Here is a 71,255-nt window from a genome sequence, read left to right as displayed (position 1 = left end):
ATTTACTTACAGCCTAATTCCATTTGAGTTCATTCTAGTGAGTTCCTAGAATATGGCCTCAGTGACCGTGAGACAGTGGCTTCAGGTGGGAGAGGTAGTGGCATGAATTTCATACTCTCTCCCTTTCCTTTCTCTCATGGTTTTCATCTCACGTTGAGGGTTTTGAACCCCAGGAAAGAAGATGAATTTCAACTGAGAGTACCATCATGAGGAAGCCTGATGTGTCTGGCAGTCAGCAAACACTGCATCCCTTAGCCAGGAGGAGCATTGACCTTGAGCCAGGTGGGTAGACCTGCTGCTTATGCTGTTAATTGTGTCATGACAGCCAGAGTTGGTGGTGTCTCTCCCTTGCTGAGAGATGGTGTGATGTTTTTCTCCATAACTTCCTCTGTGGCATATTTGCCAGCCCAGGGCACCTTTCCTTCCTCTTCCCATTTTTGAATATGGAACCACCTGTCAGTGTGGAGATCTGATCCCCACATGCCTTGGTTCTGGGGCTTGTAGTTGCCCTGTCTCTGCAAGATCAGGACCCTGGACAAAGGTGTGAAACAGGTCAGAGCTGTCCTTCTCCACGGTGCTATGTGGTGGGAACCTGGAAACCACACTTCTGTCTCTCTTATGGGACCTCCTGGCACTGAGAGCCCAGTTATACCCAGCGTCTGACACTGGGAATCTGGGATGCTCGTGTTTTATCAGTTTGTGGTTCTTTAAGGACATAGGACGAAGGCCTGAGCCTCTTCCTCACATCTTTCCTCAATGAGCACACCTTCTTATTCTGGAAAATGGGTTTCTCTGAGGCCAATATCTGATCACAAGACCAGCTGTGTGAGGGCTGGGGTCTCTCTCTGTCTGTGCAGAAGCTCTGTCCAGGCCTCACCTCTGCTCTCCAATCACAGGTCTCCTCTGAACACAGGCCTGGGGTGGGCAGAGGGGAATGCCGTGGCTGCAGGGAGGGGAAAGGTGGTTATACAGATTTTGGGTGTGAAAGAGCAAGAAGGGAAAGGTGTTCTGTATAACAAGCAGATTGAACATAGGTGGATCCCCCACACCTTCATGGGGGCATATCTTTTTCTCCCTGACACAGGGATGTTGCATTCTGGAATGCAAGAATTGTGATCAGGGGACTGCAATAACTGGTTCTCATAGGTAGTTCCCTGCTCCCCTGGAATTTGGGAAGGCTCTAGAAAAGGCAGAGGACAGAAACCTCCATACCCATCCTGATGTCATGTGATCACTCCAGCTGAGCTTCCTTTCCCAATAGGATGTGACTACTTTTTTTCATTCTAATTGGCAAGTGAAGGTGGGCTAAGTATGCATAGCTTTACACCCAGTATTTCAGTACCAACGTGCTCTTCCAGAACCTTGTCAAACCCTATCTAGAAGTAAACTCCATTTCCCCAGCCCTTGTGAAGGCCTGGATGAGCAGAACGAGATGGAAGTGCCACGCAATGTGACTTCCCAGGATAGGGCATAAAGGGAGTCCTATCTCCAGTCCCTTCCACCTATCTCCAGCTTCCACCTATCTCCAGTCCCTCTCTCTCTTTCTCCTTCTCCTCTTCTTCCTCTTCCTGGGAATTCAGCCTCCATAATGAGAGGAAGCCAAGCAGTCATGGGAAAGGGGTGCATGTGGTTTGTTCCTACCACAGCCTCCAAGGAAGGTCCCAGCTGACAAGGAGCACCAACCCCCAGACACTGAGTGAGAAGCCTTCATGACACCCATCCGCAGCCTTCAAGCTGCTACAGCTGATGCCAGGTAAAGCAGAGAGGAGCTGTCCCCGCTGGACCTGGTGGAATGTCAGGTACATGAGCAAAATAAGTCTTCTCATTGGGGTGGTTCATTTCGTAAAAAAATATCGCTTGAAACTTTTTCACAGCTGAGGAGAAAGAGGACTTGGGAAGGCTTCACCCTTCATCCATACCTAACTCAGATAATGTCAAATCTCTGATCAGAAGACCCCCTATGTTCCCTTCATTCTGGAGTCAAAGTCCGCACAAAACCTAACAGACCCTTACTACATGATCTCCCCATGTCACCATGTCACCCTCTCCCCACATGCCACCTCTTTACTCTCATCTCTTCCCACTTGCTCTGCTCCAGCATGCTGGTCTCCTTGATGATGCTTGAACTTGCCAGGCACATCTCACCCAGGGCCTTTGCACTTGCTCTTCTCCCAGCTCAGCATGCTCTTAGCCCAGAATCCACAGAGATCAAATGGCACCGCGTTAAGCCCTTCCATGACCACACCATTTAAATGATAGCCTCTCTCTGCCTAAAAATGCCAACCCATCCCTGTTCACTGCTTTACATTTCTTCATAGCACCTATAACAATCTAATGTACAAATATTTAACTTATTTTCCTCTGCGTAGTCTGTTTCCCTCATTAGAGTGTAGATTCCATGAGGACAGGGCAGGGATCTGTGCCTTCTTTTTCACTACTCTATACCCTGTGCTCACAACAGTGTCTGATATGTATTTGGCTCTCTGTGAGTATCTGTTGAATAAATCAAATGAATGAATGGGTAAATCGATGGAGTTTTGTTCGATAAAGAGATCAGGGGAAGAAGAAAGAGTGGGAGAAGAAAAGACCCTGTGCTAGAGTTTGTCATGGGCTACCCTATGATCCGCTCATATTTTTCCTTCTAGCTGCTCAGAATATAGGAGACTAGAGGGCTTAAATACTTTTTTACCATCACAATCGACTTTTTTTCCTTCTTTATTTGTTGAGAATAACGTATATTCCAAAAGTCTATAAATTTCAAACCCCAGCACCACAATTAGTTGTAAACATTGTGCTGGTTTGAAATGATATATGTACCCTAGGAAAGCTATATTTTAATCCTAATCCCATTTTGTAAAGGCAGTTGTTTCTTCTAGTCCCTTTTCAGTTGTATGTTTGAAACTGTAATTAGATCATCCCCCAGAGATGTGATTTAATCAAGAGTGGTTGTTGTGCTGGATTCGGTGGAGGCATGTCTCCACGCATTTGGGTGGGTCTTGATTAGTTTTATGGAATCCTATAAAATAGGAAACTTTTTGGAGGGAGATTCAGAGAGGCCAGAGCAGAACAGCATAGCCATGAGAAGGAGGGTTCACCAGACAGCGACCTTTGGAGATGAAGAAGGAAAATACCTCCCAGGGAGCTTCATGAAACAGGAAGCCAGGAGCGGAAGCTAACAGATGATGCTGTATTTGCCACGTGCCCTTCCAGATGAGAGTGAAACCCTGAACTTCATTGGCCTTCTTGAATCTAGGTATCTTTCCCTGCATGCCTTAGTTTGGACATTTCTATACACTTGTTTTAACTGGGACATTTTCTTGGTCTTAGAACTGTAAACTAGCAAATTATTAAATTCCCCTTTTAAAAGCCATTCCTTTCCTGGCATATTGCTTTCTGGCAGCTAGCAAACTAGAACAAACAGATTTCAGACTTTCACAGGGTTACAATTTCACAATTTTATGTTTTTACTCCTAGCTGCTCTAAAATACTGGAGACTAAAAGAGATATCATTTTAATGATTCAGTGTTCATATTCATTTGCTAAGTCCTTATCTTCTATGTATAATTCCACCATCAACTTTGACCTTTGGGGTTGTTTGGGCTATGCCAATTCTAAATTTTTGCTGTTAGAAGGGTCTGTCACTAATATGGGGTAGGGACATGGAACTATGTGATATTCTGGAGAGGCTGAGCTACGTTACAGGACTTATCTGAACCAGGGACCCATCTGGAGGTTGTAGGTTTCTGGAAAGTTACTCTAGTGCCTGGAGCAGGGCGCGGGGTGGAACACTCAGTGCAGCAATTTGTTTCAGGGCAGGTATGGGTCAGGTTGGGGATGTTACACCAATGCTTGTGAACAAAGGTGCCCGGCAGCCAGGGAGCATATAGCTGAGCAGGTGTACCAGTCTTGGGGGTTTAACCATGGTGTGCGCTGGTCTAAGGTACAGGACCATTTGTGTGCATGTATAGAGCTGTGGCAGCAGGTCAGCATTATGCCTTCATGGATTGGGGGCAGATGTGACCCAGCTGCACAGGTCGGCACTTTCTCAGAGCTGGGTAGTGAGGCTGAGGGCTGTGCACACACACGGTTCTAGGACTGCTGTAAAATGCAGTTCCCAAAGCTAAATGATGTAAATGTGAGCCATGTGAATATGTGGGCCTGGGAGTGCCATAAGTGGATATACTAAGCTCGGGAGAAGGGGGAGGCTGTGCGACACTATGGGTGGGGGAGGGGTGACCTAAGTATGAGGGTTAGTGCCCCCAACCTTTAAGCACTGGCGATAGCCTGCAATGTCAGGCTGGGGGAGGTAGTGTTCGAGAGGGTTACAGGAGATATGGGTTGGTCTGGATTTGGGGTGAGGGTGAGGGTCAGGAATTTGCACTGGTTGCTGGTGGGGTGGGGGTGCTAGGAGCATGGAGAATGGGAACACAGGTGACAGGGTTCAGGTACGCGGGGTGTGGGGTGAGTCGCTGGTCATGGGGCTGTGCTGTTGAGGGCAACATGCCCAAGGAATGTGGTGTGGCTTCCTTCCTAGTCCCGTGTTCCCACCCAGGCACTCCTACAGACTCTATGCTGTCGCGCCAGGCTCCAGATTTTTGCCTTTCAGTTCTTCAGCCTCTGCAACCAGGGCTGCTGCCTGTGGTGCACAAGGCTCTCCCAGGTCAGTTACACTCCTGGATTGCCGCCACAGTCGCCCTCCAGTACCTTCTCTAACTTTTCCGTGGAGTAGGACTAATCTCGTGCTGCTATAGCTAGCCATCTTCCCGGAAGTCCAGTACCTGTTTTTCTATGGTGGAATAGAATACCACCCTAATGAAAGATTATAAGGAATTTGGGGAGCTAAATAGGAACAATAAACAAGTTCCAAATAGATGTACATTAGGGAAATCAATTGATGTTCAACAGAAACACAATAACGCTAGGATAAACTTATAATTATGTTTTATTTATCATGAAAATCAATAAGTAAACAATACTGGTTATATAAATATATAATAATGTCTATTATCAAGAAATCATAATGTTTAATATGAAAAATAAATTTATGCTGTTGCAGAACAATAGACTTAATTCTAATATTTCTGATATAATTGGATATTTATGAGGTTCTCTGGAGAAACAGAATCAGCAGGAAATATACATAGATACAAAATGTATAAAAGTGTCTCACATAACCATGGGAACATAGAGTCCAAAATCCATAGGGCATGTGGTGAAGGTGATGACTCCAATGAAGGGTCTGGAGGAACTCCACAGGAGAGGCTTACCCAACAAAACAGGAATAGAGACTGTCTCTTCTGAATCCTCCTTAAAAGGCTTCCAGTGATTAAATTAAACATCATTCATTGCAGAAGACATTCCCTTGGCTGATTACAAATGCAATCAGCTGTGGATGCAGCCAATGTGATCATGATTTAATTCTATGAAACATCCTCACAGCAACAGACAGGCCAGCACAAACCCAACCAGACAAACAGGCACCACCAACTGGCCAAGTTGACACATGAACCTGACCATGACAATCCACCCCTTATCAACTTGGCAACTATACACATCACCTTAAACCATATGTAATCTCTAGATAGAAAACACTAAAAGAGAAACATTTTTTCCTCACCTAACAATACTCAACTGTCCCATGTACAACTGGAAATGCATTAAATCTCCCCAAAATAGGTGCAAGTCCTCAGGTAATATTCATTCTTAAACTTGATGTCTTACAACTTAAATACTATAACATGGACAAAACTGCATTACAGTATTCATTTCTGTAACTGATCATGTGTTTGTAGTTAATATTTATCACTACCTTCTTCCAATAACCATTCCATATTCCCTTTGCCCTCAGCAGGCATTTCAGCTGGCTGTGGTTCTTTGCATGGTGGGGTGACCCAAACTTTCATTCCTGAAGTGTTAGAGCTATTGGTAGTTCTGGTTGGATGGGGTTGCTGCAGTTTTCCATTGATGTTGATCACATGATATTTTAATGATATTAATAAAAGCCACCCTAAGGGGTCTCCTATATTCCAGAAAAACTCTTCTATATCTCCATTGTGTAGTTGCAGTCCTAGTTCCCCCTGATAGTCAGAGTCAGCCACTCCAGCAGTAAAGAAAACCCCTTCTTGGCTTGTTGATCCAGGGTCATGAGTAGCCCAAAGTGACCAGGTGGCAGCCTTAGATTCCAGTTCAATGGAATCATTGTTGCTTCTCCTGGTGGAAGCACTCCTACTTCTGGAACTAAAACCTGCAGACCAGCAGAGCTCAAGATCGCACGGACAGGAAGCAAGTATTTTCCTAGTGAATTTCTAGGGGTAACAGTGAGTGGTGCCACTCCCATTTGCACCCTTTGTTTCCTGGACCCATGGATCCTGACTATGGGACAAACAGCACTATACAGTGGACGCTGATTCAGAGTATGCACAGCTTGCAAGAGAACATTACCCCAGCCCTGCAAGGTATCACCCCCTAGTTGGCTCCATAATTGAGTTTTCAAAAGGCCATTCCACCATTCTATCAATCCAACTCCATCTGGATGATAGGGAACATGTTAAGACCAGAGAATTCCATGAGCATGGCCCCATTCCCGCACTTCATTTGCTGTGAATGTGTTCCTTGATCAAAAGCGATACTGTGTGGAATATCACGATGATGGATAAGGCATTCTGTAAGTCCAGGGATGGTAGTTTTGGCAGAAGCATTGCATGCAGGGAAAGCAAACCCACATCCAGAGTGTGTGTCTACTCCAATTAGAACAAATACTGCCCCTTCCATGAAGGAAGTAGTCCAGTGTAATCCATCTGCCACCATGTAGCTGGCTGGTCACCTTGGGGAATGATGCCATATCAGGGGCTAAGTATGGGTCTCTGCTGTTGGCAGACTGAGCACTCAGCAGTGGTGGTGGTGATGTCAGCTTTGCTGAGTGGATCTCCATGTTGCTGACCTATGCATAACCTCCATCCCTATCACCATGTGTACTTTGTTCATGAGCCTATTGGGCAATGACAGGAATTTCTGGGGATAGAGGCTGACCGGTTTCTATAGAATAGGTCATCTTACCCACTTGATTATTAAAACCTTCCTCTGCTGAAGTTACCGTCTGGTGCACATTTACATGGGCACACACATCTTCATGTTTTAAACCCACTCAGAAATGTTTATTCGCATACTTCTTCTCCACATTTTTGTCACCAATTTTCCAACTACGGTCTTTCCAAGTCTCTGACCATCAAGCCAAAACATTAGTAACATGAGTCAGTTTACAAATGTAACTCTGGCCAGTTCTCCTCCCAAGCAAATTGAACAACCAGGTGCATTGCTCAAAATTCTGCACATTGAGGGGATTTCCCCTCACCACTGTACTTCAGAGACACTGTAGAAATAAGTTGGAGTGCTGCACCTGTCCATTTTCAGCTGGTACCTGCATAGTGTGGTGAACCATCTGTAAACCATGCCTGAGTTTTCTCTTCCTCAGTCAATTCACTGTAAGGAACTCCCCAAGAGACCATAGCTCTGGTCTGGAAAGGAGAATGTAATGTGTCAGGAGTGCAGACCATAGGTATCGACCCACTTCCTCATGTAACTTACTTATGCTTTCAGGACATGCTCTGGCCCGATCTCATAATTATTTCCATTTTATGATGGTGTGCTGATGCACATGCCCAAACTCATGGCTTGGTGGGTCAGACAACACCTAACTCATGATAAGCACCTCAGGTCTCATGATAACTTGGTGGCCCATGGTTAAGCATTCAGACTCTACTAAGGCCAGTAACAGGCCTAAAGTTGTTTCTCAAAAGGAGAGTAGTTATCTGTAGCAGATGGGAAGGCTTTGCCCCAAAGTCCTAAGAGTCTGCATTGTGATTCTCCTATAGGGGCCTGCCAAAGGCCCCAGGCAGCATCTCTATTTGCGACTGACAATTCCAGCACCAAAGGATCTGCTGGGTCATATAGTCCAAGTGACAGAGCAGCTTGTACAGCAGTCTAGACCTGTCGCAGAGCCTCTTCTTGTTCAGGTCCCCACTCAAAATTAGCAGCTTTTCTGGTCACTGTTTAAATGGGCTGGAGTAGCACACCCAGTTCAGGAATGTGTTGTTGCCAAAATCCAAAAAGATGAACTAGGCGTTGTGCCTCCTCTTCGGTCATGGGAGGGGCCAGTTGCAGTAACTTATCCTTCACCTGAGAACGGATATGTCCACATGCCCCACGCTACTAGGCACTAAGAAATTTCACTGAGTTGGAAGGCTCCTCTATTTTTGTTGAATTTATCTGCCATCCTCTGACACACAATGCCTTACCAATGAGTCTAGAGTAGTTATTACTTCTATTTTATTTTTTAATTAACGGAAAGAAAAAAAAAAGAAATTAACACAACATTTAGAAATCATACCATTCTACATGTGCACTCAGTAATTCTTAACATCATCACATAGATGCATGATCATCGTTTCTTAGTACATTTGCATCGGTTTAGAGGAACTAGCAACACAACAGAAAAAGATATAAAATGTTAATATAGAGAAAAGAAATAAAAGTAGTAATAATAGTAAAAAAAAAAAAACCCTATAGCTCAGATGCAGCTTCATTCAGTGTTTTAACATGATTACTTTACAATTAGGTATTATTGTGCTGTCCATTTTTGAGTTTTTGTATCTAGTCCTGTTGCACAGTCTGTATCCCTTCAGCTTCAATTACCCATTATCTTACCCTGTTTCTAACTCCTGCTGGACTCTGTTACCAATGACATATTTCAAGTTTATTCTCGAATGTCCGTTCACATCAGTGGGACCATACAGTATTTGTCCTTTAGTTTTTGGCTGGACTCACTCAGCATAATATTCTCTAGGTCCATCCATGTTATTACATGCTTCATAAGTTTATCTTGTCTTAAAGCTGCATAATATTCCATTGTATGTATATACCACAGTTTGTTTAGCCATTCTTCTGTTGATGGACATTTTGGCTGTTTCCATCTCTTTGCAATTGTAAATAACGCTGCTATAAACATTGGTGTGCAAATGTCCGTTTGTGTCTTTGCCCTTAAGTCCTTTGAGTAGATACCTAGCAATGGTATTGCTGGGTCGTATGGCAATTCTATATTCAGCTTTTTGAGGAACCGCCAAACTGCCTTCCACAGTGGTTGCACCATTTGACATTCCCACCAACAGTGGATAAGTGTGCCTCTTTCTCCGCATCCTCTCCAGCACTTGTCATTTTCTGTTTTGTTGATAATGGCCATTCTGGTGGGTGTGAGATGATATCTCATTGTGGTTTTGATTTGCATTTCTCTAATGGCCAGGGACATTGAGCATCTCAGTTATTACTTCTTGATCACTAGGTCCAATCAACATGATGCCATCAATGTAATGGACCACTGTGATGTCTTGTGAGAGGGAGAAATGATCAAGGTCCCTGCGGACATGATTATGACATAGGCTGGAGCGTTGTTATACCCCTGAGGTAGGAGAGCGAAAGTATGTTGCTGACCTTACCAGCTGAAAGCAAACAGTTTCTGTGGTCCTTATTGACAGGTATTGAGAAAAAAAGTGTTTGCCAGATCATTAGCTGCATACCAGGTACCAGGGCATGATATTGATGTGCTCTAGCAATGATACGACATCCAAAACAGCAGCCGCAATTGGAGTTACCATCTGGTTGTATTTACAACAATCTGCTGTCATCCTCCAAGACCCATCTGTTTTCTGCACCTGCCAAACAGGAGAGTTGAATGGGGATGTGGTGGGAATCACCACCCCTGCATCCTTCAAATCCTTAAGAGTGGTAGTAATCTCTGCAATCCCTTCAGGAATCCGATATCACTTCTGATTTACTATTTTGCTAGGTAGAGGAAGTTCTAGTGGCCTCCACTTGGCCTTTCCCACCATTAATAGCCTTCGCCCCACAAGTTAGAGAGCCAATACAGGGATGCTGCCAGTTGCTCAGTACGTCTATTCCAATTATGCATTCTAGAACTGGGGAAATAACTACAGAATGCATCCAGGAGCCCACTGGACCCACTGTGAGACAGACCTGAGCTAAAACTCCACTGGTCACCTGACCCCTGTAAGTCCCCACAGTGACTGGTGGACCAGAGTGATGTCTTGGGTTTCCCAGAATTAATGTACCTTCTGAACTAGTGTCTAATAATCCCTAAAATATCTCATCATTTCCTTTTCCCCAATGAACAGTATTCCCTGTAAAAGGCTGTCAGTCTCCCTGTGGAAGGCTTATAGGAAAATTGACAGTATAAATTTGTGGCACTGTAAGAGCGTCCTCCCCCACAGGACCTGGTCTCCCTTTTGTTCAAGGGGCTCTGGGTCTGTAAACTATCTCAAATCTGGAAATTGATGAGGGGGCTGTGACTCTGTTTTTGTAATTCAAGTTAGACTTCCATTCACTTGACCTAGAACACTTTTTTGCATATAACTCAAACAGGAATTTAGTAGACTTCCCACATATTGTACTTCTAGGTACCCCTTGATTTACTAGCCAAGGCCACAAGTCTGAGCACGTCAGATTAATTTGACTCCTGCTGTGAGTCTGCTGTCTATTATGATAACCACATCCATCTTGCCTTTGGCGATTAAGTGCTGCCACCTGGCTTCTGCCAAATCAGGATCCAGTCATCCATTGTGTTTAAGGATTCCAGCTCAGTGACAGCAGTTCCAACAGTAATAGCTAATCTACAAAGAAGTGCAACTATAGAACTTTTCAGGGATGATGCCGCTAGTCTCACAAATTTATTTCTAACAGATCTGATAAAAGGTGCTTCCTCCCGACGTTCCTGGGGTGCAAGAGCAGGCTTTCCAAGATAAATCCACTCTGACATTCCAATCCCTTTTAGCCTCTGGATCCCCTCATCTGTATTATACCAGGGCACTTTTGGCATTTCAACCTTAGGTAATGTCAGGCACCCTTAGATCCATGTTTCAGCCAACCATCCAAACATCCTCTTAATGCCTTTTCTAACCACTTGAGCTATGCCATTAAATCTCTGCTTAATAGGCCCAAATCAATAAATTCAGCCTGATCCAGCTTTATATTCCTCCCAGCATTATCCCACACTCCTAAAATCCATTGCCACACATACTCCCTTGATTTCTGCCTACACAAATTGCAAAGCTCACACAGTTCTTTTGGAGAGTAATATACCTCCTCATGGCTGATACTCTGTGCCTCACCTTTTAGGGCCTCTTGGGACTTTATTCTTAGTTATGGGTATGGCAGAAATGAAGGGTGGGGTGGGGGTCAGGAAAAGAATTAGAAGTATCTTCCAAGCCATTTGCATCAGAGCATTCATTCGCAGTTTCATCTGGTGAAACATGATTAATCACTCTAGGGCTAATCCCTTCAGGTGGAGGTTGGGTGGCCAGCTCCTCAGGGCAGGCTGGAGGTGGGGTGGCTATGTCCTCAGGGCAAACTATTACAGGGGTTTGCAGAGAAGACCCAGCATGATCTTGTGTATCAACCTCTCCACTGACATCATTATCAATCCATATGTCACCATCCCATTTTTCAGGGTCCCACTCCTTTCCAATCAATGCCCTCACTTTAACAGCAGACACCATGTGCAATTGAGATTTCAGTTTTCATTGTAAAGTTCCTACTCTGACAATAACATTCTGAGTCTGATCTTTGGAGAGCTAAAGTACAGCTACAGGAAATAAGATTTTCCTTCAGGACACTCACAGAAACATTTACATCTCTCAGACGGCCTTAAGCCCATCCCTTTCACTCATTAATGTATACAGTGTACCTAAAACAACCAGTCAACATTTCTATACCTTCGATTTCCACAAAACTCCATAAATGTGTCAAAACATTATCCCCCAGAGTCTGGCTTCATATAAGCAAAGCATTAGATAAATCCAATGGTTATATTTTGACAATCTCTTCTTCCAACTCACCCCATGGCTTGGCAGTAACATTCTGATGAAGGGAATCAGAGGCCTTAGTGGCTTTGATTGCAGTCAGAGTAGAAAACCAATTGTAAAAACTCACTTTTAAGGTTCTGTTTCTTAAGAACCACTCCTGGTACCAGGCTGTATTAGTAGGGTTCTGTAGAGAAACAGAATCAGCAGGAAATATCCATGGATATAAAATTTATTCAAGTGTCTCATTAACCATGGGAATGCAGATTCCAAAATCAGTGGGTCAGGCTGTGAAGCTGACAACTCTGATGAAAGTTCTGGGTGAATTCCAGAGGAAAGGCTCACCGGCTGAAGCAGGAAAAGGCCGTCTTTTCTGAATCCTGCTTAAAAACCATCCAGTGATTAGAAAAAAATGTCACCCATTGCAGAATACACCCCCCTTGGTTGATTACAAATGCAATGCTCTGGATGCAGCCGATAAGAAAATGACTGAATTCTATGAAATCTCCTCACATCAACAGACAGGCCAGCACTTGCATAACCCTACAAACGGGCACCACCACCTGGCCAAATTGACACATGAACCTGACCATGACATTGAAATTATAAGCTTTTATACAACAAACATACTTAGTTTACAAAAATCACTTTGAAATTTAACACTTCTAATTATTTAATTGCTATTTACTGCCTGGGATGCTAATAAAAGGACAATTTTTGGTCCTATCCAAAAAGGATCTGAAGAATAATCAGAGGATAGAAGAGATCAGAAATGTACTTTGTACTCACAAATCAAGCTTGAAAATAATGGTCTTCATGCAAAAGCTTTAGGCAAATAATTCAGAATTTGTTCGGATTTGGAGGCTAAACTTTTCTACCAACAGTGTCATCAATCTCTCTCAGGAGTTGAAATGAAGTTTGTCCAAATCATGAATTCAGGAGAAAGGCTGTTTATTGAGGATCTGTGATAAAGAAGTGTGTGTGGGAAACACATCAGCAGAGACAGAGGCGCTGGGGCACGCTGGCTCACTGTGGCCTGGGGTATCGCCCACAGGGACGCCAGTGGATTGCGGAGTCGTGCTGGTGAGCTGGGGGGTGATGGTGCCCAGCATGGTGTAGTCGGGGAGGCGAAGCGACTCTCCTGCGGGCAACTGTGTGACAATAGCAAGTAGAAGGGCAGGCGTGGGTGTGGGGGCGGCAGGCAGGAGGGGCTCCTCTGCGGCTGGGGGTGTGGCCTTGACCAGGAACGGGGCGAATTGGGCAAGTCACTGCATCCTGCTGGCCAAGGGCGAGGGCAAGTCTTGGAGTGGAAGGAGTAGAAGGAAGCATGGCTGCGAGAGCCTGTGCAGTGTCCAGAAGGACATCCGAGGCATTTGAAGATACGTGGGGGTATGGAGGAGCCACAGCTACATAGAAGGTAGGTGGGGCTGGGGAACACAGGAAGGTCAGTGAGCAGTCAGGGATTCCCTGTTGATGATGTGGCTGCTCTTGTGTAGAGAGAGGAACGTTTGGAGAGTAGCTGGGGGCAACTGGGTCTTCCTCTAAGGCTTGCAGGAAAGTCACGGGTGTCATAGGACAGGACTCTGGTAGGATGTGTGAGTTGCTGGGGGCTCCCTGTGCATGACACGGAGGCTCTGGTGGAAATCGGTGGATAGTTGGAGCGTAGCTGGGGGACAAGGGAGAGTCTACTAAGGCTTGCAAAAAAGTCATAGGTGTCATGGGACAGGAACATGGTGACATGTGTGAGTTGCTAGGGGCAACCTGTGCACGATAGGGAGACTCTTGGTGACATCGGGGGATGGCTGAAGAGTAGCTGAGGGACAGTGGGGATTCCCTTGAGGCGCACAGGAAAGTCGTAGGTGTCATCGCACTCAAACCAGGTGAGATCTGTGAGTTCCTGGGAGCTTCCCGTGAGACGTGGCATGACTCTTGGGGAAATTGGGGGATGCTTGGCGAGCATCTGGGGACACTGGGGATTCTCCTAAAGCCTGCAAGAAAGTCACGGACGTCATGGGATGAGAACCTGGCGAGGTCTGTGGGTTGCTGGGGTGATCCTGTGGATGATGGGGAGACTCTGGGTGAAATTGGGGGATGGTGGAAGAGTAGGTGGGGGGGTGACAGGAGCTTCTCCCACGGGTCGCAGGAAAGACATGGGAGTCATGGAACATGAACCCGGTGAGGTCGTGAGGTGTTCAGTGCTTCCTGTGTCTGACAGGGTGACTCTTGGAAAAATCGGGGGATGACTCCACAGTAGGTGGGAGACAGCGGTGATTCTCCTAAGGTTGACAGGAAAGTCATGGGTGTCCTGGGACAGGACCCTGGTGAAATCTTTGAGTTGCTTGGGGTTTCCAGTGCTTGATGATGAGACTCTTGGAAATCCTGGAGGGTGGGTGGAGAGTAGCTGTGGGACACCGGAGACTCTCCTGGGGTTCGCAGGAAAGTCATGGGAGTCATGTGACATGAACCTGGTGTGGCCAGGGAGTGGCTGGGGGCTTCCTGTGCATGATGGGGTGACTCTTGCAGAAATTGGGGGATGTCTGGGGAGTAGCTGGGAAACTTCAGTGATTCTACTAAGGCTGACAAGAAGGTCATGGGTGTCATGGAACGGGAACCTGGTGAAATCTGAGTTGCTAGGGACTTCCAGTGCATGATGAGGTGAGTCTTGGGGGCGGGGAAGGGGAAGCAGGGTGAGGACCTTGAGGGATTTAGGAAGTCAGGATTGGGGGACATTTGATGGGGGAAGCTCGACCTCACCCACCTCTCCTCAGATGCAGATATGTTGGGAATTCTGCAGCAAATTGGGCACCTGACCCTCTCTTTATTTTACACAAAAGGAGGTCAGTAAACAGTGCGTGTGTGTGTGTGTGTCCTAGATGCGATTGTGGGAATAAATAAAGAGAAGTACGAGATTCACTTAACTAAGGAATTCTGTGCAATGCTCTTCTGAACCACTTCAGGTGGGAGAAGGCTGAGAGCTCCATGCACAGGTAGAGAGCTCAGATGCACGGTGGCTGAGGCTGTTCTCCTAGGAGAGGGTGTGAGGATTTCTAACCCGAGCTGAGCTTAAATACCATTGGCCGGTGTGTGCAGCGAAAGGAGCAGGGAGGGCAGCGGAGGGAGTAGGTCTTCCACCCTTTGTCTGCGCCTTGGCTGGCTCTGTTTGTCCACCCCCTAGACCGCAGAAGATTGCTGTGTTACCGGACTCCGCTCAAAGCCACAAAGACTTTCTGCTGGTTTGGACCTATTACGTACTCTAGATAAGCCTTGTTTTAATCCTGATACAATTTGGGATGGGAACCATTTCTTTTAATCGCTATTCACTACCGGGGGTTTGAAACTTTTCATTAGGTATTCTCCAGGGAGATGTGACACACCCATTTGTGGGTATTAACACTTGATTAGATAGAGAGATGAATCCAACCATTCCAGGTGGGTCTTGATTAGTTTACTGGAATCCTTGAAAACAGGAAACAGTTTGGAGAAACACCAGAAATGACTGATAGGACAGAGCCTAGAGAAACGACAGACGCCTCAGAGCTGACAGAAATGTCACAGCAGAGTGGACACAGTTGTGGACACGTAGATAGCAGAGACATCACTGTCTGGAGATGAGTGGAGCCCAGCAGACTTCACACGAGATGCTAAGCAAACCAGAACCTGAAGAGAGTCAAAGGAGAAGGCAAGAGATGAAAGCCAGCACTGGAGAAACAATGTGAGGAGCCACCACATGAACAGAGACTGAAAGCAATGGAGCCGCCCAGCATCGAGGGAGCAGCAGATGCAGCCGCGTGAATGTGATCACCCAGTTGACAGAGGTGATGCTGATCCGTGAGCCTTTCCTGAGTGAAGGCAACCTCCTGTGGGTGCCTTAATTTGGATGCTTGCACTTCCTTAGAGCTGTGAACTTGTGACTTATTAATTCCCCTTTTAAAAGCTGTTCCAGTTCTAGGTATATCACATCCAGCAGCTTGCAAATTAACACAAAGTTTAAGGCAAGATTTAGGCTTTTTCTAAGGACATATCAACTAGAAATGGGGACTTATTTAAAATTTAAAAGTCAAAACAGGATTATTCTAACAACTCTTACCTGGTGGTTCAAAATGTTAAGGTTCTGACTCTATTTTCCTTTCTTCTACTACTATATTTACCATTTGAGGTGGCGAATATTTTGTTTAAATAAAATTCAGAATGTGATTCTCAAGCCCAGGAAAATAGGTTAGGAAATCCAAAGTTTGCACATGGACTGTTGGGTTCACCTCTAGTAACGCTGAACAACCCTAATCCTTAAATTCCAGCCAAATTCCATTTGAGTTCACTCTAGAGAGTTCCTAGATCAGTGACTATGAGACAGTGGCTTCAGGTAGGAGAGGTGGTGGCATGAATTTCATGCTCTCTCCCCTTCCTTCCTGTTGTGGTTTCAGCTGTATGTTGTTGGTTTTGAGCCCCAGGAAGGAAGATGAATTTCAACTGAAGATGCCAGCATGGAGAGGCCTGCTGTGTCCGGCAGTCAGCAAATACTGCATCCCTTACCCAGGGGGAACACTGACATTGAGCCAGGCAGGCAGACCTGCTGCTCTGCTGCTACTTGTGTCATGAAAGTCAGACTTGATGGTGTCTCTCCCTTGCCGAGAGATGGTGTGATTGTTTTTCTCCAGGGCTTCCTCTGGGGCATATTTGCCAGCCCAGAGGTTGTGCCCTGTTGGGTAATGGGCCCTCATGGCAAGATGAAGACACTGATTTATGGATGTGACAGGCATCCACCACAAGCTTCCTTCACTCAAAGGTGACACAGACTGTTCCACTCCTGGCTGTGGGAGTTATATTCTGGCCTGTGAGTTAACTAGACGGTCACAGTGGGATTGCATTTCTCCTCAGCAAAAGAGGGATGTCTCTGCACCCAATTACTTGATGGTCTTAATATCAGAGCTGAGGATTTCAAGATCAGAACAGGCATTTGGAGTCAACTTTAGCAGGGACTCTTGTCAAATTTACAGGGCAGGAAGCTCCCACTCTGAAATTCAGACTTTTGGATCACAAAATTATGTGCTCTATGTCCTTAAAGGAACCTACTTTACATATGCTTGGAATAAACTAACAGGATATCCTGTTCTTTTTTTTTTCTGGGGAACCCCGCAAACACAACCCATCTTTCCTTCCTCTTCCCATTTCCTGACTATGGAATCACCTGCCAGCCTGCAGGTCTGATCCCCACATGCTTTGGCTCTGGGGCGTGTTGTTGCCCTGCCTATGCCAGATCAGAGCCCTGGAGCTGAACAAAGGTGTGAAACAGGTCAGACCTGGCCTTCCCCAGGGTGATATGTGGGGAGAACCTGGAAACCACACTTCTGTCTGCCTTCTGGGACCTCCCTGACCTGAGAGCCCAGTTATACCCAGCGTCTGACCCTGGGAATCTCAGATGCTGGTGTTTTACCTGTTTGTGGTTCTTTAAGGACTTCGGACAAAGGCCTGAGCCTCTTCCTCACATCTTTCCTCAGCCAGTACACTTTTTTCTTCTGGAAAATGGGTTTTTCTGAGGCCAATATCTGACGACAAGACCAGCTGTGTGAGGGCTGGGGACTCTCTCTGTCTGTGCAGAAGCTCTGTCCAGGCCTCACCTCTGCTCTCCAATCACAGGTCTCCTCTGAGCACAGGCCTGGGGTGGGCAGAGGGGAATGCCGTGGCTGCAGGGAGGGGGAAGGTGGTTGTGCAGATACTGTGTGTAAAAGAGCAGGCAGGGAAAGGTATCTTCTGCAGAGCCAACAGCTTGAACATAGATGGACCCACGACACCTTGATGGGGGCATATCTTTTCCTCGCTGGCACAGGGATGCTGCATTCTTGGATACAGGTGATTGGGATCAGGGCTCCAAGACCTGGTTCTCATAGGTTGTTCCTTGCTCCCCTGGAAGCTGGGAAGGTCTTGGAAAGGCAGAGGACAGAAATCTACATACCCAACTTGATGTCATGTGATCACTCCAGCCCAGCTTCCCTTCCCAATGGCCTGTGACTATTTTTTTTTCATTGTAATTGGAAAGTGAAGGTGAGCTAACTATGCATGGCTTTACGAACAGGTGACATGACCTAGGAAAGAGAAAGGAAATTGTTGGAAGGTGACACTACATACAAAGAGCTTGAAGACAGTTAGTGAAGGGAGCTTGAGCTTTGCAGTCTCAGGTTGAGATCTGGATCCATATTTGAATGGAGTCTCAACACCACCCCTGGGGCCAACTCTGTACTCCTCTTCTCAGGGGGATGCTGATCCACCTGGCAGGCTTTGGGCCCTGCAGCCCTGTTCCAATCTCATCTTCAAGTCTCCTGACCCTCTGCCCCACTTCCCCATCATCACTTTAGCTCAGTTCAGCGCAAAGTCACACCTGAATTGAGGCACACCTCTTTCAGAGACGTTCTGGTAGGAATATCTTCCAGTGGACCCTAAATCTGCCTCTGCAGACATGATGACAGTCCCCTTCCCTTCTCCTGGCCTCTTACTGGTCCTGCCCCTGCCCTTTCTATGCCCAACAAAGACTTCGTGGTACCTTTATGTAGTGTGTTTCAAATTTTTGAAAGACAGAAAAGTCAATTTTTCTTATCCATTATTTAATTTAAAAATTTATTTCAAATCCTGTAAGAAATGAAGCAACACTTTGTTTCCTACAGCAGTCTCCCTATATAGTCACACACACACAGGCATGCCCTTTCTGTCCAACCCATTTGGAATGGGTGAGTCTCTGGAGGAAGTGCAAAGTGAGGGGCTTGAGCTGAAGTGAGATTGTGCTGGAGGCCCCCTCCTCATCCCCGTGTGCTCACCCCAATTGTCCAGCAGAGCTGACTCTCAGAGCTCCCTGCTGAGTTCACACCTGTCCTGAAACAGAAGCCTCAGACTGGAGTGTTCAGGGCAGCCCCGCCCCCCTCACGCCACAACCACCTTCAGCCAGGGGGCGCCCAGCCCTGCCCTCCCTCCCCCAAGCAGGGAACAGGAAGGGTCTCAGGGGCCTCTCCGAAGTCCCGTTCCTCCTTGAGGATCGCAACCCGCTCCCTGTCCCTCAACCTGTCCGTGCCAGTGCAAGATTGCACAGGCCTGTGAACCAGACAGGATCTTATCCCCTGGATGCAGGAAGTTCAGGTGCTTGGCATGAAGTGTTTGCACAGATGGACAAGTAGGGATGTGCTGCCACCTCTGGGTGTCAGAACAGTAGCCCCATGTCCACACACCCCTCGTAAGAACAGGATGGTCAGTGTCCAGCATTTTAAACCTGCCTCCTGCTTTGTCCTGAGGGAGAAAGGAACCTGGAGCCATGAAACAAATATCTAAGAGTCCCCAGAGACTGCCTGGGGTCATGTCACAGGATGATGGCCAGTGGGGTAAGAAAGGGGGATCAGGGGCCCTGGGAGCCCTCATCCCAGTAAAAGCCCCTCCCTGTACCCACCACATAGAAAGGGGGCCCATCCCCCTCCTCAGGGCAGACCCAGGCTTGTCAAACGGGAGTCAGGATGAGGGCATGTTCCCTCGCCCACTCGCTGGGTCCTGCTCGACGCTGTCCCAGTATGATGCTGCTAATCACGGATGCAGCTGGACTGGAGCCAGGTCCCATGAGACTAGTCCACACCCCCCCAACAGCCCGGGCCCAGCTCCTTGGAGAGGGTCAGCAGGCCCTGGTCTCAGCATCCCTGGTCAGGACCCAGGCCCCTTCCCACAGGTCCTGGCACAGCTCTCACTCCTAGGCCTGTTTGCACAGCAACGGGACACAGAAAGATGGTTTCGTGAAGTTAGGATTGCAACCCATGTCAAGCCCTACACCATTACAGACCCAACACCCAAACCTTCAAACCACCACCCCTTTCTTACCTCTGTTCTCACCATCTTCCACCCAGGAAACCCCAAAGCCTGGCTCACTCCAGATGCCTTCTCCTTACAACCTACAATCCATCCCTTATCTGAACTCTGAAGTCAACACTTTGAGGATTTCTTCCTTTATTTTCTACCCCTTAGCAGCTCCATTTGAAGAGGATCCACTCCCCCTCCAGGGGACTTTCCATCCATAAAACAGGATCTGTCTAAGGGTCAGCCCCACATCCAACCCTGTGCTGTAACCATCAATGAAATTATGTGCAGCCGGCAGAAATGCAGACAGAGGTGCCCATGTGCACACATCTGCACACACACACACACGCACACCTGGTCTCTAATCCCCAGCCCAGCCCATGCTCAGCCCCTTCCTATCACCTACTCACAGTCCTTGTTTTTCTCCTCTCAGAATCAAACAGAGTAACAGGTATGAAGAGAAATCTTGGGGGTGGGTCAGTTAGAGATCTCCATGGGAGAAATTGTTCTCTGTTGTTCAGCAGTTTCTGGTACAGGGTATGTGGCAGTGGCCTTTCTGCTCAGGAGCTGGGAAGTCAAAGATGACTGATGATAGAAACAACAGCTACAAGAAAATCTCTACTAGACACAGCAATACCAATACCTTGTATTAAGTATCAATCAAGTGTTCCATTTCCATATTATTGAATGAAGCCACAAAAGTGCCTTAGGATGCTGTCCCATAAGGAAATCGTGGCTGAGAGAGAAAGAGATGCCATGTGCTTCCCAGCTAGTAGCTCACAAAGCAGGTGGAGGGGCTGCCCCTCTAAAGGGTGTTTAGCAGCAATTGAAATTGGTTCTGCTCAGGGATGGAACTCCTATGGAGATGCACCGTTCAGATCTCCCTTTAGGAAAGAACTGACTGTTCAGCTGTGAAGACTGCAGCTAGCTTGAAGCTGCCCCTCCTTCAGGGTCTGACGTATTCTTTCCAGCCCTCAACATACTCTTCCCAGGTAGCCCCAGCCAGGGACTGAGCACATCAGGGCACTGGGGCCTGGACATTTCTGCCCAATACAGGAATCCTCACGGGGAGGCTTTGCTCCAGAGCTCCCTGCTGAGTTTGCAAGACATGGTGTCAGACCTGTGTCAATGACTGAGGCTTCCACCCCCCAAACCTACTTCCTCTCTGTCAAGCAAGGCTGACAGATTTGCTTGATAAAGATACAACAAACCTTGTGCTGGTTTGAAAGGATGTATGTACCCTAGAAAAGCCATGTGTTAATCCCAATCAATCTTGTGGGAGCAATGGTTTCTTCTAATACCTATTCAGCACTATAGGTTGGAAATTTGATTAGGTTATCTTGGAGATGTAGACATATCTCCACCCCTTCTATGGGGCTTGGTTAGTTTGCTGGAACCTTATAAAAAGAGGAGATGTTTTGGTGAGAGTTCTTTTTGAGAATGAGGAGAGAGCCTCAGAAGCATGACAGAATGACGGGAGGTCCACGAGAACAACGGGAGAGCCACGAGGTCCATACAGAGGCCACCAGCCAGGGACCTTTGGAGCTGAAGAAGCAAAACACCTCCCAGGGAGCTTCATGAAGCAAGGAGCCTGGAGAGAAGGCCAGCAGACATCACCACGTTCACTACATGCCTTCCCAGTTAAGAGAGAAATGCTGAATTTTAGGCCTTTCTTGAGTGAAGGTAACCTCTTGATGGGGCCTTCGTTTGAACATATTTATAGACTTGTTTTAATTTGGAGATTTTCACAGTGTCAAATTTAAATTAATAAATTTGTAATTTATTAAATTCCTCTTTTTAAAAGATACTCTAGTTCTGGTATATTGCATTCCGGCAGCTAGCAAACTAGAACACCCTCTTAGATTCAGACAGGTTATTACTATATTGATAGTGAAATCAAGAGAAAGCAACCAAGACATCCTTCAATAGGTCAATGGATAACAAGCTGTGGTACCTCCGTGCAATGCAATAGTATTCAGCCATAAATAAAAAATGTGCTCCAAGGTAGGGGGCAGTGGTGCACTGAGGCCTTGGGTCAATCCCTGCCTGTCCCGGGCAGCCACCTGCATCACCATCAACAGTGCATCAGCATCGACCACAGGCACCACGACACGTGTGAGATCTCATGTGTGTGGGCACAGACAGGAGTGCAGCTTTCACACGCATCACCTGTGATGGGTGCCCTTAAAAAAAAAAAGTCTCTAGAATATCCACATGCCATAAAAATAATAATAATTTCTTAATATCATTAAGTACCCAGTCAGTGCTGAATTCTACCTTATTCTCTCAAGTGTCTTGTGGAAAGTTGATTCATTTGAATCAAGTTCCAAAGTCCATATGTTGCAATTGGTTAATATGCCTAATGAGCCCCTCTTAAATCGGCAAGCTCCCTCGCCTTGCCATTTATTAAAGAGATTGTGTCATCTGCTCTCCAGAATATGCTGTCCAGCTGATAGCCACGAGCTGCATGTGGCTGTTTAAATTTAAATTAATTACAATAAAATTAAACTGAAATTCATTTCCTCAGTCACATTCCCTACATTTGAAGTGGCTGACAGCCATATGTGGCCAATGGCTACTGTCTCAGACAGTACAGATCTAGAACATTTTCCATTGTCACAGGAAATACTATTGGGCAAGAGTGCTCTAGAAACTGTCCAGACTCTAAAATGGCCAGTTGCTTCCTCATTGTGTATTTCTCATGTTCCTGAGTCCAGGTGTTTCCTGTAAACTGGTAGTGAGAACCAGGAGGTTGATCAGATTAAGGTTTAATTATTTTAACTGAAGCGTCCCACCGGGAGCACATCAAGTCCAGCTGCCTGTTTATTTTGTGATAACAGCTGCCACTCATCCCAGTGGTCAACGAACACCACATGAACTAGCCCACCCTCCGGGGAGCAGGAATGTATCTGATGTATTTGGCTGACTCAGGAGGACCTGCAAAGTCACATGGTAAAGCCAGGGAGCTATAATTTCAGAACAAGAAAAGAATGAAGATAAGCCAATCTACCACAGAGGGTGCTGTGATAGTTTGAAGCTGTTATGTACCCCAGAAAAGGCCGTGTTCTTTTAATGTGTTCCTGTGGGTGCAGACCTATTGCAGGTGGGACGATTTGATGATGTTATTTCACATACAGAAGCTACGAGATGATTTTAAGAGAAGTTCACAGGAAAAGCCCAGAGAAGCTGAAGAGAGGAAAGTCCCTAAAGCCATAAACTGGAAACAATGAAATCCAGAAGAGAAGGACCAGCAGAGTCAGCAAGCACCTTGCTATCTGATTAGGAGCACAAGCTTGCCCGTGACCAGTTTTCAGAGAAGGAATCTTCCTGTTGATGCCTTAATTTGGACATTTCCATGGAATCTGAACTGTAAACTTGCAAACTAATCAATCCCCATTTTTAAAAGCCAATCTGTTTCTGCTATATTGCATCCCACCTGCTTTAGCAAATCAAAAGAGGTACTATTTTCTTATGTCCATTTTCTAACTTGCCTGAGAGCACACAACGGGGAAGTCATAGAGCTGGAATGCAAACCAATATGGGAGGTGGCTCCAGAGCTCAGGCTCATAAGCGCTACCCTTGAGCCGAACTAGTGGGGCTGTGGTGATTGATGTTCCAGTAAGAGCAGGAATGCAAAGGGCTCGGCATAGCACATGGCTCAGTGCCCCGGTACAGTGCTTGGAACTCGGCTATCTATGTCCATCACCTGTTTCCAGGTGGGCCTTGACTTGGGTTTGGAGAGATTTTTCTAACCTTGGCAGTGGTCCAGGGATGGCAGTTGATTTTTCTAAACACACCTTATTAGAACTTGGAGGCATGGGGGTTAAGGGACAGGGATGAGATCAGTTCAGCAGAGGTTTCTGCGAAGGAGCCTCTCCCCAAGCCTTGGGCGGTGAGGAAGGGTGATCAAGCAGTGGGAGGTGAACATCAGGCAAGAAAGTTGTGGGGGCAGGGGCAGAGGAGGCACCATCCAGCAACACTGGCCTCTCAGAACTAGGTGCACAAAGGTCTGGAATTTTGTTGCTGAGCCCTCTTCCCTGCAAACAAGACATTTCCCCACCTTGTATTCCAAGGCCTAAGACTCCATCTCTCTGAAGGCAGAGCTCCGACATATTTTCCTACTGAAAGTGTGAAACTTATTTCCCAAAAGCAGCCACAGAAGTATTTCAGGACCAAAGTGCTCTTCCAGAACCTTGTCAAACCCTATCTAGAAGTAAACTCCATTTCCCTGGCCCTGGTGATGGCCTGGATGAGCAGAACGAGACGGAAGTGCCATGACATATGACTTCCCAGGATAGAGCATAAAAGGAGTTGCAGCTTCCATCTATCTCCAGTCTCCTTCTCTCTCTTTCTCCTTCTCCTCCTCTTCCTCTCCCTGGGAGCTCAGCCTCCACAATGAGAGGAAGGCAAGCAGTCATGGGGAAAGGGTGCATGTGGGTTGTTCCCACCACAGCCTCTAGGGACGGTCCCAGCTGACAAGGAGCACCAACCCCCAGACACTGAGTGAGGAGTCTTCACCTGATGCCCATCCCCAGCCTTCAAGCTGCCACAGCTGATGCCAGGTAAAGCAGAGAGGAGCTGTCCCTGCTGCACCTGGTAGAATGGCAGATGCATGAGCAAAATAAGACTTCTCATTGGGGTAGTTCATTTCGTAAAATAGAAAATCCCTTGAAGCTCTTTCATAGCTGAGGGGAAAGAGGACTTGGGAAGGCTTCACCCTTCACCCAGACCAAACTCAGATAATGTCAAATCTCTGATCAGAAACCCCCCATGCTCCCTTCACCCCAGAGTTAAAGTGAAAGTCTACACATAACCTAGCAGACCCTTCCTACGTGATCTGCCCGCATCACCATGTCACACCTCCCCACATGCCACCTCCTTACTCTCATCTCTTCCCACTTGCTCTGTCCATCTCTCTGCTCCAGCACACCGGTCATCCTTGCTTATCCTTGAACTTACAAGGCACAGGGCCTTTGCACTTGCTCTTCTCCCAGCTCAGCAGGGTCTTAGCCCAGAGATTCACAGAGTTCAAATGGTACCACGTTAAGCCCTTCCATGACCACACCATTTAAATGACAGCCCCTCCCTGCCTAAAAATGTCAACCCATCCCTGCTCACTGCTTTACATTTCTCCATAGCATCTATCACAATTTAACATACTGCATATTTAACTTATTTTCCTCTGTGTAGTCTGTTTCCCCACTAGAGTGTAAGTTCCATGGGCACAGGGCAGAGATCTCTGCCATCTTTTTCACTACTCTATCCCCTGTGCTCACAACAGTGCCTGACATGTATTTAGCTCTCAGTGAGTATCGAATAAATAAAATGAATGAATGGGTTAGTAGATGGGAGTTTTGTTGGATAAAGAGATCAGGGGAAGAAGAAAGAGTGGGAGAAGAAAAGAGACTGTGCTAGTTTGAGGCTGTTGTGTAATCCAGAAATGGTGTGGTCTTTTCCTTGTTCAATCTTGTGGGGGCAGATTTGTTTTGGCAGGATCTTTATGATTAAGTTGTTTCCATGGAGATATGACCACCCAACTGTGGTCGGGACCTTTTGATTAGGTGGTTTCCGTGGAGATGTGTCTCCACCCATTCAAGGTGGGTCTTAATCCACATACTGTAGTCTTTTATGACAGAACTATGTTCAAAAAAGCTTCAGAACCCACACTGAGACCTTTAGAGATACAGAAAGAAAACATCTCCAGGGAAGCCATTTATAACAAGAAGCCTGGAGAGAAAGCTAGCAGACGTGCCATGGGTCTTTCCAACTGACAGAGAAACTCTGAACATGACTGGCCCTTTCTTGAGCGAAGGATCTTTATCTGGATGCCTTAGTTTGGACATTTTTATGGCCTTAGAACTGTAAACTTGTAACGCCGTTAATTCCCTTTATAAAAGCCAACCCATTTCTACTATACTGCATTGTTGGCAGCATTTACAAACTAAGACAAAACCCCAAACCACATTGAAAATATGAAGATTTCCATTTGCCCAAGAGAGAACATACTTTAAAGAAATCATCTCCAAAATCAAAATAATTCACCACATAATCAAAAAATCTCCAAGCCTTGCCCTTCTTGCTCTTAAGTGTGTCTTGTTTCTCTCGTTTTATTCTAGGCATTGCAAGCATACAGAAAAGCTAAACGATCTTACAGTGAACACCCATATATCCAATTACTCAGGTGCCAACACTTAACATCTTCTGTGTTTGCTTTAACTTATTTCTGCCCATTAATCCATCCTCTGTCCCTCATTTCTCTAGCTTCATTTTTAATGCACTTCAATAGGAAGTTGCAGATTACAGTGCAACCCCTAAATCCTCAATATATCAGTATTTGTTTATGGTTCCTTATTTTCGATTTTGAGGTTGGGTTGCTGATGGCTGGTTAGTTGATGGCTGGCGGTAAGCGGCCGTACTGAGGCAGTCACACAGACACAGAGCACACAGCACACAGCACACGACTCAGGAAACAATCCTCAGGAGTGAGTGGAAGACGTTCACTTTATTGAAGAAGTGCACAGGCTTATATAGGCTGGAAGCATGCAGGAACACGAGTCGGATGGGGATTGGTGGCCATTGTTGCTAGGGCGGAGGGCAGATTTCTGGGATTGGTCATCATTATTGCCTTGCATCAGCCACGGCAGCCAGGTGAGCGATATTTTATGGCTTCTCCAACAAGGGAAATCCAGAAATCTTCAGAGTACATTCACTGAGTTTCAAAAATGCATATACCAGACTTCCGGGCCAAGATGGTGGCTTAGCAATGTGTGCGATTTAGTTCGTCTTCCAGAACAACTACTAAATAACCAGAAACAGTACAGAACAGCTCCTGGGGCCACGTCAGTGACCGGACACACAGTGTACCCCAGTCTGGACCAGCTGGACCGGCTGCGAGCCCCCACAGAACCGTGAGTTCCTCAAGTCATGGCAGCTGATGACCCTCCCCCATGGGCTGCTTCCCAGAAGGGAAAGGAAAGAGATTTTACCAGCAGCAGGGGCTGTGCCCAACCAAACGCCAATTGTGGAATTAGTTCACAAATTCTGACTACTAAAAATAGGCCTCCAGTTCAGGTGAACCTGGTCAAAGCTGAGGTTGCTCATTTTTTCCTGGTGCCAAGGGGGCAGGGCTGATGGAAAAAGAAACAGAGGTTTTTGTGGCTGTGTTTCTACAAAGGCTTGACTGCCTTTGGATTCAGTGGCAGGGCTACTCAGGCTGCAACTGCCCCAGGCATAGGCAGAAACAAACAAAGTTTGAGGGCTTGTCTGGAGCCTGCGCCTTCCCCAGGGGAGGGGTGAAGCCCAACTCAGGTGGAATCCCTCCCTCAAGGAATTCAGACACCACAGCTTGGTAATTTGAAGCCATTAAAGCCAGCCTACAACCTCTCCTCTGACTCCACCATGCCCCCAGCAGGGAGAGTCTGCCAAAGTTAAAGGTATCGCATCATCTCAGGCTGGTGGGACCCGCAGGCAGACAAGCACCACATACTGGGCAGGATAAGAAAAACAGAGCCCAGAGACTTCACAAGGAAACTCTTTCAACCTGCTGGATCTCACCCTCAGGGAAAACCGATGCAGGTGACTCTTTCCTCCTGATAGGAGGCCAGTTTGGTCTGGGAAAATCCGGCTGGGGTCTATAATACCTAAGTAGACCCTCCTAAGAGTGGGGGGAAAAATGCACCATATAAGCAAGGCAAGAAACAAGAAAACAAGAACTGAAAAATTCTCCTCTGTTAAACAAAACTTAAGCGAGAGATCCAGATAAAGCTGAACTGAATGTCAAAGAACAGATAGACAACAAATTCATCCAGCAAGAAAACCCTAGGTAAAAGAAATGAAAGCAATCTCAAGAATAAACTAATTAAGGTAATTAAATGCCTAGAGCCCAGCAAAAAATAACAAATCACACTAGGAAAATTGAAGATATGGCCCAGTAAAAGGAACAAACCAACAATTCAAATGACATACAGGAGCTGGAACATTTAATTCAGAATATACGAACAGACATGGAAAACTTCATCAAAAACCAAATCAATGAATTGAGGGAGGATATGAAGAAGGCAAGGAATGAACAAAAAGAAGAAACTGAAAATCTGAAAAAACAAATCACAGAACTTATAAGAATGAAAGGCACGGTAGAAGAGATGAAAAAAACAATGGAAACCTACAATGGTAGATTTCGAGGGGCAGAACATAGGGTTATTGAACTGGAGGATGGAACATCTGAAATCTGACAAGAAAAAAGAAAATATAGGGAAAAAATGGAAAAATATGAGCAGGGACTCAGGGAATTGAAGGACAATATGAAGTGCACTGATATACATGTTGTGGGTGTCCCAGAAGGAGAAGAGAAGGGAAAGGGAGGAGAAAAACCAATGGAGGAAATTATCACTGAAAATTAAGTCTTATGAAAGACTTAAAGTTACAGATCCAAAAAGTGCAGCATACCCCAAAGAGAATAGATCCAAATAGATGTACTCCAAGACAGTTACTAATCAGAATGTCAGAGGTCAAAGAGAAAGAGAGAATCTCGAAAGCAGCAAGAGAAAAGCAATCCATCACGTACAAGGGAAGCCCAATAAGACTATGTGTAGACTTCTCAGCAGAAACCATAGAGGTGAGAAGACAGTGGGATGATATATTTAAATTATTAAAAGAGAAAAACTGCCAACCAAGAATTCTATATCCAGAAAAATTGTCCTTCAAAAATGAGGAAGAAATTAAAACATTTTCAGACAAAAAATCACTGAGAGAATTTGTGACCCAGAGAGAGCTCTGCAAGAAATACTAAAGTGAGCACTAGAGACAGACACGAAATGACAGAAGAGAGAGGTGTGGAGAAGAGTGTAGAAAGGAAGACTATGAGTAAAGGTAAAAAGAAGGAAAATTAGATATGACATATAAAATCCAAAAGGCAAAATGGTAGAAGAAAGTACTACCCATACAGTAAAAACACTAAATGGTAATGGATTAAACTCCCCAATCAAAAGACACAGACTGGCAGAATGGATTAAAAAAACAGGACCCATCTATAAAGCTGTCTCTACTCAAAGAACATGAGGGCAAGGACACAAATGGACATTTGCATACCAATGTTTATAGCAGCATTATTTACAATTACCAAGAGATGGAAACCGCCAAAATGTCCGCCAGCAGATGGGTGGCTAAACAAACTGTCGCACATACATATGATGGAATATTATGCAGCTGTAAGACAGAATAAAGTTATGAAGTATGTAACAACATGGGTGGACCTTAAGAACATTATGCTGAGGGAGATAAGCCAAAAATAAAAGAATAAAGACTGTATGGTCTCACTGATATGAACTGACATTAGTGAATAAACTTGGAATATTTCATTGGTAACAAAGACCACCAAGAGATAGAAATAGGTAAGATATTGGGTAATTGGAGCTGAAGGGATACAGATTGTGCAACAGGACTGAATATAAAAACTCAGAAATGGACAGCACAATACTACCTAACTGTAATACAATTATGTTAAAACACTGAATGAAGCTGAATGTGAGAATGATAGAGGGAGGAGGGCTGGGGGCACAAATGAAATCACAAAGAAAGACAGACGATAAAGATTAAGATGGTATAATCTAGGAGTGCCTGGAGTGTGTGATGGTGACTAAATGTACAAATTTAAAGGGTGTTTTTGCACGAGGAAGAACGGAGGAGTGTCGTTGCTGCGGGGTTGCTGAAAATGGATGGTAATTAATATTTTAAAATTTCAACTTATGTGTGAGGCTAAAGCAAAAAATGTTTATTTGGTGCAAAATTTATATTTTGACTGGTGTATCTCCCAATATAACTTATGTCGATAGTTGGTTGAATGACATGGGTGCATGGAATCTTGGGTAGGACATGAGATTTTGTTGGCTTGTCCAGAGTGATGCCCCGATGAATCCCAGAGTGATTTGATCAGTAAGTGGAAAAGTATTTGCGGGGTCCCCTTTGAGAAACGGTGGGAACAGGGGAGGATTTAGCCTCCCCAAGTTGGATTCTTGATATTCTCATGGGCAGTGTGGACAACCAAGGCTGTGGGCTGAGCCCCCAGTCTTGGGGGTTGTTCATGTGAAGCTTGACCCCACAAAGGATAGGTCAAGTCTGCTTTAAATTAGGCCTAGGGGTCACCCCCAGGGGAATGTATGTAGCCTCTCTCTCCAGCCAACACAACAAACAAGCTCGCCACCCTCCTTCTGTCTGCGTGGGGCATGACTCCCAGGGGTGTGGACCTCCCTGGAAGCGTGGGACAGGGATCCTGGAGTAAGCTGAGACTCAGCATCAAGGGACTGAGAAAAACTCTAGAGTGAGCTGAGGCCTGGCATCAAGGGATTGAGAGAGCCTTCTTGACCAAGGAGGGGAAGAGTGGGGTGAGACAGGGTCTCGGTGACTGGGAGATTCCAAACAGAGTTCAGAAGTTATCCTGGAGGTTATTCTTATGCATTAGATAGATATCACCTTGTTATCTAAGATGTAATGGAGAGGCTGGAGGAACTGCCTGAAGATGTAGAGCTGTGTTCCAGTAGCCATGTTTCTTGATGATGATTGTATAATGGTGTAGCTTTCACAGTGTGACTGTGTCATTGTGGAAACCTTGTGTCTGATGCTCCGTTTGTCTGCCTTCTCAGCAGACAAGTAGAACATATGGAGTGGGGATGGATAATAGGGGGAACAAGTGGGTTTCTTTGAAATGCTGGTGATCGGTGGGGGTGGGGTGGGGGGGTTGGTGTGTATAATTTTTTTTTTCCATTTTCATTTCGTTTTTCTGTTGTCTTTTTATTTCTTTTTCTGGGTTGGTGCAGATGTTCTAGGGGGTGATCATGATGGTGAATGTGCAACTATGTGACGATGTTGTGAACTGCTGGTTGTGTATGTAGAACGGAATGAGCATAGGTTAAGAATGTGTTTCTTTCTTGTAATATATTTTTTTGATTAATAAAAAAAATTTTTTTAAATGCATATACCAATGTAACCCAAACCCCCACTGAGATAAAGAATAACACTGTCATAACCCCAGAAAGTTCCCTCATGCCCTTTTCCCAGTTAATCCTTGTCCCTGCCTCTGAAGCAACCACTGTCCTGTTTTTTTTTCCACCATAGATTAACTTTGCCTGTTCTGGAACTTCACACAGTGTGTTGTTTCTTGTCTCTGGCTTCTTTCATTCAGCTAAATGATTCTGAGATCCATCCATCCATGTTGTTTTGTTTGCCAAAAGTTTCTGCCTTTTCCTTGATGATTAATATGGCATTGAATGGGTGTTTGCCAGTTTGTTTATCCATTCTTCTACCGATGAACCTCAGTAGCTCTTTAATGGGTCCCCTCTCCATCCCTGTAGCGCCTGCCCTGTACAGCCATCTCTTTTCCCACCCAGGAACCAAGCCCAGCCTCCAGCCTGTTCTCTAGCCTCTAGTCTCATCCACATGACAGCCAGAGGGATACTTATAAGGCATGTTGTGTTCATCTCCTCCTCAAACCCATTCCATAGCTCCCCAGTCTTTTGAGGAGAAAGCCCAAGCTGTTTAAATGGCTTTACAGGCCTGATTGCTCTCACCTCCATGCACCACTCCAGCGTCACATCCTACCTCCTTTCCTCACACTCCATGCTGCAACCACAGTCCACTTTGTAGTTCCTCAAATGCACCATTTTGGTTTTCTAAAGCTGCCAGAATGCAATATCCAGAAATGGGTTGGTACTTACAATGTGGATTTACTAACTTACAATTTACAGTTCTTATGCTGTGAAAATATTCCAATTCAGGCATCCACAGGATGGTAGGTGGACTCTGAAGAAAGGCCGACAGCATCTGGGACACCTCTGTCACACGGAAAGGCACATGGCCAGCGTGTGCTGGTCCTTTGCTCCTGGGTTCCGCTGCTTTCAGCTTCTGATTCCAGAGGCTTCCTCTCTTAGCATCTGTGGGGCCTCTCTCCCTCTGTGAGCTCTCTCTCGAGGTCTTTCTCTCTCCAGGTCTTCTCTCTCTCTCTTTCTCTCTCTTACTTTCCCTCCCTCTTTCTTTCTCTTTCTCTGTCTCGGTGTTTCTCCCTCTAAGTTCACTCTGGTTGTTTCTCTTTCACATTTAACCTCAGAGAAGACTCTGGTAAAGGATTAAGACCCACCTTGAAGTGGGTGGGTCACATCTCAATGGAAACAACCTAATCAAAAGGTTCCTCTCACAATCAGTCTGACCCCACAGGAATGGTTTAAAAGAACATGACTTTTTCTGCAGTACATGACAGCTTCTAACCAGCACATGCACCAAGCTCTCTTTTGCCTCTGACCTGTTGCATTCTCTTCCCTTTGCCTAAAATACCTTTCCCTGGCCCTCTACTTAACCTGCCTCATGCTTATTCCTCTGTCAAGAGTGTCCGTTCACATGTCTCCATTGTTAAGAAACCTTAACAACCCCCACAGGCTGGGTGAGGTGCCGCCACTGAGCTCCCCATAATTCCTGCTGGCTCAGACTTCTCCCCATTTTAATATACAAAGGCTGTCAGTTCCTCCTAAACTTTGGTTCCAGGAACAAAACTCGGCTCTCCAGACAAACAAGGACACTTCCTTTTTAGCAAAAATTAGAAACCATTTCAACAAACACATTTCCCTTCTTGCCTTAGCTGCCAGGAAACTCCGGGTCAAGTTTAATGTTAACCTATATCAGAGCTGCCTGGTGCGTCTGTATATAAAACATTTCAGTTCTATTAACAAGTCAGTTTTCATTGGCCAATGTTAGAAATGTAGGGCCCTCAGGTTTTCTACCTACCATGACTCTATCATCCAACACTTCCTTTCCATGGAATCAGCCCTCCACTCCTTCCCTCTTCCGAATCCTTCCAGCATGCTCTCTGGAACTCTTATTACATGGTTAATAGCCACAGCCCTTCCTCAGTTTCTTTCTTGAACATTTCTACTACCTGATGTCCTTACCTGAAAGTCCCAAGGACACTGCTTTCTGGGCAGCCCTCTCTAATTCAGGCTTTTCATTTTTTCACATGCTACCTGCCTCCATGCTGGGGCTCAAGAACTAATTGCTGTGTCTATCTAGATTCCTTTAGGGCAAGTAGCTGAAATCAAGTCGAACTAATCTCAAGAACAAAATAAATAAATAAAGCAATATTTAACGATTACAGCAGCAATGGCCAAAGAAATATAATATAAAAGTCCAATAATTAAATGGAATTTAATAGGTACATGGGACATTCAGGCATCAGGACTCTCTTTCCCATCTTTTAGTTTTACTTTCCTCTGTATTGACCTCCCTGTGAAGATACCCCTTCCCTTTGGTGGCAGGACAACCCCTCCAGCTCCAGGCTCATAACTCACCCACTTAGCAACTCCAGCAGAAACAGAGAACTTGTTTCCTGAGAGATACACAAAAGTCTCAGGGTTGGTTCTCATTGGACTAGGTTAGATCACATGTCTCCCCTGAACCAATCACTGTGACCAGGGAAACAGAATAAAATGATTGGCTCTGTGTGGGTCCTGTGCCCATATCTGGAGCTGGTAAAGGAAGTAATATGATCCGCTCCCGTTCAAAAATAAAAATAAAAATGAAACAGACTGAGAGGGCAGAGACTAGTTCCCCAAAACAGAACAGCAGGATACTGGGCAGGCAAAATCCACAGATTTCTGCTATGGTATCCTCTTCCTTCATCCATGCAGCATCCAGAACGTTGCCCCCCCCCCCCCCCACGTTGATTAACACCAACACACACCCACACAGACATTGCTCCTTATCCACTTGGTTGCTTTTACCCCTCTGTGGTGAACTTGTACCTCTGCCTTCTCACCTGACCAGTACAAAGATGCCACTTCTCTGCTCCTTTAAAAGTGGGTGTGGGGCGGGCCATGGTGGCTCACCAGGCAGAGTTCTCACCTCCATGCTGGAGACCCGGGTTCGATTCCGGTAGCCTGCCCATGCAAAAAAAAAGGTGGGTATGAAACAAATATTGAACTCTGTTAATGATATACATATTGAAGCATTTAGGGGAAACTGTACAGGTGTCTGTAATTTACTTGGAAATATATGAAAAAAAGAATTGATGGAGTGATGGAAGGATAAATAGATGATCAAAGAGGTATAGTAAAAACGTTAACAGCATAATATAACTGGTCTGTAAACAAACGTTCACTGTAAAATTATTTCAACTTTGCGGTATGAAAATTGACATAATAAAATGTTGGAGAAAGATTCAATAAAAATAGTTTAAAGATTAAAAAAAAGTAGGTGCATTTGAGTTTTAAGCACTTACTTGGCCTAAGCCTCATCATTCATCAACGGGAACCTGTAAAAGGAGTTAGAGAGTCGGTAGAACCGGGTGGAGCAGGGTAGGTGCTGCTGAGGTAGAGGGAGTGACGCTGGAGGAGTGGGGGGCCAGCTGGGGTACGACAGGAAGGGTTGGGGGCTGAAGGGAGGGCCTGGGCACTGAGGGGGAAGGGTGGGATACAGAGGGGGGAAGGAGTCTAGAAATTGGGTGCGGCTGGGCGTTGGGGGCTGAGGAGGGGAGATGGGGCCTTAGAAGGATAAGGAAGAGGGAGCAGAGCTGGGCAACAGAGGAAGGTGGGCTAAGAGGAGGTGGGATTGGGGGAGGAAACAGAGGGCTGAGCGGGGGGTGGGGGGTGGGGGGGTGGTCAGAGGGTGGGGGCTGGGGCGGGCTCAGAAGAGTATTGGTGTTGAGCTTCGCGGGAGAGGCCAGCTGGGCCGTGCGGGCAACACAGCTGAGGAGGTCCGCGGCCAGGGGCGTGGTTAGCGTGTGTGTGTATATGTGGGTGTGCGCGCGCGTGTGCGTGTTTCAAGGCAGCCCCCCCCCACTCCTCCTAGTGTTCGGAGCCTTCGCCTCTGGTCCCGCCTCTTTCTCAGGAGTGACGGGCCCGTCACCCAATCACGCCGCCGGCGGGGAGCTGCGCAGCCAACCACGCGGCGGTGGGCGGAGCTGGGGAGGGGGCTCGCAGGGCCAGGGGAGGGGGCGAGGGGCCTCCAAGAGCTCCGGAGCCGCGACGCGCGAGCCATGGCGCTGGGGCAGCAGCGCGCAAGGTACCGCGATTCGGGGGCAGGGATAATAGGAATTGGGGGCTCCCTGGCTGGGGACCCCTGAGCCGGTTGGGGAATGCGCGGGTGCACATCCCCGCCGCGCCGTCTCCCCTCGGGGATTTCCAGGGGGGACTCCCTCAAGTCCCCGACTGCCCCGCCCCTCTCGCCCGGAGCAGCTTCGGGGTGGCGATCCCCGATTTCCTGAAGCCCTGGGTTCGCTTCCCGCCTGGTTGGGGGTGAAACTCGGGGACCCCACGGAATTGGGTTTGAGTAGTCCCCGAGCTTCTGCCTGTGGAGACAGAGTCTCCACATATTGCCTCCTTTGGCCTCCGAAACCCCAGAATTTAGGTTGGTCTTTGCCACCAGCCCCCTGGGATCCAAACTGAGCCTTTCCGGATAGAGGGAATCCCTTGGGATGGGAGTCCCTTTTGAGCAGACCCTCCTTGACAGAGTCTTGAAGCTTGGGTTCCCCTAGAAATCAACAGCGGAAGCCCCTTCAGAAGCTGCCTGGGACCCAAAAGGACGCTTGCGTCTCCTTCTGAAAGGTAGGGTCCACCCCCTTTCATAACAGGGAGACAAATGACATATTTCCCAATGTCTTGCCCCATACTTCAGCTCCCACCCCAACCTAGTCCGTATGGACGAGGCATAAATCGAAGGGACAGGGAAGCCCCGCCCAAGCCATATTTTGGGGATACCCCTTGTGGGGTGCTGTGTCTGATTCAGTGTGGGATATTGCAAGCCTTGATGCGAGCACTCCCTGCCATAGCTCCAAGTGGCATGCTCCTCGGCAGAGGTAGTTGGGGCGTTTACCTCCTACAGGTGCAGACTGCAGGGCAGAGAGGGACCTGTACTGTGGGTCCACTCTCGAGGGTCCCTATGTGGCCATGTTTCAGGGGACCCCAGAAGGTGCCCCAGGCCCTTGGTTTTCCTTGTCCAATCTGAGGCGTCCAGCAAGCCTCACCCCCTTCCCTCCCCTCTGGCTTCGCAGGTCTGATTGGATCCATCCACACACTCATGTTTTTCACACACGTCCCAGAATCCATCCCCACCCCCACCCCTTCCACCTCATTCTACTCCAGTCCCTGGCTCCGGGCTGACCAGGGTACACCACCACCACCCCCTTTCTGGGGCAGCCAGTCCCCACCCCTCCTGGCGCCCCCTCCTGGCTGGGTGGGGGCCCCTCCTAGCTGAGCCGAGGTGCCCCCCTCCCCACCCAAGGCCAGCCCTTTCCTGTTGTGTCATCCCAGCGCTGCGCGTCAGCCACTCATAACTCGCACCCGGATCCCTGCCACGGTCCTGTCCCCTCCTGCGCCCCCAGGATGGCACCTCAGCCAAAGGGGGTCTGGGTGATGGTGAGTGGGCTCCCCACACCCCATATCCTCTTCCCTCCTTCCTTCTTGCCCCTGGCTTGGGCTTGCTGCCATCCCACCCCGGGCAGGGATATTCTTGGGAAGCCCCAGAGGGGCACACTGCCCCAGGTGCCCCAGAGGAGATGGGGCTTTGGGGACCAGCACCCCACCAGATTACCTGTCCTTGGGAACGAGCAGAGTCAGGGTTCTAGAGACCTCCCCCAAGTCCCTTCTTGAACCCAAATCCTGCCCCTGGCCTCTTAGTGCCAACAGTAGTCCCTGACCAGATACTACCTAAGGACCCACCCTAAATCCCATACACTTTTTGGAAGACTTCCCCCAAAAACCAGCTGAATGGCAGAAGAGAGAGGCCCAGGAACAGTCCTGAATGTGGGGTGGGAGTCTCCCCATTTTGTCCTTGCCTTCCATCGTGGATGGTGAGTTCTTCAGGGCAAGGGAAAGGTGGGCTTCTCCCCCTTCTGGGGCAGGCGGGGAGAGGCTGGCACTGCCGGGCCCCAGCCCCTATTCTCAGGCCAAAGCCTGGGACCTCCAGACCCTGGTCCCACCCTCTGTTCTCAGCTAGAACACGGAGGAAGGCGGGGGAGGGTTCCAGGCGCACGTCCCAAGCTGGGCAGAGTGCCAGGGGGCTGGACTGGGGCTGGGCATAGCGCCAGCTGGGGAGATCCAGAGGCAGCAGGGCTGGGGTAGGGGGAAGGGACTTGAGCCACTGGGCAAAGGAAGGACAGGGACGGGGCACCCTTGGGTGGGCATGCCTGTGAAGGCACAGCTTCTGAGGGCAACAGACTCCAAAAGTCAATGTTCATCCCCAGCTCACTGCTTCCTAGCTGTGTGGCCTGGTGCAGTGTCTGCCCGTTGGGCCTCAGTAACACAGCCTGGAAAACGATGGCCATACTCCCTTCCACACAGGACTAAGGTGAGGAGCCTGGGAGGTAACCGAAGCCTGGGTGGGACACCCAACAGGTGCCCAATATGCTGTTGAGGCACACGGTTCTGGACGGAAGTATACCCAGACCCAGTCTGAATCTTGACTCGGCTCTCCTCACAAGCTGTGTGATCTCAGACGAGTCACATCGCCTCCCTGGGCTGGTTTCCTTATCAGGAAAATGGGGAAGGCAGTAGTTGGTACAGGCTCAGATCACCTGGGGTGTGGACTGGAACCTAACAGAAGCAGCGAAGATATAGAAGGCACTGGGATCACCCCCTGGGTGCCCCTGGGCCGGGAGCCTCCGTTTCTGCCTTTGATAAAGGCAGATAACTTTTCCTGCTCCCTAGACTCGTTGTGAGGATTTGATGAGGTCACTAGTTCTGTGAGTATTCAACATGTCAGAGCTGTTATAATCACTGTAATTTAGTCCTCCACGCCAAGGTATCTGTGTGTCAGCTGTGTACATACCTGGCATGTGTACACACACCACCTGGTGCTTACCACCAAACCCCACAGGCTACGCCCTGCCCAAGAACCTCTGAGACCTGAACCTGCCATCCGGATGTGGACAAAGGGAGAATAATAATAGGTCTAACCTTTATATAGCACTAACTAATTGCCATGTCCTCTTCTAAGCCCTTAACCTATAGGCTTAGAAGTAAAAAATAAAATCTTTAAAAAAAAAAAGTAAAAAATAAAACCCCAGCCCTATGAGGTATCTGCTGTTATACTCAGAGAGACTGGGTGACTTGCCCAAAGTCACACAGTTAAGAAGTGGGAGAGTTGGGATTGGAACCCAGGCCTGAGCCCAAGGAACTAGCCCCAACTCTGCTTAATCGAGGAGAGGCTAAAGACTTGGGTGTCCCTGATGCTAGCAAGAGGCCTGCACTTCCCCTCAGAGGAGCAAATGAGAACAAGCTGGAAGGAGGGTCCCCGTGGCACCAGCTGGCTCCTTCTATAGCAGGAGCAGCGCTGCCACAGACAGGATTAGGGAACCCAGCTGCCTGGGAGTGGGGGGGGGGCCAGCCCCACCCCCGTTCCTCCTCCCTCTGCCTGGGCCCCCAGCTCAGTGAGGCCCGCCCACCCCCACCCTCTGGGCAGGAAGACAAACAGGGCTGGACCAGAACAGAACAGGACGGAATGTCCTCTCGGGCAGGGTAGGACGGGAGGCCCCTGCCCCCCACCAGCCAGGAGGGAGGGAGTGGGGGGATTCCTTAAGCCTCAATCCTTCCAACTCCCCCTCAAGCCTGCCCCCTTCTGTGCCTTCCACCCTGTCACCTAAGGGCTTTTTTCCCCTCTATAGCCAGTGTAAAATCTTCCCTCCCCTCTCCCCCTGGTGCATGGGAGTGGGGCTGTGCCACCCCCAGAAATGGCCTCAGCTTCGCCTTCAGAGCCTCCCCTCCCCTGCTTCCCTGGGCACAAACGCCACAACCACAAGGAGGGGATTAGAGAGAAACATGAAGACTGGATCCTCACTACCAAGGTTCAAATCCCAGCTCTGCCAGTTTCTGACTCTGTGATCTCTTGGGCAAAGGATTTCACTGTTCAGAGTCTCAGTTTCCCCTCTGTAAAATGGCAGTTTAGAAAGCCTCCCTCCCAGGGCTCTTCTGAAGACTGAGTGATTGCCTACAGGCAGATTACTTAACCTAGTTAGTGCTAGACACAAATGCTTTGCAAGTTAGAGCTACTTGGTATTAATGGCACTGTCAATATTATAAATATAGACAAGATTACAGACTATATAAAAGAATAAATATACTATATAATAAGATATGAGTATACACTATATACTATACCATGGATACTATGCTTTGTAATTCTTTATTCAAATACTAAAATGTACAGACTTTGGATTCAGACAAACCTGGAGTTTGAATTTTAAGACAATGACAGAAGCCAGTGAAACACTAAGACCTGGGGACAAGCCCAGAGCCACAGAGATGGAATAATTTAAGAATTTGGGCTGACCAGTGTTCAAACTCTGGTTTCACTACTTGTGGGCAAGGGCTGCACCTCTCTGTGCCTTGGTGTCTTCATCTGGTCAATGGGGATATTGAGCATCAGATAGGTGGATGTTGGTTACAGACTTGGCACAACGGCTGTCACTATACTAAAAGCTGGCTAAGTAGCACATATTTCCTACAGAATCACACTCCTTCCACCCCCAACACACACGGAATTTGAATATTTAAAGTGGATTTAAGAACAGGGGTGCCTTGGTTTGACAGAAACTTTGGTGTGCTGTCACCCTGGGGAGACCCTGTCCCTCTCAGGGCACCCCCGTTGGTGGGTCGTTGAACTTTGAGATGTGTGCTTATGAATTCTGAGGACTCAGCTCAGTGGAGGAGGGGAAAGGGAAAGCAAGGGGATTCTTGGAGGCTGCAGACACTTCAGGCTCCCTTTTTCCCTGGCCCCGGGCCAGTTCAGCCAGTGCCCCCTCCCAGCAGGAGGCCTCCCTGGTCCCCAGGCGTCCCCAGCTTGGGCAATAAGCAGTAGATAAGTCAGGGAGGGGACAGAGCAGCCCTAGGCACGCCTCGGAGAGGAGCGGGGCCCAAAGGGAAGCATGGGCTGGCACGGAGACAGGTAAAAACCTGGGCTAGGAGAGGCTCCAGGGACTAAGCCTTCCAAGCCGAGCTGGCCGGGACCTCGTCTAGGCCACACGGCGAGGCCCTGTCCTCTGTGACCTCGGGCCCTAAGGTCCAACACCCCGCGTACTTGTCCCGTCCACCTTTTTTTCTTCAGGGGAGCGCTGTAAACGCTGCTCTTGCCCTCAGGTCGAGCACGGAGCTGCGCAAGGAGAAGTCCCGGGATGCGGCCCGCAGCCGGCGCAGCCAAGAGACCGAGGTGCTGTACCAGCTGGCGCACACGCTGCCCTTCGCGCGCGGAGTTAGCGCACATCTGGATAAGGCCTCCATCATGCGCTTGACCATCAGCTATCTGCGCATGCACCGCCTCTGCGCCGCAGGTGAGCCCCGCCCCCCACAAGCCGCGCCCCGGGAAGGCTCCGCCCCTGGGAGGTCCCATCTGGGCTAGGGCCCGCCCCCAGGGAGCCAGATCCGGACCAGGCACCGCCCCCTGAGGTTGTCTTCCAGGGGGGGCGCCCCACCCCTCCTTGAAACCCCTTCCCAGGCGAGGACCCGCCCCCTTCGAGCTGCAGGCCCCCCGAAGCCCAGTTTCCTGGAAAGTCCCGCCCTCAGTAGCCTATCACGTGAGAGGCCCCACCCCCTGGGCCTGTGCCCTGTTGGAAGCTTTCCTAGTAAGCTTAGGGAAAGGGAAGTCCCATAACTGCTGGAGGCGCCTCAACCCGTAGGATTTGATCCTCTGGAGGCCTTCACAGCTAGACCGGTCTCTGAATTGTTCTAGAAGACTCCGCTGCCTAATTCTTTTTAACGTAGGACAACCCTTCTTCCCCTTCCCTCCTCCCCCACCCATTTCCTTTAGAAGCCATCGCAGTGAATTTCCCACCCAGTTTAAATTCCACTCTTCCGGATGCTTTGACACACACACACACACACACACACACACACACACACACACACCCCTACCTTTTGGAATCCCAGGACCCTGAATACGTTTTATTATGGGGGAAGCAGAGTCATGGGCTGGCAGATTTTGCCCTATTAGAATTCCCTACCCCCGAGGATTTCAGTTCTGTGGTTGGCTCTTCCCCCTTAGAGTTGAACTCTGTCCCTTGGGAATCCTCACTCCTTTAGAATTCTGTACCCTGGGAGACTCATGCTCTTTAGAATTCTGCCTCCCTCCCCCAAGGCCCTGCTCTCTAAGAATTCTGAATCCCTGGGAGAATTGGCTCTCTTAGAATTCTGTTCTCTTGGGAGACCCAAGCTCTTTAGATTTCTGTCACCCAGGAGGCCCTGCTCTCTTAGAATTCTGTTCCTAGCTGGTTCTGCCCACTCCTTTGGGACCCTAGACCACTGGGATGTCCCCCACTCACCTAGGGGTACCAGTAGCTTACTCTGAGTGAGGAAAGGCAGAAGATGTCTAGCCAGTTTGGGCTCAGGGCTGATGTGAGATGCCCTGTCCACTCTGCCCCGGGCACCAGGGAAATGGAACCGGGCAGGGGGAGAACCACTGGATGCCTGCTACCTGAAGGCCCTGGAGGGCTTCGTCATGGTGCTCACTGCTGAGGGAGACATGGCTTACCTGTCGGAGAACGTCAGCAAACACCTGGGCCTCAGTCAGGTGAGATAAGCTGCCTGCTGTGTGCCCGGCCTGTGCTGGGTGATGCTGGGGATACACAATGATTATGACATCTCAGGCCCTACCTCTGTGGGCTCACAGTACAGAAGGGAGACAGGCATATCACCAGACAGGAAGACCCAGGCTTGTCACGTCTAGGACTGAGGGAGCCAGAGTGAGAGGGCACACCTGACCTAGCCTGAGAGGTAATGAAGGGCTTCCTAGAGGAGAAGATATCTGGGCTGAAACCTGAAAGAGCTAGCCAGGACAAGGGGGTATGGAGACCTGGCCATATGGGATGGAACCACTGAAGACTGGGAACAGAACATGCAAAGGCCAGAGACGAGATCAAACAAAGCATCTCAGGGGGAATAAAGAAGTTTATGCTGGCTGGGTGCTAAGTGCAATGGGAAGAGTTGAGAGAGAAAAGGTTAGAATGGTCAGTAGGGCCCAGATAATTTAGGGTCAAATTAGAAAGTTTATCTCCAGGAACTAGAGTATTGGAAACAGAAGAGAAGTTGTTTCAGAGAGGTAGAATCAGATTTACATTTTAGAAAGATCCCTGTAGCTGTCACATGGAGATAGAATTGAAGGTAGTAAGATTAGAGGCTGGAGACTAGCCAGGAGGTGGATAGAGGGGCTCAGGTGGGAGAAGAGAGGTGAGAATAAGGACCATGAACCCTGAAAGCAAGGCCTATGAGAGAGGAACCATTCTTTCTTACCATTTCACAAAATGGGCACTACAGTTGTTACCTATTGCTTTTCTGCCTAGAATTCATTACCCCACTCCTGGTACTAATTTTGCTATTTGTTTGAGTCCTTGAGCTCAGACTGGTGTATGTCCTAAGTTCACAAAGCTAGGAAATGGCAGAGCAAGGATGTGAATCCAGGCACAAGTGGTACTGTCAGTGTAGGAAGACATCATTCTTCCACTTGTACCAGACTGTGATCTGATGTGGGACCCCTTCATCTATGTCCCCGGCTCCCAGCACCACACTGGTTTCTTGAATTGAAATGAAGAGTTGTTCTAGTTTGCTAGCTGCTGGAATGCAATATACCAGAAACAGAATGACTTTTTAAAAAGGGGAATTTAATAAATTGCAAGTTCACAGTTTATAGGCCAAGAAAATATCCCAATTAAAGCAAGTCTATAGAAGTGTCCAATCTAAGGCATCCAGGAAAAGATACCTTGGTTCAAGAAGGCCAATGAAGTTCAGGATTTTCTCTCAAGTGGAAGGGCTCGTAGTGAACACAATCAGAGTTTCTCTCTCATCGGGAAAGGCACATGGTGGACACGGTCAGGGTTTCTCTCTCATCTGGAAGGGCACATGATGAACACAGTGTCATTAGCTAGCTTCTTCTCCTGGCTTCCTGTTTCATGAATCTCCCTGGGAGGCATTTTCCTTCTTTATGTCCAAAGATCGCTGGCTGGTGGACTCTGCTTCTCATGGCTATGTCGTTCTGCTCTGCTCTCTGTGAAACTCTTTCATTCTCCAAAATGTTTCCTCTTTTATAGGGCTTCAGAAACTGATCAAGACCCACCCAAATGGGTGGAGACATGCCTCCAGCTAATCCAGCGTAACAACCACTCTTGATTAAATCACATCTCCAGGGAGATGATCTAATTACAGTTTCAAACACTGAATAATTACAGTTTCAAACACTGAATAGGGATTAGAAGAAACAGCTGCCTTTACAAAATGAGATTAGGATTAAAACATGGCTTTTCTAGGGTACATACATCATTTCAAATCAGCACAAGAGTTGAGTCTTTGCTGGGTGTTCTAGTTTCCTAGACTGCTAAAAGCACATATCATGAAAAGATTTTGGCTTAAACAATAGGAATTTATTAGCTTATCAGTTTACAGTTTTGAGGCTGTGAAAATGCCCAAATCAAGGCATCGTAAAGGGTGATGCTTTCTTTCCAAAGACTGGCTACTGATGATCCTTGACTTCTCTGCCACATGACAAGGCACAAGGTGGCATCTGCTGGACTCTCCCTTCTCTTTTGGGTTTTGTTGCTTTCAGCTTCTTCTGAGTCTCTCTGTATATATCCATTCCCTTTATAAATGACTCCAATAAGAGGATTAAGACTCATCCTGATTGAGGTGGGCCACCTTAACTGAAATAGTCTCATCCAAAGATCCTACCTAAAATGGGTCCACACCCCCAGGAATAGATTAGTTTAAGCCCATGCTTCTTTGGGGTACATGCAGTTTCAAACCACCAAACCGTTTCCTCATCTAATCCATCTTAACCACTCTTGACTAAATCGCATCATCCAGGGAGATGATCTGATTACAGTTTCAAACATACAGTATTGAATAGGGATTATTCTACCTTTATGAAATGGGATTTTGATTAAAACATGGCTTTTCTAGGGGCAATACTTCCTTTCAAACCAGCACAAGCCCCAAGACCACCTCACTCACGGTTCAGCAGTTTGTTTATATTGCCTCCTCAAAGAAGCTTTCCCTGATTGCTCTTTCTAAAACAGCTTGCCCATTAGTTCATCACCTTAACCATGATTTTGTTCTCTTTATATCACTTATTCTACTGATATATATGAAATTTTATTTTGGTTCGTTGGTTGCCTGTCTCCCCCTACTGGATAGTAAGGTCTTCAAGGCAAGAGATTTTGTCTTTGTGGCCACTACTGTGCCATACCATTTAGCAGAGGACCTGACACAGGGTAGGTGCTGAATAAATGGTTGTTGAATGAATGAATAAGACGTTGGTGAGGTCATCTAGGCTGTGAACTAGCATAGGGGTGATGAGGATAAGAAGGAGAAGAGGGGTCTGGGACTGTGGCAAAAGCCTTTTCCCTCCAAGACATGCCCTCTGTCCCCCACCATCACAGCTTGAGCTCATCGGACACAGTATCTTTGATTTCATCCATCCCTGTGACCAAGAGGAGCTTCAGGATGCCCTGACCCCCAGGCAGAGTGAGTCCCCTGGAGGCCTTCTGTCCCCATTTTACAGATGAGGAAATTGGCCCTGCCCTTCCCTCAGCATGTGCCCTCCCCCTCTGGAACACTGGACTGAGAAAAAAAGTGAAGGGGAGGACACAGCCCTGCCCTGGGGGTCTGAGAGAATACTACTCTGCCCTGGGGGTCTGAGGGAACATATCCTACACAGCCAGAGGGGGTCCCTCTCTAGCTCCAGGTCCCATTTTTGAGGTGAGGCTTGGGAGGCATTAGGGTCCAGGGTTGGAGGGAACGGGGGCCTCTCCACAGCTGCACCGTGACTCCCCATGGCCCTCCCCAGGCCTGTCAAAGAAGAAGCTAGAGGCCCCCACCGAGCGATGCTTCTCCTTGCGCATGAAGAGTACCCTCACCAGCCGCGGACGCACCCTCAACCTCAAGGCGGCCACTTGGAAGGTAGGTGGGGCCTAGCCTAGATAAGGGTGAGGGGCCCGAGACCCACCGGCCTGGGCCTGAACCCCAGAAAGTCTCAAGGGGGTTGGAGCCCAGGGTTCTTGTGGGCTAGGTCTAGCGGGTCCTTATGGCATCTAAGGGTTTGGGTATGAATTTGGGGTCTAGAGGTCTCCATCATCTTTCTTAGGCTAGATCTCTGTGGGCCTGGGGAAGGGGTTCCTCAGCCTTCTGAGCCTGGATCTCCATGGGGTTGGGACCTGGGGTCATCAGAACCTCCTAAGCCTGGTCTCTATGGGGTTGGAGTCTAGGGTCATCAGAACCACCTGAGTCTGGTCTCTGTGGGATTGAGATCTGGGGTCATCAGAACTTCCTGAGCCTGGGTCTCTATGGGATTGAGACCTGGGGTCATCAGAACTTCCTGAGCCTCGGTCGCTATGGGATTGGGATCTGGGGTCATCAGAACCTTCTACGCCTGGTCTCTGTGGGGCTGGGGGCTGGGGTCATCACAAACTCATGAGCCTGAGTCTCTATGGAGTTGGGGTCTAGGGTCATCAGAACCACCTGAGTCTGGGTCTCTATGGGGTTGGGACTTGGGGTCATCAGAACCTCCTAAGCCTGGTCTCTATGGGGTTGGAGTCTAGGGTCATCAGAACCACCTGAGTCTGGTCTCTGTGGGATTGAGACCTGGGGTCATCAGAACTTCCTGAGCCTGGGTCTCTATGGGGTTGGGATCTGGGGTCATCAGAACCTTTTGAGCCTGGTCTCTATGGGGTTGGGGTCTGGAGGGTGTCAGAACCTCCTGAGGTTGGGTGTCTCTGGGTTGGGGATGCCACAGGGATTTCTTCTTCTCAGCTCCCTTTGGAGCCCACAGAGATATATGTCCCAACCCACAAGTAGCCCCAGGTCCAGAGACAGAGTTATTCACACAGAACGCTCAGGGGTTCCCTGTTGACCCAACGCCCCACCCCACCAGGTGCTGCACTGCTCTGGGCACATGAGGGACTACAAGCCCCCCACACAGCCTTCCCCGGCCGGGAGCCCCAATATAGAGCCACCCCTACAATGCCTGGTGCTCATTTGTGAAGCCATCCCCCACCCGGGCAGCTTGGAGCCCCCGCTGGGCCTGGGGGCCTTCCTCAGTCGCCACAGCCTGGACATGAAGTTCACTTACTGCGATGAGAGGTGGGCAGGAGCCCAGCTGACCCCCCACCCACCCACCCAGCTCCTCCTTTTCCCTTGCACCCAAGTTCAGTCGCTCTGTCCCCCCACCTTTTGCCTCCCTCCTTGTATTTCTCTCTCTGATATTTCTGTGAATCTTTTTTATCTTAGCATCTCTCTCTGTCTCTCTCTTTAAGTCTTTTCCTTAGCATTGCCTATCCAACCACTGCATCCTTCTATTGCTTTCCCTAAATAAATCAATTTGTATAAAACAATTAGCACAGTGCCCAGCCCAGAGGAAGCACTCAGTAAACTGTTGTTGGTTTTTCCTCCATCCTTTGCCTTTTTCTTTCTCTCTCCCATTCTTCCTTCTGCCTACCTTTCCCTTCCTTCCTCTCTCCCTTAGTTTTCCTATGTCATCTCTCTTTCCCTCACCATTGAGTAATGCTTAGGAATGGTGACCCCTTGGGTTTAAATCCTATGTACCCTTGATGAAGGGACTTTGTCTCTCTGTGCCTTGGTTTCCCCATCTGTCCTGTGGGGATATAATAGAGCCACCTTGCGCGTTGTTCTGTGCGCTCAGTGAGGTGCCTGATGTGGAGCCTATTAGAAGCAAATTTTTAAAAATCATCAGTATTACCCATTCTTTTTGTTCTTTTCCCTCTTCCCTTCCCCTCTTTTTCTTTTTTTCTTTCTTTCTGTTTTCTTCTTCCCTTTTTTTGCCCTCACTTGCCCCCTTAGATTAGTTTTCCACAGCTGCTGTAACAAATTACCAACTTAGTGGCTCAAAACCACACACATTCACCCTCTCACAGTTCTGGGGGTCAGAAGTCCCAAATGAATCTTACGCTAAAATCAAGATGTTGGCAGGGTTGGTTCCTTTTGAGGCTCCAGGAGTGAATCTATTTCTTGGCCTTTTCCAGCTTCTAGAAGCTGCCTGCCTTCTTGGGCTCATGGCCCTTTCCTCTTTCTTCAGGGCACATCCTGCCAACCCTGTTTCCATTGCCGCTTCTTCTCTGACTCTGAGTCTCCACCCTGCTCTTGTGAGGAGGACCATTCACGGCCCCTCCCCACCTCAAGGTCCTTCATGGAATCACTAATCAGTTCTCCACAAGGGTGAACGTTCACTGGTTCTGAAGATGATAAGGACCTGGGCATCTTTGGGGGACATTATTTAGCTTAGGCTCCTCCCCCCCCCCCTTTTTTTTCTATTTCTCACTTTTTCCCCTTCTCTTTTTTTGGAGGGTACATGGGCTGGAAGTGGAACCCAGGTCTCCCACATGGCAGGCGAGCACTCTATCTTTGAACCACCCGTACACCTTCTCCCCATCTCTTTTACAACCCTGTCTCACCCCATCTTGCTGGCTTTGTCCCTTTGTTCCCCGCCCCTTCCCCCTCGCTGCCCTGGACCCCAGCCAGCTGAACTCTGGCCTGACCAGGCCCCATTCCCCCTGTGCCTAGGATTGCAGAGGTTGCTGGCTACAGCCCCGAGGACCTGATCGGTTGCTCTGCTTACGAGTACATCCATGCCCTGGACTCCAAGGCGGTCAGCAGGAGCATCCACACCTGTACGTGTTCCAGGCCCAAGCCTGGAGCTGGCCTCTGTGTGCCCCAGCCTGACTCCAGCCCCCTGCTGCCCTCACCCCAGGGAGCTTCCGCCTCTCACCTTGACACCAGCCCCCACCTCTCCAGACCCCAGGGAGCCTCTCCCCACTCCATCACACATCAGTGTTCTGCTCCCAAACCCCAAGCAACCTTCTCCTCCCTGTCCCCTTCGTACCCAGCCCCTGACCCTCAGACCCTTTCCCTACCCAGCTGACCCCTCTGCAGCCCTGGCCCCGCCCCCCACCCCATCCACCCTTTCTGCATCCCAGTGCTGAACAAGGGACAGGCAATAACGGGACAGTATCGCTTCCTGGCCCGGAGTGGTGGCTACCTGTGGACCCAGACCCAGGCCACGGTGGTGACAGGGGGCCGGGGACCCCAGGCTGAGAGCATCATCTGTGTCCACTTCCTGATCAGGTGAGTGGGAGGCAGGGGTGGCTGTGTGCATAGGTCTGTCCACGCGTGCATAGACAGGTGCCCATGGTACACACACGTGGGTGTGTGCTGTGCATAAGGGAGTGTGTACGTGTCCATGTGCCCCTTACCCCATCGTGCACCTTAGAAGTATTTACACCGTTTACAAATGCAGGGATCTCAATGACCACTTTTTGCAAAGACAGCAAATTGTCTATAAAATAATATTAAAATTTCAGGTTCCCATGGAAGGTTATCTTTCAGGACATAGCACCGATTACTTAAGCCTCAGGAGTTTTCCTAGGTCTCGTTCCCCAAGGGCAGATCATATTCACAGAAAACAAACGTTTATAACAGAAGTTTTCCTGCAAATCTTCATATGGCACAAGAAAATGAAACTGATAATGTTACAAATGTTCTCATCAGAACATCCTTTTGAGGCAGAATCTTTGAATAAGTTGAAGGCATGGGAAGATCTCTCCCTCACTTTTGCTGCAGGAGAAAGAGGCCATGCCCCCTCTCCATCTCTTTTGAAGACTCCTTTTATTCATTATGAAGGCTTGCCTTTCTAAAACCAGATCCTGGAATTTCATGCTTTTGCACTCTAAGCAAAGAGCAAGCCAGGAAAGCTCAGTGAAGCAAGGAGCACACAGTATTAATCATTCTTAGTGCCCATGACTATGATATGCGGTGTGCAGGTGTGTGGGTATACGTGTTTGCCCAGGTGCTTGCATTTGTAGAAAGCTCCTCCCCTACCCACACGAGCCTCCTGACATTGTGGTGAACACTGGCTTCATAAAAGTAAAACAGACATGCATGGGGAACAACCACCATATGAACTAGCTACTATTTTGATCCCCATTTTTTTAGGTGAGAAAACTGAGGACCAAAGAGGGCAAGTCACTTCCCAAAATCACACAGCTAGTAACTGGCAGGCTGACCCAGGACTGAGGGCTACACTGATAATCACTAAACTATAAGATCCCTTATTTGCTCAAGCTAGAAACCTGAGAGTCTTTTCTGCATCATTTTCCTCACCACCTCCCCTCTATATCCATTCACTCACCTCTGGAATATACCTTGAATCTGTTCTTCTCTCTGTCTCCTTGACCACTACCATCTCTCATTTTGTGTATAAAACTAACCTCTTAGCTGATATCTGAAGCCCTCTGGTTGCCATCAATCATACAACAGCCAGAGAATTCCTTCTGAAACAAAATCATGTCCTTTCCCTGCTTAGAGTCCTTCCATGGCACCTCAGTACCCTTGGGAGAAAGCCCACGTGTCTTACATGACTCTTCAGGTCTTACATGGTCTGACTCCCGCCTGCCTCCCCTTCTAACTCTCCAAACCACATTGACTTCTTTGGTGTCCTTGAAATATGCCAGGCTTTCCTGCCTCAGGACCTTTTCACGTGCCCAGAATGTTCTCTCCCTTCCCTCCTCCCCTTTCTCCTGAGGCATGCCCTCTCTGCCACTAATCTTTGCAGTCTCACCTCAAATATCACTTCCTGAGAGGTCTTTACCTGAGATCCTGCACTTGGTCAGGTCTCCCTATTTTCACTCCTGTTGTCCCGTATTTTTGTTCCATTAAAACCGCTTGCAGTTATCTTAGATTTTCTGTGTATTCAATCAGGCCTCCTTAATTGCCTTTTTAAAATTGCAAGCCCCTTTCCTTTCCCCATGCCTCTGCTTTAGTTTTTCCCTCACTCTCATCACTCTCTTACCCAGTGCATGTAATAGAAATGAGATGCAAGCCGCATAGAGTATTTTACACTTAATAGTACTTCTCAATTTGAACAGCCACATTTTGAATTCAGCATGCGGCGGTTGTATTGAATAGCAGATCTAACATACTCTATGTATCTAGCTAGCTACAAAACATAGTATATACCTTTTATTAAGAACATAAAGAGATATAGTATGTTTTGTAGCTAGCTACATACATTTAACATACAAATAATGTATTTTACTTAAGATCTTTCTTCAGCCACTGCCATTTAAGCCCCAGGAGTTTCCTTTGTCTTGTTCACTACAGTGCCTGGTAGAAAGTAAATGCTCGATAAACAATAAGTAGCAAACACATGTGCACATCCTGTGCAAGTTTACATATATTAGCTCATTTAATCCTCACGTCAATCTGGGAGAATGCACTCTTATTCCTTCTCTACAGATGAGGAAAACGAAACCCAGAAACAGTCAAGTCATTTACTTGAGGTCTCACAGCCCCTAAGTGGCAGAGCTGGGATTTGAACCCAGGCTATGGCTGCAAGGTCCATGCTCTTTACCGACACATTCTATTGCTGAAATTGGAAATGTTTATGGAATGGACAGATGAGTGAACACGAGACGTGTGCAGATACGCGAGCCCTTGCCTATTTAAATTAAGGCATGGGCCTCTTTGAATCCGTTTGTACCAAGTGTGTGTACATGTGTGACTGTGTGGGCTTGTGTCTCACGGGGCAGAGGATGGCTTCCATCCAGCCTACACTGAGATATTTCCAGCCCAGGAGGGGTTTGGGGAGGGTGGGGAGAGGTCCTAGGTTTGCTGGGAAGCCCGGGACACCCATATTCCAGCTTCCGGGCTTAATGCAAATTCGATGCAAATGAGGGTCTGGTCCTCTGCCCCAGGCCAATCTTCCAAAAACCAATTTGCATTATTGCTTTTTTCTTTCTTTACTTTGTATATTTGTTATATTTTACAATTAAAAAAAAAAAAAAAAGCCAGTCTGCCCAGCAAGCATTTGAAATCTCTGCAGCTAGAGACTGGGGGGAGGGGCAGGGCAGCAGCGCAAGAAAAATGTATTTATAGGTCTGTTCCCTTGAATGTGAAAAATGTCTATGAATAGAGGCTTCATAAATACTATCCTGCCCATAAAAATATGCCCCTATGAATTCTTCATATTTGGTAACATGTTCAGGAATACGTTTTAAAATGTTCTTCATCAGTGCATGTAAAGAAGATGCCCATAAGTGAAAATCTATAAAGAGAACATTTTAGTTCTTTCACCTTTGGTGCTCTCCTCCTCTTGGCCCCTCAGTGCCCCCTACCCCTCAGTACCCCCCTCAGTCTCTGCCCCCCCTTTCCCTCCCCCTCAACCCCCCTCTCCCCACCCCTCATCTCTGCCCCTAGGTCTGTCTGCACTACCCAGGCTATGCTAAATGCCAACGCTTTTCTGTCTTTTCTTCAACAAAGGGTTGCTTGGGAAATGATGAGCTTAACTGCTTAACTTCCTTTTAAAATGCTGTTATAATGAAAACCATTCGAAATGAAATCGTTTTCTCCAAAACGCCCTCCAGCCCTTGGACGAGACTGCCTCCTGGGATAGGATACCCGCAGAGGGGGCTGCCAGGGATGGGGGCCGAGGACCCTCCCCTGACTCCCACCTTCCTTTCTGCCCTGTACCCCAGCCGGGTGGAAGAGACCGAAGTGGTGTTATCCCTGGAGCAGACAGAAGGACGTTCCCGCAGACTGGCTCCGGGGGGCACCCACTCTCAGAAGGACGCCCCTAACTGCGGGGACAGCCTTGGTATGGGGCGGGGCTGGGCCGGGCCGGAGTGGGCTTCCGTCTCTTGTCACTCTCAGCTCTGAGTCCTGCCATGCTTCCTCCACCCCGCCCTGCCCCAATTGCTCCAGCAGTGATTCCCGCCCCTCCTCACTGCTCTGGAGCTTCCTGTCACCCTTCAGTTCAGCTCCTTCCTACCAGTGTCTCCCTGTCTGTCCCTCAAGGCCTTCCCTTCTCCAAGCCATTGCCGACAGCCAGAACCTGTGCGTGTAAGCAGGTTTGCTGGTGTCCTTTGCTGGCTCCGAGCCAGGTCCTGACCTCTAGGACCTGAGAGGTCCTCCAGGACCTCTGGCCAGGCTGTTCCCTTTCCGTGCAAGCTCCCAGGCCATATTCTGTGCAGCTGGAGAATCAGAGGCTCAGTCAGATGCCCTAGTCCAGCCATGTTGATTTTAACAATTGAAACATTTCCACCCTATTTGGCAAATCGCTAATGCCTTGAGCCTATTCTGTGTCACCCCTCCAACCCCTCCCCACCCCTGCCGGGTCCCCTCCGCTAGGACACTCCAAGGCTTCTCCACAGTCTTACAACTAAAGGGTTCCCCCTCTGGCCTGGTTTTCTAGCCCTAAGAATGGGGTCCATCCTGATTGTTGAAGGTGTCAGCTCTGTGCCGTGAGGTTGGCAGTTGAGGGCTCTGCCCTGGCTGACACCCACTCCCTAAAACCCACCAATGTCTGCCCTCCCATGTCTCCCGCAGACGCCCCTGGTCCCCGGATTCTGGCCTTTTTGCATCCCCCTGCCCTGAGTGAGGCGGCCCTGGCCGCTGACCCCCGCCGGTTCTGTAGCCCTGACCTCCGTCGCCTCCTGGCACCCATCCTGGATGGGGCTTCAGTGGCTGCTGCCCCCAGTGCACCCCGGGCTACGCGGCGACCCCAAAGTCCTCTTCCGGTAAGCAGTCCTACCCACTCAAACCCTTGGTGATCCAGGCTGCGTCTGTCTTTGACTTGAACCCTGCTGTTCTCTGGGTCTCAGTTTCTCCACCTGTGTAATGGAAAGATTGGGATGAGGTGGGGGCCTGGGTCCCCCTTTGAGACATAGAGAACTACAGGCCCAAGAATCCACATCCTACAGTTCCACGGTGCAGACTCCAGCTTGGAAAATGTTTGATGCTTGCACAGGGTGATGTCCTTGGCTTGTACTGGCCTCTCTGAACTTTAACCTCAAAGGATCAGAAATATCTAATTTAACCTGGTCTCAGATCAGAACTAACCACTTACCAGCTATATTGCCCTGGGCAAATTAATTCTTGGTGCCTCAGTTCCTTCACGTATGATGTGAGGATAATAACAAATAGCTGCTTCATTGGTTATTGTGAGGATTAAATGAGTGAATTGATGGGAAGCACTTAGTAGGGACCTGGCACCTAATAGCTGTTCAGTAGTCCATAGAGGTTACCCATTTTTGCTTAGGGTCCAGATGGTCTGACTTTTGACCTTAGAGGTCCATATTCTCTGACTTTGACTTTCCTTACCCCCAACTTCTGCCCTGTGGAAATCTCTTCTCTCCACTGGGGAAATTCAGACTGTGACCTTTAACGTTTCCCTTTATCCCTGGTACATCTGGACTCTGCCTTGTCCCCCGCCACCTTCACTCCAAGACCTTTGTCCTGAGGCTCTGATTTTTCTAACCTTTGAGGTTTGCTGTTGGTCTAGGCCCAGTCAATCAGTTTCCCAGAACTCACTTGCATTTGCTCTTTGACCTCCTTGGTGCCCCAACTGTCAGACAATTGGCCCCACTCCTATACCTGAGCTCACATGTCCAGACTGTCTGTTGACATGTCCCAGGCTCAGGACTCTTTAAAGTCTCCATTCTGGCTCCTCACAGGCTGTTCTCCCGGATAAGCTATTCGTGGATGTAGAGAACACTCTCAGATTCTTTGCCTCTGGAAAAGACCTTGAGGCAGTAGTGGCAGATCTAGATATAGCTCAGGTAAGGGCGGGCAAGGAAGGAATGGTCTTCTCTGAATGGGCCAATGTATCTGGGCTTTAGAGGAGGGTTATGGGATGGCGCAATAGATAAGTGGATGGATGGATGATGGATGGATGGTTGGTTGGTTGGTGGATGGATGGACCATTGTATTCTTTACGAGGATAGCGTTAGATGGGTGGATGATGCTTAGGCAGATGGTTGGATGGATAGATGGATGTTTGGGTGGATAGTTGGGTAGATGGACCATTGGCCAACTGGATAGATGATAGATGGATGGAAAATGGGTAGTGGATGATTGAGTGGATAGATAGATGATAGCAGCATGATATATTACTTACTGCATAACAAATCACACCAAAATTTAGCAGCTTAAAACAACATTTATTGTGTCACACAACTACTGAGAATGAGGTATCTGGGAGTGGCTTAACTGAGTGGTTTTTGCTCAGAGTCTTTGATGGTATGAAAAGTCAAGTTGTCACCTGGGGCTAGGGAATCTATTTCCAAGCTCAGTCATACAGTTGTTGTTAGTTCCTGGCTGATTTTGGCTGGATGCCTCGGTTCCTTACCATGTGGGTTTCTAGGCTGCCTAATATCTTTACATGGCAGTAGGCTTCCCCAGAACAAGTAATCAGAGAGAGAGAGAACCAGTGAGAGAGAGAGAAGGAGAGAGAGAGAGAATGCAAAGGCAGAAGAGATGCAGTCTTTTATAATTTATTTGAGAAGTGACATATCATTACTTCTCCTGTATTGTACTGGTCACACAGACCAACCGAGTACATTGTGGCAGGGAACTATACAAGGCAACATTAGAGGCCTCTAATGATTTATATCTCTTCCCAATGTAAAGTACACTCACCCCCTTCTAAGGCCCCCCAAAGTCTCATCCGACCATAGCATCAGCTTGGAATCCAGAATCTTATCATCTAAATTCAGCCCAGGTGCAGACGAAGCTCCTCAAGTACATTTCCTCTTGATCTATATCTGCCACCCACATACCCAACATACAGTGGTGGGACAGGGATAGAATAACTGCCGTGAACACTCCTATTCAAACACGGGGTAAGAGGGAGCACATGGGTATCATTGGTCCATAGCAGTTTTGAAATCAAGTTGGGAGTTCCTGGATTAGGAACATTCCTGATGACTGCCCAGGAGTTTTTCTCCATGGTTCTTGGTGGTGCCCTCTGAGGTCTTGGTTCCTTTCTCTGAGCCATCCCTCCTTTTGCATAAAAGGTAACATTTTTGCAGCTGAGTGGTTTTCTTAGCCTGCTTCTTGATTATAGAAGTTTGGTGGTCCAAAAGCCTTTTTTCATTTTGTACCATCTCTGTCTCCTCAGTCTGAGTTGGCAGTGGTGTTTTTTTTTTTTAATTTATTTTAATTTCTTTCTTTTTTTTTACTGTTTTTAAAATTATTTTTATTTTAATTTCATGGAATATAACAAAAATACAAGATAGCAATAAATTTCAAAGTACATTGTAACAAGTAGTTATAGAACAGATTTCAGAGTTTGGTATGGGTTATAGTTCCACAATTTTAGGTTTTTCCTTGCTGATGCTCCAAGACACTGGAGATTTAAAGACGTATCATTATAATGATTCAGCATCCATACTTATTTGTTAAATCCTATCTTCTCTGTAATCACTCCTTCTTCTCTGATCGTTCTCTCATTTTTTAGGGGTATTTGGGCTATGCCCATTCTAACTTTTTCATGTTGGAAGGGACTGTTGATAATGTGGAATGGGGTATGGAACTGGTTGATGTTCTGGAGAGGCTGTCCCCTCTGGTTTTCAGGGCTCATCTGGCTTAGGAACCCATCTGGAGGTTGTAGGTTTCTGGAAAGTAATCATAGTGCATGAGACTTTAGTAGACTCTCAGATAGAGTCCTAGGTGTTCATTAGGGTTGACAGGAATAGTTTTGGTTAGGGTTTGGCAAACCATGGTAAATAGCAATATCTAGCTGAAGCTTGTATAAGAGTAGCCTCCAGAATAACCTTTCCACTCTATTTGAACTCCCTCAGCCACTGATACCTTATTTCGTTACATTTTTCCCCCTTTTGGTCAGGAAGGTATCTTCTTGGAGTTCACTCCACTAGACGAAATCAATACTCTCAAATCACTTCAAGTTAAGCCCTTCTCTACCCTGGGCTGAATAACTAAGCCCTTAAATTTATTAGAATTCCTATTGTTTGATTACAAGAATCTGTGAGACACAACCTTAAACTCTTTATAGGCCTTCTTGTCTGACTGAAGAATACTCTGAGGCACCCCATTGATCTTTCTGCAGTCTTAACAAAGAATTTTACAACTCACACCCTGGGCTTCACCTCTAGACCCTGCATTCCCAAGAGCAGCCTTTCTTTGCTCAGAAGCCATTTCTTAATTTTAGCATCATTTTCCATCTGGGGAGGTTGAACATATTTAAAACCTTCAAGTCCCAGCTCCTTCATGTTTAACAGTTCTTTAGTTTATTGCTCTCCTTTTGCCTTTTACTATAAGTAGCAAAAAGAAACCAGGCAGCCCCTTCAGCAGTCTGACTGGGAAATCTCCTTAGTTTGATTACCCAATTCACTAGTTATATTTCCTACTTTCTGCATAACTTCAGATAATAGCATTGCTAAACTATTAGCCACTGTATGACAAGGAGTCTATTTTCTCTGGTTTCTGGTAGCACATTCCAAACTTCCACTTAAGCCCTCACTTGGCAGCAGCCCTCTCCAATTTCAGATTTTGACTACTCATCTGTTCAATGCTATTTAGGCTTTTTCCAGTGTGCTCTTCAAAGTCCTTCCAAACCTGCCCACTACGCAGGCTTAGGACAGAATATACAGTGGGTGCCTAATAAATATTGTTTAAATGAAGGAGAAAGGGAATTAATGATCCTAAGGTCACCTCCATGTTTAGGTTTTTGTTACGGCAGCACTCTACTTTTGATGCCTAAATATATGTTAGTTATCTATTTTGGGATAACAAGTAACCCCCCTCCCAAACTTAGCAGCATAAAACAGCAAGTATTTATCGTCTCACACAGTTTCTGAGATCAGCGTCTGGGAGCCACTTAGCCGGGAATGCTTTGTCCTGGGTCTCTCATGAGACTACAGTCAAGATGTCAGCAGGGTTTGCAGTAGCTGAAGTTCGCGGGTTCCTCACTGGGTTCGCGGGATCCTCTTCCAAGCTCATGCACACAGCTGTCGGCAGGAGGCCTCAGTTCCTTCCTGGCTTTTGGTTAAGAGGCCTCTGTTTCTTGGAATGGAAGCCTCTCCATCGGGCTGCTCATGCACCTGCTGATCCCAGAGCAAATGGCCCAAGAGACAGACAGCAGTAAAAATGGAAGTGCAATGTCTTTTATAACTTAATCTCAGAAGTCACATGCCATTCTGTCTGCAGTATCCTGTTGTTGTCCAAGTCAGCCCTAGCAACGTCGTAGGGGGCTACAGGAGGGTGTGAATACTGAGTGGTGAGATTCCCTGAAGGCCATCTCGACAGCCCGCTACCGGAAAGTCTTTACCCCCATTTTACAGATGAGGAAACTGAAGCTCAGGCTGTTGACTTCAGGCACACAGCAAAGGAGTGGTGGAGCTGAGACTCCAGCCCAGGTCTACCCTAGTCCAAGGCTCATGCTCTTAACTCCCTCCTGCCCCCTGCAGGACGTCGATGCTATGGATTTGGAGATGCTGGCCCCCTACATCTCCATGGATGATGACTTCCAGCTCAACTCCAGCGAGCAGCTCCCCAGGGCCCACCACAGACCTCCAGGGGTTATCCCCCGGCCCCGTGCGCGGAGCTTCCATGGCCTGTCGCCCCCAGCCCCTGAGCCCTCCCTGCTGCCCCGCTGGGGAAGTGACCCCCGGCTGAGCTGCTCCAGCCCCTCCAGAAGGGACCTCTCAGCATCCTCCGCCATGACTGGGGCTCGGAAGAGGTGAGCCACAGTGACGGGGAGGGCATATAAAGGGACTGTAGACAAGGTCCTGTGCCCCTCCCTGTCTTGCCTCCACCTTCTACTCCAGCCTCATCCCTCACCATTCCTCTTTCCCTGACCTCTACTCTGGCCAAGCCTTCAGTGTCCCCAGCACATTCCAGGCTTGTTCCCACCTCTGCATTCTATGTCTTTGTCCAGGCCATGCGCACCCCCACAAGTGCCCGCCACTGTTCTTATGGTTTATCCGTATCTCACCGGCCATCCAGAGCTCTCTCCTTGGAGTGTATTTATATCTGGCTGAGTGACAGCGTGGGTCATAGTTAAGAGGATATTACCAGATTGTTAGAAAAATTGTGTGTAACTAAGTTTCCTAACCCCTTTGAGAAGTTGATAAAATCTGTAGTCTCCTTCCCTAGAATCTTTATATTTACACACAGACATACAACCTTGCATATAATTTCAGGGTGTCCATGTCCCCCCCTTCCCAAGGACATTAAATTAATAATACTCAAGTTTTTGCTCTGCAAGTTGCAGGCATGTGTCTATTTAGTCTTCAGAATGTGTTTTATGTTTTGTTTTGTTTTGTTTTACATTCTTAATGAGGATATGCCTTGATATCTCCCAAGGATCCCAGCTTGGAACAGGATATACAGTGGGTGCCTAATAAAAATTTCTTAAATGAAGGAGTGAGGGAATTAATGAATATAGTAGATAAATGAATGAATGGTTGGATGGATGAATGGCAAGTGGCTAGATGGATGGATAGATGGATAAGTGAATAGGTAGATGGACGGGTGGATGAATAAAAAGATGGATGGAAATTTGAGTGGGTGGATGATGGATGAATGGAAAGATGGATGGTGGATGGATGGATGGACAGATGGATGGATGAGTGAATAGGTAAATGGGTGGGTGGAAGAATGGATGGATGAATAGAGGGCAAGTGGGTAATGAATGGATGAAGGAAAAGATGGACAGGACTTTGGGTGGGTGATAATTATCAGATGGGTGAATGGAGAGATGGCTGGTGGTTGGATGGATGGATAGATGGATGGATGGATGGGCAGGCATATGAGTAAAGGAATAAGTGAGTGCCTGGAGAATGAATGAATGCTCATTACATGCCTACATTAGTGCCCACACCTGCCCAGGTTTCCTGTGTCCTGAGATTGCTTCCTATTTTCCCAGGGCCCTGGCCCACAGCCCAGAAGATGAGGCTGAAGGAGTGGAGCTGCTGGGAGTGAAACCACCCAAGCGGTCCCCCAACCCAGAGCCCGAACACTTCCTGCTGCCTCCTCTCAGCCTGGTATGTTTGGGAATTGGTGGGATTATCCAGTCCTCAGGATCTAATAGGCTCAAACCTCCTATTTTATAGACAGGAAAATCAAGGTCCAGAGAGGGTCAGGGGATGTTTGAAGGTCACACAGAAAGTCATGGCCCAGCTGAGAATAGGACCTTGATCTTCTGGTTCAGGAAGCAGGCGTGAAAGGGCTTTGTCAAATGCTCATAATGCTCAACTGTTGTAGGAATTGGGGATATAGCAGTGAACAAAACAGACAGACATCTCTGCTCTAAAGGAGCTGACATTCTAGTAGGAAGGGAAAATGAATAAATAAAAATACGTATAGATTGGTGTTAAGTGCCAAGAAGAAAAATTAAGCAAGGAAAGGGGAGAGATAACAGGTGATGAGAATCTGTAGGGCTCACCTCTGCCCCACCGGGCTCCCTCTCCCAACCTAGATAGAGCAGATCTTGTCTTCCAGTTATTGGTGGACAATTAAGGATGTGGACACTGGAGTCAGACTGACTTGGGTTCACATCTCCCAGCTCTGTCACATACTAAGTATGTGACTTTAGGCAGGTGATGGTGCCACTCTGAGTCTCAGTTTTCTCATCTGGAAAATAGGGATAGTTACACCTTACAGGACTGCCATGGAGAGTAAATGAAATCAGGCCTATAGCTGATATGCAGTGGTGCTCTTGATAAATGATACTTGTAAACAAACCAAACAAAAGAGCCTCCCCCAAGTCTCCTTCCCTCTAGTCTCGCCCCTGCTGTCCATTCTGCAACCAGGTACCAGAGCAACCTTTCTAAAAGCTACTTCCACAAGGCTTCCCTCTAGGACCTTCTGTGGCTCCCCACTGTCTGCAGAAGAGTTTCCTGGCTCCTTGGTCTGCAAAAAGCTGTTGAACATGAGGGGTGAAGGTGATCAACACCTTATATCTATTGAGTGCCAGCTGAATGCTGGATGCTGACCTCACTAAGTACCTTGCATGAATTACCTACCCTACGATCACTCTGTTCACATACGTTTTTTTTCTTTTTTACAAAAATATCAAATTTATTTCAATATCTAGTTTCATTTTTAAATTAGAGCTGTTGGACAATTTTTTGTAACTTAAAAAGCTCATAAAAAATGGGAAAACATTAATAAGCCATTAAAGACTCACCATGACAAATATTCTTATTTACAAAATATTCTTATTTACAAAAGCCATGTTTAATAGTAAAAATTCCTATTATATTTCTTTCTGAGAAGTATTCTTTAGCTGTGTACTTCTAAATGTCACAGTCTCATTTTGACATCATTTATTTATTTTCACCCCATTTACTATGTGCTCCACAAAATTTTTCCAAGCTTTCCTTACCACTTATGAAGTATGACTTAACTATTCATCTTAAGGGTTCCCTAAAAGAAACTTGAAATTTTAATTTTCACTTTAAAACTGTCTGATCAGGGGGGCATGGGTGGTTCAGTGGTAGAATGCTTCACCTTCCATGTGGGAGACCCGGGTTAGATTCCCAGTCCCTGCACCTAAAAAGAAAAAAAAAAGTTTGATCAAAAAGTAAAGGCCGTCACTACCACATAAGTTAAACAAAAAATGGAGTATAAAACAGAAGTGGTGTCTATACAATAAACAAATTACCTGATAGCAATTTTAACTATTTCACTTTTCTACTTAGCTCAAGCCACAATAAAGAGGTTCCAAAGTTTGGTATTTGTACTATAAGCTTTAAATTACAATTTCATTCTGCTGAACATGTCATCTCTAAGAAAATGGTTGTGCTCATAAATGCAAACATTGTTATATCCAGCAGGTGGTATTCTACTAGCCAAGACAAGAAAACTATACACCTAGGTTAAAAAATGAAGAATCTGTCATAATTATATTAACAGTGTAAAGGCTAACAATCAGATAAACTATACAGAAGATTAAAGAATTAAATGATTAATATTTTGTTTTGAGAAAACCAGAAATGATTATAGTCCAAGAAATAATAATGACAAAAGAAGTGATTAATGTACTATATCTCTTTTAAGCCCGAACATACTTTTCATCTCAGGGAGGGCAATTCAGACTTTTAAATTGTTTGTCCAGAAAAAGACCTCAATTTAAGCTATTATTTGAATAGAGTTCATAATCTAAAGTCATTTTTCCCCCATTGTATATTTTCATTTCAGTAGATAGCCTACAAAATGTCAAATAAAGGGGGCGGGTGGTTCAGTGGTAGAATGCTCGCCTTCCAAAATGTCAAATGATTAAGTCGGTTAATAAAGATTTTATAGCATTATAAATGCTAATTTACCTAATGACTTCACAGATACCAACATACTTCTATATCCGAGCCTAAAAGTCAGTACTGAGGTCATAACTAACAAGAGTCTTCCAAACAGTCAGACTTCATATACTATATAATACTGTCATAAAATCCAAAGAAGAAACCTTAGTGAGTCCTTCCAAAGTCACATAATTTTCCAAATGATTTTCCTTGGTTTCAGAGGCTGTTCCTTTCTTCAATCCTTTTTTTCAGTCATTTGGCTTTTGCAATATTTTCTTGACATTTTTGCTCTTTTTCCCTGGCCTCAATCATCTTGGCCGATTTCCAGGACGCTACAGCACTTTAGGAACAATGGAGTAAGAGCCAAAATCACTGCCATAAGGAAGTCATTTGGTCCTTTGCAGCCCATTCCACAACATACTAAGCCCTTGATATCAGATATCTTTGTAGGAAAACTTCTGCTAAGTTGTGATCTCTAACGTTGTCCTGGGATCATTAGAGAGCCAGTCACAATTTCAGATGACCCTTAGTTGCCTTCTTCTTTAGTTCTACCTAACACTTCTGAGAGAAGGTTTAAATTTATTAGACTGGAAACAGGAAGGCCCAAATACTGTTTTCATGACACACACTTGCAGAGAAGGAAATTGAGGCACAGAGAGGTTAAGCAACTGTATCAGAGTCTGAGCAGAGAACAGAAGGCCCAGAGAGCAACGCGGCATGCAGGGTGTAGGGAAGTCAAGAAGGGCTGGTGCAGCGCCCTTGGGCTGGCAGCATGGGGAGCCGGCACCACCCCTAGCCTGAAGGTGCAGGAGATGGGGGCTGGAGAAGGGAGAATGCACCCATTAAGGACTGAAGTCTTCTGTAGAGGGATGCAGCCAACAAATGGTGATCCAGCGGTGAAGCAGCTAGAGGGATAGAGACCCCGCCTCTTCTTCCTGCCGCCCACTGGGGTCTCCCATTAGCCAAGCCCCCTGGGCAACACAGTGCAAGTTGTGCATTGATGTGGCCCACGCAGGTCAGCCTCCTGGGGCACGAGGAGGGGGAGGAAGGGGAGAACGAGGCTCTGAAGGAGCACATGGAGGAAATCTTGCATGAAGACTTGCCCAACAAGCAACTGCTGCACCCCAACAGTTCCCCTGAGCACTGCTGCACCCTGCCCCTTTGGATGTTGACGACGATGACAATGATGATGGTGGTGGTGGTGGTGGTTTTGTGTACCCTCCTGCAGAGCTTCCTTCTGACTGGAGGACCAGCCCCAGGAGGCCAGCAGGATCCCGGCATCCATCTCCTGCATCTGAGTGAGCCCCTGGGTGAGTGGCAACCTGGGGAAACAGGCCCTGGGGTACCCCTCTCCCCTGGGAGGTACCCCGAATGTTTTGGGGGAGGAGCCATCCTGAAGGTAGTGGGGGGCCGCCAGTGCCCCTCGCAATAAGGGAGCACCCTTCCCTCCTCTCATAGCCCCCTCCCAGTGGGGCTCAGATGGGAGCTGGAGGCACCAAGGAAGCTAGGGGCTTGCCGGGGCTGCCCCTTGGGTGGAAACCAAGTCCAGGCTCCAACACAGGTCTCCTAAAAGCTGCATATGATTAATGCTTTGGAGCCTGGCCAAATTGGAGTTATGTTCTGCCTTGGCCATTTTCTGTCTGTGTGGCTCCGTGAACTGGATTCTACCCCAGAGCCTCAGTTTCCCCCTCTGTCAACAGGGGTCATAATAGTTCTTACCTTTCTCCCTTATGGATATGTTCTGGGGAATCATGGAGATGATGCTTCACAAAAGATCTGAACATTATACGTGCCCCAGAAGTGTTGACCCCGTGGTCATAGTGGTGGTGCTGGTCCCCACAGTGTCCATCCACAGAGCTCAAGCCAAACTCCTGCTCTTCCTTGTGTCATAACTATCATCTTCCAGCACAACTACCTATAGCTGTAACTCTACCAGAGCCTCCAGGCCAGAGGGGTCTTTCCAAAGCTCAAATCTGACCCTTGCCCTCCTCTGCTCACAACCCTTCCATGGCTCCCTACTGCCTTCCAGAGAAAATTCCTCACCTTGGACTCACGGCCCTGCAGGGTCTGGCCGTTGACTCATCTCAGACCACACTCTGCTTCTGACCCTGTGTTTCAGCCTCAGTCACCATCTTTCAGTTCTTCCTTCCCTTGTGTAACAAATGTTTATTGAACACATATCATGCCAGCTACTGTCCTGGTGCTGGAGACACAGCTGCGAGGCAAAACATGTAGAAATCCTTGCCCTTGGAGCTGACATTCTAGTGAGGGAGACAGACCATAAACAAATAAATAAAATAAAGACTTTGAGAGATGAAAATAAGCTGTACTGGGAAAAATAAAGCATGCAAGGGGAAAGCACATTCTGGGGTGGAGGGGATTCAATTTTAAATATTCTGCTCAGGGCGGTTTCATTGAGAAGGCAGTGTTGGAGCAAAAGCCTGAAGGAGGTAACAGAGGAAGTAAATGAGGGTACCTGGGGGAGCTCATTCTAGGCAGAGAGAACAGCCAGTGCAAAGGCCCTGTTCTAGTTTGCAAGCTGCCAGGATGTGATATATGAACCGAACAGCTTTTAAAAAGGGGGATTTATTAAGTTGCAAGCTTACAGTTCTAAGGCCATGAAAATGTCCAAATTAAGTCAAGACTATGAAAATGTCTAAACCAAGGCACCAACAAGAGGTTACCGTCACTCAAGAAAGGCTGATGAAGTTCGGGCTTTCTCTCTTAGCTGGAAAGGAACATGGTGAAATCTGCTAGCTTTCCCTCCTGGCTTCTTGTTTCATGAAGCTCCCCTGGGGTTGTTTTCTTTCTTCATCTCCAAAAGTCTCTGACTTTGTGGGCTCTGAAGCTTTTTCCAAAATGGTTCCCTCTTAAAGGGCTCCAGTAAGCAAATCCCATCTTGAATGGGTGGAGACACATCTCCATGGAAACCATCTAATCAAAAGTTATCACCCACAATTGGGTGAGTCATATCTCCATGGATAATCAAGAAGCTCCCACCCAGGGAGGGCCACGGTGGCTCAGCAGGCGAGAATGCTTGCCTGCCATGCCAGAGGACCCGGGTTCAATTCCCGGTGCCTGCCCATGTAAAAAAAAAAGGAGCTCCCACCCAGCAATATTGAATGAAGATTAAAGGACATGGCTTTTCTGGGGTACATGACATATTCAAACTGGCACAGGCCCTGAAGTGGGAGTATACCTGTCTTGTCTGGGGGAAAGCAGGGCCAGTTTAATCAAAGCAAAGAGTATTAAGGGGAGAGAGGTAGGATGCAGACTGCACAGGGTCTCTGCGGGGTATTGTGATGACTCTGAAGGCATATGGCTTAAGGAGGCTGCCTCAGGGCCTTTGCATATGCTTGTCCCTTTGCCTGGAATGTATTTTCCCCTATCCTTTGCATAATTCCCTCATCTTTTAGATCTTTGCTCAAATATTACTCTTTCCAGGGGGTACTTGGAGGAGTGCCTTCCCTGATCCCTTACATGGGATCCGATCCCCTCAGTACATAAGCTCATGGCTCAAAATACCTATGCATTCCATAATTAATGTTTGTGCCATTACTTGTTGACTGTCTTTCCCTGATGGGAGTCCCCTGAGGGCAGGGGCTGGGGCTGTGTTCCGCTGTGTGCATAAGACTGGGCAGTGGTTGGGCACAGAGGATGCCCTGGTGCATATTTGTTAATGAATGAATGAAGGAAGAGCTGGCATTTTTTGATCACTTGCTCTGTGCCAAACCTTGTGCTCAATCTCTTATATGCATGATCTCATTAGCCCTCACTGAGATGTTAGCTCCACAAGGCCGGAGCAGTATCGTCTGTCCTGCTCCCGGCTGTATCCCCAGCCCCTAGCAGTGTGCCTGGCACATAGTGGGTGCTCAATAAACATTTGTCGAATGAGGTAGGTATGAGTGTCCCCATCTTCAAGGCAACAGGAGCTCAATACTGAGCACTCACCGCATAGTAGATATTGTTTAAAGCTCTTTATGTGGATTTACTTAATTAAACCTCATGTCAGCCCCGTGAGGGTGGGACTGTTGTTAGCCCATTTTACAGATGCAGTAACTGAGGCATAGAGAAGGGAAGTTGCTGGTCCCAGGTGACTCAGCGAGCAAAGGCAGAGCCTGGATTCAAACTCAGGCAGTGTCTAGGTATAGAGGTGGCTTTTTGACCACTGCCCTACATATTTAGGAGACCTGAGGATCAGAGAGCAGAACCAGCTTACCCAGGATTTCACAGCTGTTTGAAGCCAGGCCTGCCTGGCTCACTGCCTGCAGTTTTAACCCTCAAGAAGGGAAGACAAGTTGGGCTGATCATAATTCCATCTTTCCCCACAGGCCTGGGCCCCTCGCTGCTTGCCTTCTACCCAGAGGAGGATCATGCCCAGCCCGGGAGCCACTTCCAGCCATCAGCGGGCTTGGCCCAGGCCAACTGAGCCAGCCCCTCTTTCTACCCTATTCTCTCCCCAACTCCCCAGAAAGGACCTCAACCACACTCCAAGCCAGCAGCCAACGCACAGGATGGGGGTGCCAGAGAGGGTCTCCCTCTGTCCTCTGAGCACCCCTCCCCACCCACCTTGGGCCTACCTCAGCTCCCCACCCCTCTGGCCCCTATCTGAGGGCTCTCTGGGGTAGTCTCAGCTCAGTGACCTCTGGGAGGGGGTCCCTGGCCCCCTCCTCCTCCTTCTCTCAGGACTTCCCTTGGGGTTCTCCATCCTTGGTTACTTCTTCATCCCTTTTTTAGATTCTCTTGGCTCTATTTGGGGGAATTGGGGGCAGGGAGAGGTTGGGGGGGTCAGGTCTGTGTTTCTGGGCTCTAGGGGGGGATGTATAACCATAATCACATTTCTTTCTACCTATCTTTCTTTGATTATTATTTTAATTTTTATTGTTTTCTGGATATGGCTTTTTATTGTGATGAGTTGCCAGTGGCCATAAGAATGTGGGAGCCCGAGTTTCCCCCCACTCCTCAGGTGTGAATAGGCAAGGGCTCTGGGCCAGAACCCACCCCCAACTACATTCGATTGAGCCCTTCAGCCTCCTGAGCTGCCACCCAGCTCTGCCTAACCCCTCCACTCTGGACTTCCTCTTCCCCCAGACTCACCTGGACACTGCCTTCATCCACCATCTTCCTATCCCAGGTGCACCTCCAAGTCCCTCTGTTTCCAGACCACAGGCCACACAACTGCCAATCTCTGGTTGCACAACCTCCAACATGCTGTAGTTTGGACCCACATCCTCCAAACCCCTCCACATCCAGACATCACTGGCAAACCAGCTCTTTCTCATTCTGGATCTCACAACCTCCAAGTCTGTTGTCAACCCATTCGGTCTACAAATGTTCCTGGCTCTAAGCCTAATGACCACCAACTCTCTCTTGCTCCAGAATCTATAACCACCAGATTCCTCTCATGCTAGAACTCATACTCTAACGTGCTCTGGTTTTAGACCTCTCCCTATAACTCCCTCTTGTTCTAGATTTCACACCCTCCAACCCACTCAGATTCCAGATCTTTCAGCCTCCAGTTTCCTCTGGTTTTGGACCCTACAACCTCCAGTGTCCTGTGGGTTCTAGATCCCAGTCGGCAATGCGTTTGGTTTCACATCCAGACCTCCTAATTTTTGGATCTAAAACTCATGATACCCAGCTTATTCCTCTTCGAATCTCTACATTCAAAATTTTACTTCCCCATGAAAAAGAAGTAACGTAAGCTTGCTTGTCTGTATCTTATAATCAGCTTTTCAAGAACCAGACACCATGCTTCATTTCCCTTTGGTTCTGGACTTCATGCCCTCCACCACTTACTGATTCTAGACTGTACCATCTCTAGACCTTGCAACCTCTCAGGTCCTCTGATTCTAAATCTGATAAACTTCCCATTTCTGTTTCTAGATCCCAACCTCAAGTGTTTTCTGATTCTAGACCTTATCCTGTAAGCTCCTAGACCTCAAATTCTCCACTCTCTCTCATTTTAAGTCTTATGACTCCATATTACTCTGGGTCTAGAACTCAGCCTTCAAACCTGTTTTAATTCTAGTTCTCACCTTATAAAATTCACCAGTCCTGGACCATACAATCTCCAGTTCCTTCTGATTTCAGATCTAAATCCTTTCAGCTCTAAAACTCAGCCTCCAAATGCTTCTGATTCTAGAGTCTAGGCCACATTCTGTAAGTTCCTTTGGTCCCAAATCTCACAACTCTTATTGCCTGGTTCCAGCCTCTACCCTCACCCTCCTAACTCAATTCTGGGCTTCTCATCCCACTCAACACTCCCCAATTCCTGCCCTCAGTCCTATGTCTTCCCATTCCAGATCCCTATATCCAGGGCTCTTGGCACATAGACTTCAAGCCCAAATCTCTCTATTCTCAATCTCATTTCCCTGAAATTTCTCTGATCTAGAACCCCCTGGACTCCCCATCCCAGGCCTCCAGACATGCGCTTGCCTTTTCTTTATCCCAACGTCTGGGTATCTGGGGCTCCCTCACCCCCCCTTATGGGGTTCACATCCAGGAGACTTCTCTAGCTGCACAGGGCCACGCACAACCTGTCTGCATATTGCAGGGTAGGGAGAGAGGCCAGGAGTCTCAGCTCTCTGCCACCACCTATGTATCCCCTTTACCCCCAAGCCCCTTTCTATGAAGGTGCTACTCTTGGACTTACCCAGGAAAAGGCTCCCCTCTCTCAGCACAGTTCACCTCCTGTTTGGAAGGCGCTGCCCACTGCATTTTGTCAGGGGGTGGCCTACCCAGATTGGTGCTATGTGGAGGAGAAGGATCTGACCCCTCCTTCCCTCGGGTGATCTGGGTCATTCAGTGGAGGGAGCTGTGCCGGCCTGGGGGAGGGGAAGGGTCTGGAGCAGCCACAGCTGACTCTAAAGCCCACTAAATTCCATTTTACCATAAAGACCTTGCCTCGGTAGGCACAAGAGCTCTGTGTGTCGACTCATCTGTGGGATCGCTTCAAGGTGTGGGTGCAGTGGGTGACTCACTGGACACCTGTGTGTGAATATGTGTTCCTCTGTATCTGGTGTGTGCTTGGTGATGTCATCTGTGTGTACGTGTGTGTATGTGACATAATTCTTTGAGTGTGTGTGTGTGTGTGTTGTAACTCTTCCTACATGTGTGTGTTAATATTCTGGTGAAGTGATTCTGCCTTACATGTGTTTCTGGTTACATTTGTGTGCCAGCTGCTTTAACAAATACCACATGGGTTGGCTCAAACAACGAGAATTTATTGTCGCATGGTTTTGGAGGCTGGAAGGCTTGCTTCCTCCTGATGTCAGTAGTGTTTTGGCAGGCAGGCAATCCTTGGGTTCCTTGGCTTTCTCATCACATAGCGATGTCCACTGCTTTCTCTTCTGGGTTCCTCTAAGTTCCTGCTTCTTCCATGCGGCTTTTTTTTTTTTTATGATCATTCTGTTCTACAGATATAATCAGTAATTCACAATATCATCACATAGCTGCATTTTCATCATCATGATAATTTCTTAGAACATTTGCATCAATTCAGAAAAAAATAAAAAGACAACAGAAAAATAAAACGAAAACAGAAAAAAAGATTATACATACCATATCCCTTACCCCCCATTGATCACTAGCATTTCAAATAAATTTAACATTTGTTCCCCCTATTATTTATTTATTTATTATTTTTATAGTGAGTTTTTCAATGCTTAAAAGTTGGCAATATACTCAGTATTTTTTTTCTAAATTTATTTTAACATTTGTTCTGCCTATTATTTATTTTTATTCCATATGTTCTACTTATCTGTTGACAAGGTAGATAAAAGGAGCCTCAGACACAAGGTTTTCACAATCACACAGTCACAATGTGAAAGCTATAACATTATACAATCATTTTCAAGAAACATGGCTACTGGAACACAGCTCTACATTTTCAGGCAGTTCCCTCCAGCCTCTCCATTACATCTTGAATAACAAGGTGATATCTATTTAATGCGTAAGAATGACCTCCAGGATAACCTCTCAACTCTGTTTGGAATCTTTCGGCCATTGACACTTTGTCTCATTTCACTCTTCCCCTTTTTGGTCGAGAAGGTTTTCTCAATCCCTTGATGCTGAGTCTCAGCGCATTCTGGGGTTTCTGTCCCACATTGCCAGAAAGGTCCACACCCCTGGGAGTGATGTCCTATGTAGATGGGGAGGGTGGTGAGTTTGCTTGTTGTGTGGGCTGGAGAGAGAGGCCACATCTGAGCAACAAAAGAGGTTCTCTTGGAGGTGACTCTTAGCCTAATTTTAAGTAGGCTTGACCTATCCTTTGTGGGGTTAAATTTCACATGAACAAACCCCAAGACTGGGGGCTCAGCCTATAGCTTTGGTTGTCCACACTGCTTGTGAGAATATCAAGTATTCAACTTGGGGAAGTTGAATTTTCCCTCGTGCTCACCGTTCCCCGAAGGGGACTTTGCAGATACTTTTCCACTCACTGATCAAATCACTCTGGGATTCATCAGGGCATCACTCTGGACAAACCAACAAAATCTCATGTCCTACCCAAGGTTTCATGTACTTATGGTATTCAACCAAGCTGTCTATATAAGTTATATTAGGAAATGCACTAATCAAAATATAAATTTTGGGGTGGGCCACGATGGCTCAGTAGGCAGAGTTCTCGCCTGCCATGCCAGAGGACCCAGGTTTGTTTCCTGGTCCCTGCCCACGTAAAAAAAAAAAAAAAAAGATATATATATATAGTACCAAATAAACATTTTTTGCTTCAGTCTCACACATAAGTTGAAATTTTAAAATATTAATTACCATCTATTTTCAGGACCCTGCAGTAATGCCTCTAGTTATAGGATTAAGACCGTCCTAAACTAAAAATAACATCTTCAATGGTCCTATTTACAATGGATTCACACCCACAGGAATGGGGTTGAGATTAAGCTTTTTTTTTTTCTAGAGTATGTAATTCAAGCTACTACATTCAAATTTCTGTGTTCCTGAGTGGCAGAGTTGTGATGTTTTTGTAGCTGTATGTGTCTATATGATGTCGTGATTCTGTGTAGACATGTGTGGGACTGTATAACGCTGTAATCCTGTATACCAATGTGTATCTGTGTGACACGATTCTCTGTCCTTGTGTGTGGATAAAAAAGAGTGATTGTGTGTCCACAGAATCATGTGTGGATGGGTGTTTCTGTTTTGTCACGTCTCTACAAACTGCCCCCATAATTCCTCTCCTTTGTTTCATATCAGAAGCTTTTTAAAGGAAGAAAACCAGTTTTCAGCCTTTACACTTGCAGTCCCCTCTGCCTCAACGCCCTTCCCTCACTTGATTGTCTCCTACTTCTACTTCAGACCTTAATTCAGACACCCCCGCCTCCAGGAAGCCTTCCTTGCCTGCCTCAACTGAGCAATGTCCTCTGGTTTTCCACAGACCTCTGAGGACCACCCTCCTACAACACAGCACCAAGCACCCTGCCTCACTCTGAATATTTTTAACTGGGTGAATATGAAAAGTACTTACTCTGTATCAGGCCCTCTGCCAAATGCTTTATTCATGTGATCTCGTTGAACCCTCTCCTAACTCTATAAATAGGCCCCATTTTAGAGGATAAATTCCTCAGAGAGAGTGAACACTTGCCCAAGGTCACACAGCAGGAAAATGGATGAATTGGATTCAAATATAGGAACCCTCTCCTCTCCCCACAAAAAAAAATTTAAAAAAACAAAAACAAAACTCCACAAGCCAAGAGGCAGGTTCTAGCGTTCTGGAGCCTAGACAGTAGAATAGGAATAAAGAGCACCGGAATCAGGTGGAACAGATTCAAATCCTGACTGCTGCTTCCTAGCTGTGTGACCTTGGGCAAGTGCGATGACCTCTCTGAGAACCTCAGTAAAAACAGAGACGATACTAGTATCTACTCTCGAGGGTGTCTGTTGGCTGGGGTGGGGGTTGGGGTGGGGGCAGTGAGAGGGTTGGGGTCAGACTGACAGGCCGAAAAAGAAGGTTTGGGGTTGGAATATCTTGTGCTTCCTGCATGGGAGCCAGAGCTAAGCCTTAAAAGAGTCGATGCTAAGGATTTGGTATGAATAGAAGCCAGAGGCTTGGAAAGAATGGACCAGAAAGGTATGCATTGTGCCCAGTGGATTGGGATCTGGAGATATTGCCCGAATCTAGACTATTCAGGGTCTCCTAGGAGAGCAGAAAGAATTTGGGTTTTCTCCTAAGGCACTGGGGAGCCGTGGAAGGCTAGGGATGGTGTGTGTAACACGATGACGGTCATGTTGTAGCAAATACCCCTCCCTGCGTTATGGAGGGTAAACTGAAAGCTGAATGTAAGCAGCAGAGGCGGCGATCCAGGCAAGAGAAGAGGCAAAGAGAAGAGAATCATTCTGAAGATTCAGCAGGATTTGGGAAGCTGAATATATAGGGAGGAGAAAGGAAACGGTTGGCCAAACCTCTGAACCTTGCCGGGCATGAGGCTCCAGGCGTCCTCAGTTCACAATTTTAAAAGACGGACCCTCAGGGTTAGAGCTTTCTTTCTTTG

The 71,255-nt window shown here is 47.4% G+C and overlaps 1 protein-coding gene and 1 long non-coding RNA gene across 9 annotated transcripts; one reads left to right on the top strand and one right to left on the bottom strand.

The window, feature by feature from the left end:
* Window positions 1-19,988: 19,988 nt before the first annotated feature.
* Window positions 19,989-41,267, bottom strand: LOC143658938 (uncharacterized). Its single transcript, XR_013163374.1, has 3 exons — window positions 41,184-41,267; window positions 33,484-33,604; window positions 19,989-20,255 (listed from the first exon to the last, which is right to left on the bottom strand). It is a non-coding gene; the product is annotated as an uncharacterized LOC143658938 (long non-coding RNA).
* HIF3A (hypoxia inducible factor 3 subunit alpha) lies at window positions 34,639-67,838 on the top strand. 8 transcript variants are annotated; one of them, XM_077131372.1, is made up of 15 exons: window positions 34,639-34,727; window positions 39,797-39,987; window positions 41,083-41,222; window positions 44,080-44,164; window positions 44,487-44,599; window positions 45,570-45,778; window positions 47,216-47,322; window positions 47,629-47,776; window positions 51,184-51,302; window positions 52,034-52,224; window positions 53,161-53,265; window positions 56,914-57,185; window positions 58,374-58,491; window positions 61,976-62,057; window positions 65,079-67,838. In XM_077131372.1, exons 1-15 carry the CDS (start codon window positions 34,702-34,704, stop codon window positions 65,174-65,176), a joined length of 2,004 nt encoding a protein of 667 aa, XP_076987487.1. In that variant the 5' UTR covers window positions 34,639-34,701; the 3' UTR covers window positions 65,177-67,838. The 8 variants fall into 8 exon arrangements, with proteins under 8 accessions (XP_076987487.1, XP_076987480.1, XP_076987485.1 ...); XM_077131370.1 differs by lacking the exons at window positions 34,639-34,727; window positions 53,161-53,265 and adding exons at window positions 35,939-36,079; window positions 36,907-37,010; XM_077131365.1 differs by lacking the exon at window positions 53,161-53,265.
* Window positions 67,839-71,255: the final 3,417 nt, after the last annotated feature.

Source organism: Tamandua tetradactyla, chromosome 16, assembly GCF_023851605.1.
Source record: "Tamandua tetradactyla isolate mTamTet1 chromosome 16, mTamTet1.pri, whole genome shotgun sequence".
Taxonomy (NCBI): domain Eukaryota; kingdom Metazoa; phylum Chordata; class Mammalia; order Pilosa; family Myrmecophagidae; genus Tamandua; species Tamandua tetradactyla.
Note: the sequence above shows the minus strand (reverse complement) of the source record. Positions and strands in the feature narration are given on the sequence as shown.

Coding starts and splice junctions, on each gene's coding strand:
- HIF3A (XM_077131372.1), top strand. CDS start 34,702: ATGGCGCTGGGGCAGCAGCGCGCAAG. Junction 44,600..45,569: donor TCAAGGCGGCCACTTGGAAG/GTAGGTGGGGCC, acceptor CCACCCCACCAG/GTGCTGCACTGCTCTGGGCA. Junction 57,186..58,373: donor ATGACTGGGGCTCGGAAGAG/GTGAGCCACAGT, acceptor CTATTTTCCCAG/GGCCCTGGCCCACAGCCCAG.